The following is a 70686-nucleotide window of genomic DNA, read 5'->3' as shown; positions in this document are numbered from 1 at the left end:
AAGCCTTTTTCAGTTGGATTTTCTGGTATACATAGTCAAGAGCATCCTATCTATTGCAGAGTCATGCTGAGGATTAAATACATACGGTGCCCACTATCATGCCTGGAAGCTTGTGTTGCCTTGTGATGTGATGATATAAGAAGCAAGTGTAACAAACCTCCATGATTCCAAGGGCTGTCTTCATTCCTGTGTGTACATGATACTCCCCAGCTAGAGACAGAACCTTCCTGAGAGACAGTGCCTTGGAGTCTGTGCTCTGCTCCAACGTCTGCTTCACAAGCGCTCTGCTACCAATCCAGGGTAAACAGTGAGACCTGCCTACAGTATCAGGCCACTATGGCCCCGATAATGCTGAGAAAGATGTCATCATAAATAGAAATCAATGCTGATTAAAGGTTACAAACATTCAGTTACAAGATGAATAAGTTCTGGGGATCTAATGTAGAGTGTTCACCACTAGAGTTAACACCATATTGTGCCCCTGAAATTTGCTTAGAGAGTAGATTGTAAGTGTTCTCACCACAGACAAAAAAAGACAACTATAAGACAGTGATGAAACAAAATGAAGATAATAAAAACAAATGGAAAAATATACAGTACTCATGGATAGGAAGAATTAATACTGTTAAAATGACAATACTCCCCAAAACAATCTACAGATTCAATGCAATCTCTATCCAGTTACCAATGGCATTCTTCACGGAACTACCGCAAAAAATTCTGAAACCTGTATGGAAACACATAAGACCCCAATAGGCAAAACAATCTTGAGAAAGAAGAGCAAAGCTGGAGGTATCGCATTCCCTGACTTTAGACTACACAAAGCTACAGTAACCAAAACAGTATGAAATTGGCACAAAACCAGACACAGAGATTAATGGAATAGAGGGCTCAGAAATAAACCCACACGCTTATGGTCAATTAATCTATGACAAAGGAGGCAAGAATATACAATGGGGAAAAGACAACCTCTTCAATAAATGGTGTTGGGAAAACTAGATGGCCACAAAATAATCAAACTGGACTATTTTCCCAAACTTCATACAAAAATAAACAAAATAAACACTTTAAAGTAAGACTTGAAACCATTAAACTCCTAGAATAAAATATAGGCAATACACTCCTTGACAGAGGTCTTAGCAGTATTTTTGGAGGATCTGTCTCTTTAAGCAAGGGAAAAACAGATGATACTATATCAAACTAAAAAGCTTTTGTAACTATCAACAAAATGAAAAGGCAGTCTACTGAATGGGAGAAGATATTTCCAAACAAGATATCTGATAAGAGGTTAATATCCAAAATACACAAAGCACTCATACAACTCAATATAAAAAAAATAATCCAGTTGAAAAATGAGCAGAGGATCCGAATAGACATTTTTCCAGAGAGACATACAGATGGCCAATAGGTACATGAAAAGATGCTCAAGATCATGAGTCATCAGGGAAATGCAAATTTAAACCACAATGCAGTATCACTTCACACCCGTCAGAGTGGCGACATCGGAAAGACAATAACATGCATTGGAAAGGATGTAGAAAAAGGGAACCCTCGCACACTGTTGGTGGGAATGTAAATTGATGCACCACTATGAAAACAACACAGAGCTTCCTTTAAAAATGAAAAAACAGAATTAACATATGACCCAGCAATCCTACTCCTGGGTATTTTTCTGAAGAACACAAAAACACAAATATGAAAATATACATGCACCCTTAAGTTCATACAGCCAAGACACTGAAGCAACCTAACTCTTCATTGATGGATGAATGAACAAATAAAATGTGATACACATCGGTTCAGCTCAGATCAGTCGCTCAGTCATGACCAACTTTTTGCAACCCCATGAATCACAGCACGCCAGGCCTCCCTGTCCATCACCGACTCTTGGAGTTCACTCAGACTCATGTCCATCGAGTCCGTGATGCCATCCAGCCATCTCATCCTCTGTTGTCCCCTTCTCCTCCTGCCCCCAATCCCTCCCAGCATCTGAGTCTTTTCCAATGAGTCAGATCTTCGCATGAGGTGGCCAAAGTATTGGAGTTTCAGCTTTAGCATCATTCCTTCCAAAGAAATCCCAGGGCTGATTTCCTTCAGAATGGACTGGTTGGATCTCCTTGCAGTCCAAGGGACGCTCAAGAGTCTTCTCCAACACCACAGTTCAAACACACCAATTCTTTGGCGCTCAGTTTTCTTCATAGTCCAACTCTCACATCCATACATGACCACTGGAAAAACCATAGCCTTGACTAGACGGAGCTTTGTTGGCAAAGTAATGTCTCTGCTATTCAATATGCTATCTAGGTTGGTCATAACTTTTCTTCCAAGGAGTAAGCGTCTTTTAATTTCATGGCTACAGTCACCATCTGCGGTGATTTTGGAGCCCAAAAAAATAAAGTCTGACAGTGTTTCCACTGTTTCCCCATCTATTTTCCATGAAGTGATGGGGCCAGATGCCATGATCTTCGTTTTCTGAATGTTGAGCTTTACGCCAACTTTTTCACTCTCCTCTTTCACTTTCATCAAGAGGCTTTTGAGTTCCTCTTCCCTTTCTGCCATAAGGGTGGTGTCATCTGCATATCTGAGGTTATTGATATTTCTCCCGGCAATCTTGATTTCAGCTTGTGCTTCTTCCAGCCCAGCGTTTCTCATGATGTACTCTGCATAGAAGTTAAATAAGCAGGGTGACAATATACAGCCTTGACGCACTCCTTTTCCTATTTGGAACCAGTCTGTTGTTCCATGTCCAGTTCTGTTGCTTCCTGACCTGCATATAGGTTTCTCAAGAGGCAGGTCAGGTGGTGTGATATTCCCATCTCTTTCAGAATTTTCCACAGTTGATTGTGATCCACACAGTCAAAGGCTTTGGCATAGTCAATAAAGCAAAAATAGATGTTTTTCTGGAACTCTCTTGCTTTTTTGATGATCCAGTGGATGTTGGCAATTTGATCTCTGGTTCCTGTGCCTTTTCTAAAACCAGCTTGAACATCTGGAAGTTCACAGTTCACGTATTGCTAAAGCCTGGCTTGGAGAATTTCGAGCATTACTTCAGTAGCATGTGAGATGAATGCAATTGTGCAGTAGTTTGAGCATTCTTTGGCATTGCCTTTCTTTGGGATTGAAATGAAAACTGACCTTTTCCAGTCCTGTGGCCACTGCTGAGTTTTCCAAATTTGCTGGCATATTGAGTGCAGCACTTTCACAGCATCGTCTTTCAGCATTTGAAAGGGCTCAACTGGAATTCCATCACCTCCACAAGCTTTGTTCGTAGTGATGCTTTCTAAGGCCCACTTGACTTCACATTCCAGGATGTCTGGCTCTAGATGAGTGATCACACCATCGTGATTATCTGGGTCGTGAAGATCTTTTTTGTACAGTTCTTCTGTGTATTCTTGCCACCTCTTCTTAATATCTTCTGCTTCTGTTAGGTCCATACCATTTCTGTCCTTTATCGAGCCCATCTTTACACGAAATGTTCTCTTGGTATCTCTAATTTTCTTGAAGAGATCTCTAGTCTTTCCCATTCTGTTGTTTGCCTCTATTTCTTTGCATTGATCACTGAGGAAGGCTTTCTTATCTATTCTTGCTATTCTTTGGAACTCTGCATTCAGACGCTTATAGCTTTCCTTTTCTCCTTTGCTTTTCACTTCTCTTCTTTTCACAGCTATTTGTAAGGCCTCCCCAGACAGCCATTTTGCTTTTTTGCATTTCTTTTCCATGGGGATGGTCTTGATCCCTGTCTCCTGTACAATGTCACGAACCTCAATCCATAGTTCATCAGGCATTCTATCCATCAGATCTGGTCCTTTAAATCTATTTCTCACTTCCACTGTATAATCATAAGGGATTTGATTTAGGGCATACCTGAATGGTCGAGTGGTTTTCCCTACTTTCTTCAACTGAAGTTTAAATTTGGCCATAAGGAGTTCATGATCTGAGCCACAGTCAGCTCCTGGTCTTGTTTTTGTTGACTGTATAGAGCTTCTCCATCTTTGGCTGCAAAGAATACAATCAATCTGATTTTGGTGTTGACCATCTGGTGATGTCCATGTGTAGAGTCTTCTCTTGTGTTGTTGGAAGAGGGTGTTTGCTATGACCAGTGCATTTTCTTGGCAAAACTCTATTAGTCTTTGCCCTGCTGCATTCTGTATTCCAAGGCCAAATTTGCCTGTTACTCCAGGTGTTTATTGACTTCCTACTTTTGCATTCCAGTCCCCTATAATGAAAAGGATATCTTTTTTGGGTGTTAGTTCTAAAAGGTCTTGTAGGTCTTCATAGAACCATTCAACTTCAGCTTCTTCAGCATTACTTGTTGGGGCGTAGACTTGGATTACTGTGATATTGAATGGTTTGCCTTGGAAATGAACAGAGATCATTTTGTCATTTTTGAGATTGCATCCAAGTACTGCATATACATATTCAAAGACTATTACTCAGCCATGATAAAGAATGAAATCTTGCCACTTGTGACAATACTGATGGACCTGGAGGGCAGTATGCTAAGTGAAATAAGTCAGGCTATCAAACACAAATATCATATGATTTCACTTATATGTAGAATCTAAAAACTAAAACAAAGGAACAAGCATAACAAAACAGAAATAGACAGTTGCCAGAGGGAATGGGGGTGGGAGGAATGAGTGAAATAGGTGAAAAGAATCGAGGGGAGGGGCAGACTTCCAGTTACAAAATACATACATCATGGGGATAAAATGTAGAGCATGGGGAATACAGCCAATAATATTGTAGTAACTTTGTATGGTGGCTGAGGATAACTAGACTTATCCTGGGGGGCCATTTTGTTACATATAAAAGTATCAAATCACCATATTGTGCCCCTGGAACAAACATAGTGTTGTAGGTCAATTATACTTCAACTAATAAAAAAAGAAGGTAACCTATGTGAATTGATGGAAATGTTAATTAGCTGTTAATTGGTAATCACAATTAAGTGTATAAAGTCATCAGGTTGCATACCTTAAATATATTCAATTTTATTTGCCAATTATACCTCAATAAAGGTAGAGGAAACTTGACACATGCTACCACATGGATGAACCTTGTGAATATCATGCTACCTTAAAGCGGTCAGTGGCAAAGGCTGCATTTTGTACAATTGTGTCTCTATGCAACATCCAGAAGGGGCAAATCCATAGAGATGGAAAATAGATCAGTGGTTGCCAGGGCTGAGGCTGTTCTGGATGACTGAGGAGGGGCCATAACAGGTACAAGGTTTCTTCTGGGGTGATTAGAACTTCTAAACTTGTAGTGACGGTTGATGCATGTTGTACTCTTTTAATTCACTAAAAATATTGAATTGTATCTACTTCCGCTTTATTGACTATGCCAAAGCCTTTGACTGTGTGGATCACAACAAACTGTGGAAAATTCTTAAAGAGATGGGAATACCAGACCACCTGACCTGCCACCTGAGAAATCTGTATGCAGGTCAAGAAGCAACAGTTAGTACTGGACATGGAACAGACTGGTTCCAAATTGGGAAAGGAGTATGTCAAGGGTGTATATTGTCACCCTGTTTATTTAACTTATATGCAGAGTACATCATGAGAAATGCTGGACTGGATGAAGCACAAGCTGGAATCAAGATTGCCGGGAGAAATATCAATAACCTCAGATATGTAGATGACACAATACTTAATGGCAGAAAGCAAAGAGGAACTAAAGAGCCTCTTGAAAGTGAAAGAGGAGGGTGAAAAAGTTGGCTTAAAACTCAACATTCAGAAAACGAAGATCATGGCATCTGGTCCCATCACTTCATGGGAAATAGATGGGGAAACAGTGGAAACAGTGTCAGACTTTATTCTGGGGGCTTCAAAATCACTGCAGATGGTGACTGCAGCCATGAAATTAAAAGACACTTGCTCCTTGAAAGAAAAGCTATGACCAACCTAGATAGCATATTCAAAAGCAGAGACATTACTTTACCAACAAAGGTCCCTCTAGTCAAGGCTATGGTTTTTCCAGTGGTCATGTATGGATGTGAGTGTTGGACTGTGAAGAAAGGTGAGTGCCGAAGAATTGATGCTTTTGAACTGTGGTGTTGGAGAAGACTGTTGAGAGTCCCTTGGACTGCATGGAGATCCAACCAGTCCATTCTAAAGGAGATCAGTCCTGGGTGTTCTTTGGAAGGACTGATGCTAAATCTGAAACTGCAGTACTTTGGCCACCTCATGTGAAGAGTTGACTCATTGGAAAAGACTTTGATGCTGGGAGGGATTGGGGGCAGGAGGAGAAGGGGACGACAGGATGAGATGGCTGGATGGCATCACTGACTCAATGGACATGAGTTTGAGTAAGCTCTGGGAGTTGGTGATGGACAGGGAGGCCTGGCGGGCTGCAGTCCAAGGCGTTACAAAGAGTCAGACATGACTGAGTGACTGAACTGAACTGAACACTGCTGGCTTCTTCCCTTCCTCCCTTTTTCCTGCATTTGGTGCAGGAGGTGATGTCTGGAGCTGTGGCAGCCATACTGATACCATTAGGAAGGACCAAATCACAAACCACACAAATGCTGTCCCTGACATCAATGAGCATCATTGCTGAGGCAGCACCACCAACTACTCATCTCTGGATTTCTTGTCCCATGAAAAAAATAAACCCTAAATGTTCAACATCACCATTCTTTGCAACCAAAGGTATTTCTCATTAAAACCCAGCACCAGTTAGAAGGGTCTAGGATGCCTACTAAGTGGGCCTTCACATTCAATGAGGAAGTCACAGGCAGCATTTCAATCCAAATTTCATCAATTATTCAGTCAACAAACACGTATTGATTACGTTACATTTACTAGACACTGCAAGCAAGCAGAGCTGCCCTTGGGAGCTGCTAATTAGCAGGTTACATGGGTAAATTCATACCTGATGTCAGAACCACAGATGAATAGTGACTAGCACATATTATTGCAAACTGTTATCACGTAGGTAATACAAAGAAATTTGGTCAAATGTAATTGATCAAAAACCTGAAGAGGTTGTAAATGACATCAATTATTTTCTGTACCAGCAATCACTCCCCTATTCAAGTGATGAGTGAGTTGGCTAGGTGATCCCTGGTAGCCCTTAAGGGGATTATTTTCCTATTTTCCTCATCTACTAGTTAAGAACTTAACCTGCCTAACAGCTAAATGCTCTTCCAGCTCAAGTCTTTCTCATTCTGGGATTGAGGCTATGCTATAAAGGAATATCAACAATATTTTGGAAAACATTCCACTTTTCAAGCACTTGGGTAGAACCATAATTATACATAACAAATCATAATTGGTAGACAAATATCCTAATTGGAGAAATTAGCCCAGTACCATGATCTTTACAGAAGAAAAAGATTCTGCTTGGGAGAAGCGTCACAAAAACTTATTTGGGAATTCAGAACGACCATCTCAAAATATTTAATTAGTGCCTATAAGGCGTCTGTCTAGAGCTGGAAACACAAGGTGGAAGAAAAGTACCAGACCCAGCCCCTGCTCTCAGGGAACTGGAATTCCATTAAGCCACTGGCACATATTTTGACAGTATTAACCTCCATCTGAGACATGCCAGCATGGTCTTGCCATAAACTATCCAGGTATGGTTCTGATGGTTCCATCTAGAAGTTCTTGAGGAATACTATCCCTGTAGGAAAGAAAATAAGCCCATCACCAAGAATCACACATGTGACATATGGGCCAGTGGTTACAAATGTGAGCCACACGATTCCCTCTTCACAACACCTTAAGCTGAACCCAAACACATATTAATATACAAGCATATATCCTACATATATATCGTTAAAATGCAGGGCAAAGGCCTCTGCTTGGGGAGGAAATTCTCAAAGTGATTAGGGTCACAGAGTAAGCAGGAAGTGGAGTCTGTCCTTCCTGGCGTCTACGTGGGCAAGCGGCCACCCTGAGCCTCAGTCTCTTCTTCTGTCCAAAGAGGGCTGAGTGAGATGATGATGCAGAGCACCTAGCTTCCAGCAGGTTAACATAGGTGCTAGCTCCAGGCTCACCTAGCTCCAGTGACCCTCCTTGCCCACAGAGCCATCATCCTGACCTGGGCGTGATTTTCAGCCCTTCTGGAGGGCACAGGGCAGTAGGATTTGGGGTCAGGAAGCATTTTTTCTTGTGTGAGCTCTGCCAGCATCTGTTCTCCTTCCCCGAGGCCTGATCGCCTCCTTGCCAGGTGAAGATAACGATCTATTGATTTCAAAGCATGTCATAGGGTTAAATGAGGCATGAAGGTGCTTTGTCCCCTGGCATTTCTGCCCTTCCTGCTCTTGGTGCCAAAACCCTTAGCTCGGTCAGGCTTGGCAGAGGCACGGGGAGCTGCCAGTCTTGAGGCCCTGCTCTGTCACTTGCTGTCTGTCCTCCGGCAAGTGATGTCCTGTGCCGTGCCCCATGCACCAAGCCGGCTCCCACAGTGCCAACAACCATGATGATGATATAGGGCTGTTCTTGTTCTCTGACATGGGACTGGCTCAAGCCAAAGTTAGGGCGGTGAGCCCTGAGGCTCGGGAACCTATGGGGTGTCAACTGCTGGTTCAGAGTCCAGGTGAGATGGGCCAGTTTCCTTGCCCTGATCCTGAGTGCACTGCATTTCCAGTGCTTAGGATTTTGTAGAGCCCTGCGTACATCAGGACCCGGGGATGGAGATGCTCCTGGAAACGGTGGCAGCGCTATTTCTCCAGCATCTGCTAAGTGCCGGCAGTATCTCATTTGACTCTCCGGCCATCTTTCCAAGTGGCTATCTTTATCTCCATTTCTAGGGGAGTGAGGCCCTGGGAGGAGGCGGAACTGCAAGCTGGGGGTGAGGGAGCTAGGGTTGGAGCCTGCTTGGTCTGACTCACAGAGCACCTGCCTTTAACCTCTCTGGTCACCTGGAGGGAAGACAGGTTTGGAAGGGCTCATGCAGGCAGAGCATGGTACCCAGGAAGTCTTCAGCAGCAGGAAGCAGAAAGCCCAAGGAGGCTGAACAAAGTGGTTTTATTTTTCTCATGGGACAAGCTGAGCAGCTGGGTGATGTCAGGTACAAGGTGACAAGATGGCAGGCTGGTTCCCCAATGCCACAGCCCCCGACACTGTGGCCACGTTGTGCTCAAGCAAGCTCAGATGGGGAGAGGAAAGAGGGGCACCTGGCACACTTGTCCTTTGATTTGAGAAGCAGAAGTGTTTTAGAAACTTCTTGGCAGAATTACTTGGGTCTCACTGGCCAGAACAGGACCTCACAGTGACTCCTGGATGTGAGGGAAGACAGGCACATAAAATGTGGTTTCCTTCCTCTGTAGCCTGAGATGATGAGAGAGAACAGGTGGGGAGGGCTTGTGAACCACCGTGAATAGGTATTTCATGGGCAGCACTGCACATTCACCAAGCGGCCGTCCCCACCCGGGTCTTGGAGGCTGGATCAGCGTTCTGGGGCCGCCATAACCAAGAACCACAAACCACAGGGGCTTCAAACACCAGAAATGGCTTCTCTCACAGTACGGAGTACGAGTCTGAAGTTCAGGTGTGGGCATGGCTGTGCTGCCTCTTGGAGGCTCTGGGGAGTGTCCCTCCCACCTCTTTCAGAGTCGGGGGCGGGGTGCCCAGGTGTCCTTGGATTGTGGCCACATCATCCTACTCTTGGCCTCCTTCTTCACCTGGCCCCTCCCTTTATGCTTCTCTCTGTATGCGGACACAAGTCCTACTGGGTTAGGATCCACCCTAACAGCCTTGCCTCAACCTGCTTACCTCCACAAAGGCTGTGTTTCCAAACAAGGCCGGCTCCCAAGCGATGGGGGTCAGGACTTCAGCACATCTTCTGGGGGCGGGGGTGGGGTGGGGAGGGCACAATTCAGCCCAGAACAGAGACCCTGTCAGTGGGAGGGGAGGTAGGGGCCACGCCTAGGCCATTTTCCTCTAAGATCAGACCCCTGACACCTGCGGTCCTTCTTGCCTGAGCAGGGCCTTTCTCATCCCTCCGCCTGCCTCACACCCCCTGCTCAAGAAGCCCTCTGGCGTTTCTCTGACTGCTCCTTCCTCTGTGAGAGGGCATTCTCTGACACGTGAGTCCTAAAACCTATTTTCAAAGCCCTGACTGCCCTGCTTGGTACTGACCTCTCCTCCCACCCGCACAGGGCACTGTGGCCCAAGGATGCTCGGGGCTTTGGGTGGTCTTCCCGGGCAGAGGCTCAGCTCCTCCCTGTCCCGGGTGCTGCTGCTGTGTAGCCAGGGTCGCAGGTCCCCCCTCTGGTCTCACTTCCATGATGGGATGAGGACACCTGTCCTGGGTCACAACACTGAGACCAGGGAGGGGGCAGTGAACAAGCCTTCCGCCTGAGAGTCATTGTCCCAACCGCCAAGGTTTACTGAACACCTGCTGGATGCCATGTGCTCTGTGCCCACCACCTCCACCCTGCGAGGAGGAGGGTATCAAGATGCAGGTACCCAGAGCTGCTTATTCTTGTTTTGTTTTTTTCACTTCCAGGGGATGCAATTTTCTGGGACCTTACCCTAAAGGGGGGAATTGATTATGTGACAATTCCTTGGTTCTAGGAAGCTATAAAACACCCAGATAGAATGTGATCGACTCACCTGGTTGCTGGGTCTTCAGGGAACTGGTTGATCACAGAGCAGCACAGGTCCACTCTCCATCAGCCTCTGGAGCCAGTGGCCCCCACACCCAGCTCATTGTGGTGTCTTTATGTCATGCGCAGGGACCAGGAGCTCTGGCAGATGGCGTGGGTGAACACAGGATGGAAATGTTCCAGCAGAAGAGACAGAATCACCCGACCCCTCTCTCAGCAGCCTCCCCGACCACATCCAGAGCAGAGGCCGGTTCCTGTCTCCTGCTGCACAGCAAGTCACCATACACTTAGCAGCTTACAATAATACCCACTGACCACCTGAGAGCTCCGTGGGCCAGAAATCTGAATCCAGGCTTGACTGGGTTCTCTGTGCAGGTCTTAAGGCAAAAAGCCAGGTGTCCCCCAGCGGGGCTCTCATCTGTGGGAGAATCTGCCCCCCGGAGGCTGTAGGTCTGATGTCCTGTGTCCTTTCTGGCCATGGGCTGGGCCACACTTAGCCCTAGAGGCCACCCACATTCTTTCCCAAGTGCCCCATCTGTCTTCAGAGCAGAAATGGTGTCATGTCCCTCTGACCCTTCTAACGCCTCTGAGGGCCCCTATCTACCCCTAGCCAGGGAAAACACCCTGCTTTCACAAGTTTCACCTGAATGGGTCAGGCCCATCCAGATAATCTTCGTGTCTTTTAAGATCACCAGACCTGGGACTTTAATCTGCATAATTGCCTCACAGCAGCACCTTGGCTAGTGTTTGGCCAACCAGGGACTGGGGACATGGGGGCAGGGCCTGGGGCATCCTCAGAGAGCCCTCCCCCAGACCTCCAGGCAGGGCAAGCACCACCTTTCTCCTTCTCTGGTACAAAAGGGGACGTCCTTTGGCACAGAGGGGTTTGTATGAATTCACCTCTTACAGCGAAGGAAGAAGCATAACAGAGGCCTGGCCTGCAGGGGAAAACCCAAATATTTATACAGAACAAGCCTGTCTTCTGTAAGGCGGCGGGGCAGGCCAGCTCTTCGTTCAGACTCGGGAGAGTTGGTCTCTCTCTAGTTTCTTTTTCCTTTTCTCAGGACATTTTAAAGTGACCAACTGTCAGTGCTTCTCAAAACTGATTTGGAGAGTGAGGTCTGATGAAGTGAAGTGAAGTATGTCACTCATTCGTGTCCGTATAGTCGATGGAATTCTCTAGGCCAGAATACTGGAGTGTGTAGCCTTTCCCTTCTCCCGGGGATCTTCCCAACCCAGGGATCGAACCCAGGTCTCCCACATTGCGGGTGGATTCTTTACCAGCTGAGCCACATGGGAAGCCCAAGAATACTGGAGTGGGTAGCCTATCCTTTCTCCAGTGGATCTTCCTGACCCGGGAATCGAACTGGGGTCTCCTGCATTGCAGGTGGATTCTTTACCAACTGAACTATCAGGGAAGCCCTGAGGACTGATGAGTTTCCAAGTTTAACAGACCCTTTGTCTAGGCACAGATGGTGCCAACAGTGGCAGGAGATGTCCATGGAGGTCCCCAAGCACACAGGCTCCAGGGGCTCCGGACAGTTCTGGTTTCACCTCACCGTCCTCCCAGAACACGTGTCTACCTGGAACCTATGAGGGTGACCTTATTTGGAAATAGGATCTTTGGAGATGTAATCAAGTTAGATGAGGTTGTCCTGGATACGAGTGGACCCTGAATCCAAGGACTGGTGTCCTCATGAACAGAGGGACGTCTGGACACAGAAATGCAGGGAAGGGGCCATGTGAAGACAGGTAGAGACTGGAGTGGTGTGGTTGTGGGCCCAGGAAGGCAGGGACTGCTGACAGCCACAGAAGCTGGAAGGACAGCCTGCAACAGACTCCCCCTGAGACTAGCCCGCTGACACCCTGACCTCTCGCCTGCAGAACTGAGAGAGAATACGTTTTTGTTGTTCTGAGCCACCAAGTTTGTGGTCATTTGTTTCTGGCAGCCCTAAGAAGCTATATACCCACTGTGAGGGGTGTTTTTTTTGACTACCGCCTATGGGATCTTAATTCCCTGATCAGGGATCTAACCTGTGGCCCCTGCAGTAGATGCTCAGAGTCCTAACCACTGGACCACAAGGGACGTCCCAATGTGTAAGTGTGTTTTTTAAATGTAATCTCTGGTTGGCCATGGACCTTACCACTCCGTTTTATTATACCATCTAGCTTTGCTCATTAACTTTCTGCCTGGCTCTTGAAAGCATTCTAATTTGCAACCTGAGGTTTAATGAATACATCTAATAAAACTGAAGTCACTCATTCGTGTCCGACTCTTTGAGACACCATGGACTGTAGCCTACCAGGCTCCTCCATCCATGGGATTTTCCAGGCAAGAATACTGGAGTGGTGTGCCATTGCCTTCTCCAGGAGATCTTCCCAACCCAGGGATTGAACCCGGGTCTCTCGCACTATAGGCAGACGCTTTACCGTCTGAGCCACAAGGGAAATCCTACATCTAATAAAACTGGGTTTCAAAAGCAAATACCTCATGTTTCACGTAAGAGTAAAGTCCCAACAGATCCAGGATCTAAAGACAACAAAATGAAACCATATCCATAGTAGATGAAAATATGGGTTAATTCCTATATAACCTGAGTGTAAGGAAATGTCTTCTAACCACAATTCCAAATCCAGATGCAATAAAAAGAAAAGATAAATACATTTAACTATATAAAAGAAACCTTTTCAGGATAAAAATACTATAAACAAAGTCAAAGGCAACTACAAATTGATAGAGTATTTTCAACATAAATCACAGATAAAGGGCTAATATCCCTAAACTATTTTTTTAAATTAAAAATTGACAGAAACAGAGACCCAAAACCTCATAGAAAAAAAAAAAAAGGCAAACAACATGAACAGGCAATTCATTTATAAAAAGTTACAAAAATGGCCTCCACACCGGTTCTCCAACCCTGCCACAGGCTCTCATCTCTCTGTTATAGCTGAGTAAATCTGTTTCTGCTCAAACTAGACAGATTGTATGTTTGCAATGTAGTTGGTGAACACAGGCTATTTCCAGATCTCAACATACCTAGAAGCATAAAGACTTTCCAGCCTATAGGACATCCAAACACCACCTACACCAGGCTCTGGAGATAGTTTTAAGACTTCTCAGATGTATTTCCATGCAAGCACAGTTTTATTGCAAGGAGAGGACTGCCTTCTGGGTGACTACTTTGAAAGGACAGGGAGTTACTGGGTTGGGTGAGCTCTGGTATGACTGCCGGAAAAGAAACCTTCTGTATTTTAGAGTTACATCTTGTCACCCAAACAATACGCTCCCTGCCTCTGGAATGTGATTCTCATCCACACTCAAGTCTGGGTGTGCCTTATGTCTTGAGACTTGACTGGGGAGGCACTGGAAGCTCCACAGGATGTCTGTCTTTGTCCCTGCCTGATCCTTCTCAGAAGACCACTTGGGATCTAGAAGAGGTGGGTCAGCCTTCAGCCTAGCGCAAAGTCCAGGGCAGGCAGAACTGCCTTTTGACAGTCAGCAGAAAGCAGACACAACCTGAATGTCCGACAATAGGAGATTAGTTGAACAAATCACGATACATCCAAACAAGATTCTGGGCTGTCCTTGACAATCACGATTTGGAAGAGATTCCGTGGCAAGGATAGATATCTGGGGTATGCTGTTGGGTGGAAAAAAATGGATGGTAAAATGGGGAGCACAGTCCTATTTTTGAGGAATATACCACTTTTGTAAAAATAGATTTGCATGTGTATATATGAATATGAAAGTGTCTAGAAAAATATATTTTAAAATGTCAGTGTTGGTTACGACTGAGAAGCAACATTATTTGACTTTAAGTTTGTTTTTTACTAAGGTATAATCTCTTTACAAGGAACATGTATTATCTCACAATCAGACAAAATAACACAGTTTTAAATATGTAGTACGGGCTTCCCTGATAGCTCAGCTGGTAAAGAATCCGCCTGCAATGCGGGAGACCTGGGTTCGATTCCTGGGTTGGGAAGCTCCCCTGGAGAAGGGAAAGGCTACCCACTCCAGTATTCTGGCCTGGAGAATTCCATGGACTGGATAGCACACTGGGTCACAAACAGTCGGACATGACTGAGCGACTTTCATTTTCATATATGTAGTACATATACAATTATATATGTGTATAAATCCCCAATTTATTTGCTTTAAAATACGCCAGAAAGAAAATATATATATTTCTCCCACTCTAGCGGGAAATAGATGAAATAAGAACAGTGAAATGTCATCTCTGTTGGAGGTAGGCTGTAGGGATGTGGAGAATGACTATACTATACTCTTGATATTCCAGTACGTTTGAAAACTTCCATAGTAAAAAGATAAACAAAAGAAACCCAAAGCACAAAAAACCAAAGGCAGCAATGAACTGTTAGTTTTCAGAGGATATCATTACTGTGCCATAAGAAACATAGAAATATGAGTAACAAGCAAATATACAACAGAAGTAAAGCTGCAGAACTTAATGATGTGAATTCACTATTCACTAACTGGGTGGTCTCTTTAAGCCTCAGTTTCCTTACTAGTAAAACAGGGAGATCCAGGACTTTGCGGCAGTCCAGTGGTTAAAACTCCCAAGTTCCCAACAAAGAGCACATGGGTTCAATCTCTGGTTGGGGAACTAAGATCCCTCATGCCACCCGGTGTGGCCGAGAAAGTAAATAAAATAGGGAGATCCTTATGGAATGGCAGGCCTGTAACATGAACTTGACTCTGATAGGACTGTGGCTGTCAACCCAGGGAAGCACATTAGAAGCCTGAAAGGGAGAACTACGTGCCCAGGGGGAATTGCCCAACTTCAGTGTGCCCTGGGGGGCATGTCTCATGCGGATCTGAAGGCCCCACCCCTTGGAGTCTGACTCCACACCTGGGGTCTGGCTGAGGAACCTGCATTTTAGGTGACAGCCCAGATAACGAACTCCCCCTGGGGAAACGCTGCATCTAGACCAAGGTTAAAGACACCCTGGAAAGCAGGTCTGCCCTGGAGAACATGTGGCCAAACAGAACCAGGCCGGGCGTGGCTGGGGACAACTGCCCGTTTATGACCTCAGGTGGACTTTGTTAGTCTCATGGCTAGAAAGAACTGGCATGCCACAGACACCTTTGGAATCTCTAGTTTGCAGAGATAGTGAATAATGACTTGTACCTCTGTGCTTTACTCCCTGAGGGACAGAGTCCTAGCAATTGACTTAGGTCAGGATCTGGTTCCATCAGCCGCATCCCCCCCCCCCCCCCCCCCCCGCCCCCACCACCGCACCCCCGGCCCCCGGGGTTAAAGCTGACTGCTCTGCATCTGCAAAATAGGAACAAAGATAGCATTATGACGATTAGTCCCACTGGCTTGAAGCTACACCCAGCAAGGATCCCACAGAGGGGTTAGGGACCCACTTCGTAGGGCCGGCACTTTAGGGGTCCTTTGCTGGCTCAGTCACAGGAAGGCAGGGCCTAGGGAACATGAAAACATTTACAAGGAAACCACACACATTCTGGCCACATACCCCAGGGTAAAATAAGTGGTGGCTCCAGACACGAAGCCTGTGTGCGTGCACCTCCAGCCCTAACTGCTTAAGGCACCCTCATCTTAATCGGAGTCTCAATCTTACTTCTGTTTTCTTTTTCCTAACTGCAACCTGGCCTCCAGACTCTTCCTCTCTCAGTCCAGTTCAGTTCAGTCGCTCAGTCATGTCCGACTCTTTGCGACCCCATGAATCGCAGCTCGTCAGGCCTCCCTGTCCATCACCAACTCCCAGAGTTCACTCAGACTCACGTCCATCAAGTCAGTGATGCCATCCAGCCATCTCATCCTCTGTCGTCCCCTTCTCCTCCTGCCCCCAATCCCTCCCAGCATCAGAGTCTTTTCCAATGAGTCAAATCTTCGCATGAGGTGGCCAAAGTACTGGAGTTTCAGCTTCAGCATCATTCCTTCCAAAGAAATCCCAGGGCTGACCTCCTTCAGAATGGACTGGTTGGATCTCCTTGCAGTCCAAGGGACTCTCAAGAGTCTTCTCCAACACCACAGTTCAAAAGCATCAATTCTTCGGCGCTCAGCCTTCTTCACAGTCCAACTCTCACATCCATATATGACTACTGGAAAAACCATAGCCTTGACTAGACGGACCTTTTTTGGCAAAGTAATGTCTCTGCTTTTCAATATGCTATCTGGGTTGGTCATAACTTTTCTTCCAAGGAGTAAGCGTCTTTTAATTTCATGGCTGCAGTCACCATCTGCAGTGATTTTGGAGCCCCAAAAAATTAAGTCTGACACTGTTTCCCCATCTATTAACCATGAAGTGATGGGACCGGATGCCGTGATTTTCGTTTTCTGAATGTTGAGCTTTAAGCCAACTTTTTCACTCTCCTCTTTCACTTTCATCAAGAGGCTTTTGAGTTCCTCTTCCCTTTCTGCCATAAGGGTGGTGTCATCTGCATATCTGAGGTGATTGATATTTCTCGCGGCAATCTTGATTCCAGCTTGTGTTTCTTCCAGTCCAGTGTTTCTCATGATGTACTCTGCATATAAGTTAAATAAGCAGGGTGACAATATACAGCCTTGACGTACTCCTTTTCCTATTTGGAACCAGTCTGTTGTTCCATATCCAGTTCTAACTGTTGCTTCCTGACCTGCATACAGATTTCTCAAGAGGCAGGTCAGGTGGTCTGGTATTCCCATCTCTCTCAGCATTTTCCAGTTTCTTGTGATCCACACAGTCAAAGGCTTTGGCATAGTCAATAAAGCAGAAATAGATATTTTTCTGGAACTCTCTTGGTTTTTCCATGATCCAGCGGATGTTGGCAATTTGATCTCTGGTTCCTGTGCCTTTTCTAAAACCAGCTTGAACATCAGGAAGTTCATGGTTCACGTATTGCTGAAGCCTGGCTTGGCGAATTTTGAGCATTACTTTACTAGCATGTGAGATGAGTGCAATTGATCCTAAATGGGAGGAGAAGCAAGGCCCTGGTAGAGGAGCCGGGTCGGGGAGGAGCGCTGAACTCGAAGTCCAGGTGACTAGTCTCTCGTCTCAGCCTGGTCCCTGGCTACCGCAGTAATTCATCAGTGTTGCTAACTCAGACACAAGAGGTCACCCCAGGCATGTCACTGCAAAATCGTTTGGAGAATTTGGGGTGAATGCCAATCTTTCCCTTTCTCAAAAGTAGTATTAAAACAATTTCTGCTCCATCCCAGCTCTATGGAAACTGCAGAGACATACTGTCCTACCTCTTAGGGAAGGGCCCACCGCACTGCCATCCCTGGGTCCCCGCGAGTTAGGCATGTGGCAGGAATAGCCTGAAAGAGCAAGTGAACTTGTTCCTGCTCTGCACTGTGTGGCACTCTCCCTGGTGAACACGTGGTCCACCTCCCTGTTATCTGTAGTCCCCTTGCTTTCACAGGGAAGGGTGGCCTCTCAATCTCCTTCCATGGGTCCCAAGCCTCTCCAATTTGTATGAGCTGGAGAGACACTCAAACACAGGGGAAGCCAGGCGTCACCTCCTGGAGACCAAGCGAAAGTGAAGAGCTGCTAGCAGCCCAGGGCTACAGGCTGTTTTTGCGCAGGATCCCTGGGCAGCAGGTAAAGCAGAGAAAACCTCAACCTCAGGACTGGACAGGGGGTCAGTGCCCACCCTACTCCTTCCCCAGAGGCCCTTGGGGAAGGGGACAGTGTACGGAAGGGAGCACTCCCTCGTGGACTGGTGCCCATCTGCTTCAGAGCAAGAAGTCCAGGCTGTCAGTTCCTTAGAGTAAAGGGTGGGGGTTGGGGGGCTGGGTTCCATTCTCCTTAGAAGCCCAAACCCTTAGTGCGGTCTGGTCTTGCAGGGCAGAGACTTAACTAGAGCTAGACCGAAGCTGACAAACAAACAATACTGTAGGAGTCTCCTGGGGCTGTGGTGACAACCAACCACAAACCTGGTGGCTTAACACAACAGAAATGCATTCTCTTATGTTCTGGAGGCCAGAAGTTCAAAGTCAAGGTGTGGGCAGGGCCGTGCTCCCGCTGAAGGCTTCAGGGGAGAATCCTTCCTGCCTCTTTCAGCTCCTGGTGGCTCCAGGTGACCCTTGGCTCCAAAGCTCTGCCTCTGTCTTCATAGGGCCTTTTTCTTACCCAGTCTCTGTTGTTGCTTTTTTCCCCTGTCTCTCATAAGGACACTGTCCTTCAGGGCTGACTCTAGTCCCCGATCTCATCTTGATTCTTAACTGAATTATATCCACAAAGACCTTCTTTCCAAATAAAGCCACATTCTGAGCTTCTGGGTGAACAGGACCTTTTGGGGGGGACACGCTTCATCTCAGTGCATACTTTGAGTAGCAAACAGCACGGGCTGAAGTGACAAGAAGGTGGCTGGGAGCTGGGAGCCCTCCATCTAGTTGCTTGTGGCTCAGTTGCCCCAGTGGCCAAGGGGCTCCACTAGCATCTCCGACCTCCATGCCAGCTGGGAGGTGGGGTTCCTGATTCTTTTTACAGATGAAGAAACTGAGGCTCAAAGGGATCAAATGAATGGCCAAGGTCACATGGCCAGCTAGAGCTGGGCCTGGAATCCAGGTTGACTGGCACCAGAACTTAAGGGTTTCACAGACAGGTCCGGCTGGATTTGAGGAAGCCCTCAGCACCCAATAGGTCCCAAGATCTTTCCACTCCAAGGAACTTAATTTATCAACAGAAAGCAAAGGTGAACTATTTTGGTTTTCATGTTCCTTCACTTCCTCATATTGTAGATTTGGGAATGTGGCTACTTCCCTGGAATCACTTGATAAAGTGCAGTTGGGGAGAACAAGGATTAACTCAATTACTCATAGGAATCAGTCTGTACTGGGGAAGGAAGTGGGGACTGGGCCTAGCCTTGCCCCTGCTGCCTGTGAGGATGTGATACATTTGGGAAGCTGTGCTGACCTTCACCTGGATGCCGGCTCCTTCCCACAGCAGCCAAGAACAGCAGGAGGTTCCAGGCAAAGTTGCCCAAAGAGTGGAGGGGGTGGAAGACTGGGAAGAAGTTGTATCCCCCACCCCCTCACCCCGCAACTATGGCTCTGCAATATCCGTGTAACTTTGAAGTCCCAAGGCTAGAGAACGTCTTGTTAGGAGGTTTCTAGTATCTTGGACCATGTCCTGAAGAAATGCATTCATTTACTCAATCAATCTCTATTGCTTAGTACCCGGCACCAGGCTGTTGGCTCCACAGGCGAGAAAGCAGGCTTGGCTCGCAAGCCGGCACCTCACCACCCCTCCCCTCCCCCCCAGAGCTGCTGAACGAATGCAAAAGCGGGCCAGATGGAGAGATCGACAGGAAGGGCCGGGAAGAATGACTTTCTTGCTCGCAGGGCCTAGGTTTCCTTATTGGAGATGGCAGACCGCTGCCCGCAGTTATGGCTGGGCCACCACCTTCTCCCCCGCCTGTCCCCAACCCGCAATCCGGGCCAATGGAAATGCTCCCTGACCCTGGCCGGTGTGCTTGCGTCCTCTGGGCTCCCGAAGCTGAGGAAGTGACTCGTGAAAGGAGGCCGGCCTAACGACTCCATTTGGGCGAGGTTTTTTCACAAAGCTTGTTCCCGTCACATCCCAGGGCAGGCCGGCTGCCTCAGGGATGCGGGCGCCGGGCCTTTGTGAGCCCACGACGTTCTCAAGGGCCCCCGGAGGCGGCCTGTGGTCACCCTCACTTTCAGGGGAAGCACCCGGGGCTCAGAGAGGCCAAGCCACTCGCCCAAGGTCACAAAGCTTCGCAGAAGCAGAGCGGGAATGGCGATGCGGGGGGTGGGGGGGGTCTCCGGAGGCCCTCTCCCATCGGCTTTTCGAAGACACCCGCTACCTCCCTATTGTGACGCTCAGTAATAAAACAGGAAGGCCGGACGCCCGGCTTTCAACCAGGACAATGCTCCACGCAAACCTGCGCGAACAAAAGCAACCATAAATCCGCCTCGGGTTTTCGGCCCACCCGGCCCCCGCCGGCCAATTGACTCTGTCGGCCGCCGCGGGGCGGGTCAGGGAGGTTCCAACGTGATCGACAGCCCTGGGGAGGCGTGGCCGCGGCAGGGGCGCATACGATTGGGAATCCGAAACAATCGCAGGCCGAGAAGGCGCAGCGCGGACCAATCAAAGGGAGGGGCGGGCTCGGCCGCCCGGCTTTCGTGAAAGGCCGCCTCCCCGCCCACTTTCGCCTCGTCGCGGCGCCCGTCAGCTGCGAACGCGGCGCTCGGCCCGGATTCGTCCGCGGCGCTGGAAGCAGAGGCGCGAGGCCGCTGCGAGTGCCGGCACAGATCCCTCCGCCGCCCGCTCCCGAGCCCTTTCCGAGCGCCTCTCCCGAGCTGCAGCGGCCTCTGTCCCGGGTAACGGCCGTCTGCCCAGTGCGGCGGCGCGGCGGCATGGCCCGGGCGGCTCCGTCGGGGGGCGGCCCGCAGTGACAGACCCTGCGGCGCGGGGGGAAATGGGGGCGGCCGCCTCCCGGGCGACGACGACGACGACGAGGAGCAGCCGCCGCCGCCGCCGCGCACCGGCCGTCGCCGGGGACGGGCGCGGGCCAGGATCCCGCCCGTGAGCGGGGGGCCCGAGGCCGATCGTCGCCCCCGGCCGCCCCGGCCGCCCCGGGCCCCCCCGGCGCCCCGCGCGCGCCCGGCCGCCGGCCCCTGGCGGGGGTCTCGCCCGCGCCGCGCGCCCCCGGCCCCGGCGCGGCCCGCGGCGCCCGGCCGCCCTCGCCCTCGCCCGGCCCCGGCCGCACCCCCGCCCGCGCCCGCGCCCGCCCGCGCCCCCGGCCCCGGCCCCGGCCCCGGGCGGAGGCCCCCGGCCCCGCGTGGCGGCGCGGCGCGGGCGGCAGCATGGTGGAGAAGCGCTGCCCGCTGCAGAGGGACGGCGTGTACCGCTGGTTCTCGGAGCTGCCGTCGCCGCAGCGCGTGGAGTTCCTGTGCGGCCTGCTGGACCTGTGCATCCCGCTCGAGCTGCGCTTCCTCGGCTCGTGCCTGGAGGACCTGGCCCGCAAGGACTACCATTCGCTGCGCGACTCGGAGATCAAGGCCAACAACCCGGCCGACCTGGGCAGCCTCACCAACCTGACGGACGAGGTGGTGCGCAGCAAGCTGCTGGTGTCGCTGGCGCTGCTGGGCTCGGAGCAGCGCGAGGCGGCGGGTGTACTGTACCGCACGCTCACGCACATCGACTCCATCATCCACAACTACGGGCTGCAGCTCAACGAGGGCCGCACGGGCGATGAGTTCCTGCTGCTCTTCACCATGGCCTCCAACCACCCGGCCTTCAGCTTCCACCAGAAGCAGGTGCTGCGCCAGGAGCTCACGCAGATCCAGAGCAGCCTGAGCGGCGGCGGCGGCGGCCCCGGGGGCAAGAGCACGCTGCCCACCTGCCCGGCTTGCCACAAGGTGCGTACCCGCGCCCCAAGCCCGACCCCAAACCCCCACCGGAACCTGACCTCACGCCTTGCTCCTCAAGCTTCCACATTACCGCAAACGCCTACTAGCGCCCGGAGCTTCCGCGCTAACCGTGTCCTCACCGACCCCCACCCCCCCACCCCAGCCTCCCACTCGCACCCCAAGGGTCCGCTCCGCACTTCACTCGTGTCCCACGCCTCTCCACCCGGCACCTCCAACCCCACCCTCACTTCAACTTGCCATCCCCACCTGTCACTCCGAACCCGCACCCCAGTTCCCCGCCTGGCCCCGCACGCCCTTTGGGGACCCGGGGGAGGGGGCTCCGGGATTGGGGAGAGCGCCCTGACCGAAGGCCGGCCGGGCCTTCGGTCCACGTCTTCCGCTGGAAGCGCGATAAGGCCTTTGTCCCCTTAATCAGGCTCTTGGGCGACAGATAACCGCTACACAGTGTGTCCTCTTGGTTCCTCCAAATCTGGTGTTTATTATCAGAAAAGGAAGCCGCTAGTGAGGTGGGAGGTGGAGATTAGAAGGTGCTGGAAGGGTAGAAGACGTTTGCAGGGTGCCGTGTGGGGCCCGAGGCCTAAGTGCCGGTATCCCCGGAGCGGTGGGGCCGGAGTCGCCCCGAGGAGGTTAGGGTCGGCGCGGGCCGCAGGCCGCCGTGGGCACGTGTCCGTGTGTGCGTGTACGTGAGTACACACGTGAGTGTGCATGTATGCGTGTGTATGGAGGGCATATGTGTATTTCTGAATGTGTTCCTGTGTCTGTGTTTATATTGCGTCTAAGAATCAGGCTACCGTAAGAGAAGGAGAAACGGGTTTGGAGCCTTGAAACACCGGTTAAACAGTTACTTCTCGGTGACCCACCTTCCTTTGTAGGAACGGATCCCAGACTGATGGGGAGCCGACTAGGACTAGTTAAAAGATCTGGTGTCTTCAAATTAAACAGGAAGGGCAGAGTGGTCATTCGCATAGAAATGTGAACTTTTGTCTAAATGTTTCAAAACTATGTAAACACAAAGTGTTTGGAGCTCAAACTTATTTTTAGCAGCCCCCTGGGACCCTGTGCTAGGATTGTTCTCCAAGCGGAGGGATTTATCTGTGACCATGTGTGGTGTGTGTTTTTGTATTAAAACTGATTTTCTTTGGCAAGTGGAAGATTGCAATCACACCAATAGTCTAAGTGTTTTCCTATGGCGGCTGAGTGTTCTAAACTAAAACTTTGATTCTCTGATTTGCTAGGGGTGGTTTTTCAGCTGTGTTTCACTGGTGAATTGTGGCTTTTAATGACTTCCTTTGAGACGTGGTTGTGGTACCTACATTGGTTTTTAATCTGTCATATCTCTTTTGAGATAGGCGCTACCTCTGAGACTATACCTTTTTTAAGTGTGTGTTCAAATCCCACCCTAAAAATGTTCCTGCATTCACGACAAAGGGAGGGCAGGGTCCTGTGAAAGGTGGCTGTCCCCAGGGAGCTCAGTAGGCTTTGGGGGTTCAGTCTCCCTCGGCCAGTTTCACCAGCCAGCCCTCTGCTCCTGTTCCTAAGCGCTGCCGCTGTCCGAGGCTGTTACTCCATTCGTAGTCAGCTCTTGAAGGGGATTCTTTAGTGTGTACAGATGCCTCGCCTTATGAAAGCAGAAGATGGTGATGATTTTAACTTTGGGGCAGTGAACTAACGCTGGAAAAAAAACGGGCAGTGAGCTAAAGCTAGAAAAAAAAAATCTTTGATAAGAGAGAGTTTTTGTCAAACCAGAACTACCCCTTGGATAAGGTTCGGGGGCTGATTCCCCTCCCCAATCCCCCCTACCTCCCCCCTCTGCTGGTCTGGCATGGGCTCAGAATTGACCGGCTGTGCGACCTTGACCAGAATCCCCTCTTCCTGGTGTTTTGGAGTAGATGGCCTTGTGGGCTTGTTTGGGGGTTCCATGACGTCCCCTGTGAGGTGCCCAGCAGATACACTGGGAGCTTCCTTTGCTGCCTTGTCGTCTTTGGCTTTCTTTAGAGGAGCACTGATTTTTTTCTTTTTTTTTTTTAATGATTTTGGCTGCAACACAGGGCTTGCAGGATCTTATTTCCCCTGCCAGGGATTGAACCCAGACCCCTGGCCGTGAGAATGCCCAGTCCTAACCACTGGACTGCCAGGGAATTCTCTAGGAGTGCTAACTTAAGTAAGCCTTGTTAGGGAGTGAAATATTTATGTTTCAGAATGTTGGTGTTTCCTAAGTTGACTTTTGAATATGTAGTTACTTGGAGTTGGCATTTTTCTTGTTCATCTGTGGGGAATTGGAGAGAGCTGCCTGACCCTTGATAATGAAGTTATAGTGAGTAACTTTGGGGGCTCTTGCTTCCATGTTTCAGAAACAGTCATGGTGTCTAGTTTCACCTGGACAATCTAAGCTCACTCACATTCATTTAACTTTCTGTTCCTTTGCTGATGTCTAGTGTATGCCTGACATTGATGCAAAACTCACGTGAAATCTACCATGTAAGCCTTTGTCTTCTTAGTATCTCTTCAGTCTGACATTCAGGGCAGTCCTGAAAAACCAGCCTGGTTAAATCTCTGTTTACATTTCTTTTTTAAGATGTTGTGTTTTGTTTTGAGCTCTCTGAGTTTAGAGACTTTGTGTCTTTTAGAGATAAAGATGATGGTTGCTTTTTATTCTTTATCCTGTTTAAAGAGAGACTTGCTAGTAATCAAATTTTCTGATACAGTGGTTATTTCCAGCTGCTTCTCCAAAGTCTCACTGTGTTATTTTAAAATTCTTTCTCCAAGGACTTGTAGAAGAAGTTTAAAAGTGTGAAGAATGTAAACTAGACATCTTAACTTTCAGGAAGGACTGTGTTCATGGAACCTGGAGGGAGAGCAGGGTGGCCTCATGGTGCTCATAGCTGACTGCACATAGGTGTGTATTGCAAACTGGTGATGGCAGCTGGTTTCCACTTGACACTGCCTCTGTCTTTTGTTTCATTTAATTATAGAGTCAGAGTTTTGGAAAGTGTTTACATTTATCCTTTGCTATCTTTTCTCTGTATAAATGATAAGGTGCTGTGGTATGTGCTTATTTTTTTAAATAACAGCTTTATTGAGATTTAATCCCTATATTGTGAAATTCACCCCTTGAAGGTGTGTGATGCAGTGTTTTTTCGTATATTCATAGAGTTGTGCAGTCATCCCTGCTGTCTAATTCCAGAACATTTTCATCACCCCTAAAAGAAATCTGTGCCAGTTTGTATCACTTCCCATCCCCTCTCCCTTAGCCCTGAGAACTGTGCTGTGTTCTGTCCGTGGGTTTGCCTGTTGTGGACACTTGATGTCAGCGGGGTTACGGTGTGTGGTCTCTGTGGCTGACTGCCTTCGTTCAAGTGCACTGCTCTCAAGGGTCCCTCGGGTTGTATGGGGCCTGTGTCAGCACTTCCCTCCTTGTAGGTTGAGTGCTTTCCATTGTGTGGGTGGATATGCCCCATTTTGTTTATCCCTCCATCAGTTGGTGGACAGGTGGATTGTTTCTGGTGCTTGTTTCCGAAGGACTCTTTTTCCTTCGTGGCTAGTAGACTCTTGTCTTAATCCCTTACACCTAACACCCACCCAGTCATCTCTTGAGTGTCGCCAACATTTGGCCGTCCCGAGGGACCTGACTCTCAAGACGGGAGTCCACCTGGCAGATGGCTGTGTAGCGCGCAGCACTGTGCCCTGCAGGTCTGGGCTTCCAGAGGAGCTGCGCTGAGAGGTGGCAGAGGCCACTCTGCTCTTGGCGCCGATGGTCAGCTCCAGGGGCACGCTGTGAGCCCCTCCTGCCTTTGTGTCCGGAATCCTTGGGTCAGGAGCTTCACGGACCTACTGCGAGAGGGTGCGGAAACTGTTTTTAAAGTGCTTAGCGCAGGAGGGTGGCGGTTGGTGGTGGTCTTCTGGCCATGTGCCCTGGTCAAGCTCTGGAGCCCTCCGCTATGGGATGAGCACCAGAGAGGCTTGGGGTCCACGCAGGTGCGGTGAATACACCTGCTAACAATCCCTCGCCCAAGGCGAGCAAGAGCTGACTTTGTCTCTGATTTTCCAAAAGTTTTTGGAAATCATTGCAGTTCCGAAGGGAGACACCGAGTAATTTGTCATGTGACCTAAAAGTGGCTTCCTCTGGTTTCTCCTTTAATCTTAAACCTGGTCTGCTGGAGCTGGGAGTCGTCTGAAACCACAAGAAGGGACTTTGCTTGGAGCCACTGTGCTTCCTGCTCAGGTTAAAGGAAGCGCTGTGCCTGGAAGGCCACTGCAGCTCCGCGGTCACACTTGTTCCGGGCAGCCCACGTCCAAGGCCGCCCGTCAAGGCCACTCCCAGCAAGTCTGACTTCCTTCAGTGCACTGCAGGAGAGGGTGTCCTGAGACAGATTGATTGGATTTTTTTTTTTGGCCAGCTTTTGTAGGTCCCAAAGACTGTCTTCTTTTCATAGTGAAGTACATGGTATGGGAATGCAGTTTTCACTGCTTTCTTGCTGCTGGTGTGTTCATCACAGATGAAAACCCCTCGCCTCTTCTGTAGCTGTCGTCCTGCTGCCTTCCTGCTGTACCATGGCTCAGACTACGTGACGCTTTGCCCTCAGGTTAAATTCAGGCCACTTGCTTTGACATGAGCTAGTTTACACATGCGTTGTTGAACTAGACAAACGTTTGCGTTCCTGTTTCACATGTGTTCTGGGGTGTAGCTGTGGAAGCTGGAAGTTTCCTGTCCTGTTAGGATGTGATGAGCAGTGGGGTGGCATCACTGATGCAAGTTAGAACGTAAGTGTAGATAAACATCAACATTTGCCTTGTTTCTGCAGTTTTTCATTATTTTTATTTAGTCTTTATTTTACCCATTTTCTCCTCAGTCCTGTATACTTTATTTCCCTTCTTTTGGATTGAGGACATTTTGGATGACTATTTTCCCAACAAATTCATGTGTGCATTTTACAGCTTCAGAAGAAGTGAGGAGAAGGGACCTGAGCTGGTCCAGCTTCTGTTTGTTGGCGGAATTGGTGACTGTTAATAAATAAAAAGAAAATTTTTATTACATCTAGGAAAAGCAGTTTCTACTTAAGTATCCTTTTCCTTGCCTTCGATGGGTTTAATTTTAGAAGAGATCCCTTGAATATCTTTTTTTTTTTGAGAAACCCCCACTCAGAATACTACTTCTCTCTAGTTTAAGCAAGAACTGTTGCTGCAGGTTCACTATTACTGAGTCTACAGATTATTGAGGACTTCCTGATTTTTTACTTTTACCCTTGATGTACATGGTTTAGAAATTCGTTTCCGTAGGAGAGTTTCACCCAGTCTCCATAGCTGTTTTGTATGTGCCCCACTCTGTGTAGTGGCCTCTCTGTTTTACAGCTGCCCTGTAAGACTCAAACGTTATAGAAACACTTCTGTCAAAGTCAAAAGCAGTTATCGCGAAGTGATAAAATATTTGATTAGTTCTGAAGCAGCTTGTTTTGTTTTGGGTCAGAAGGCCTGGAGTCATTTCGAGTGAAGAGAAGACAGACGCAGGACAGACCCTCTTTCCAGTAATTGCCGCCCTGGCGGCTCTCGCTGGTGCAGAGTGTCACGTGTAGGAGGCAAGGCTGGCGGCGGGACCGCGGACTTGCCTGTGACGGGTCAGGGCTTGGGGTGGATGTTGTGCAGGTTTGTAGAAAAATCACCAGCCCTCAAAATGTCTTCCCGGTCCCCGTCCTATCCTTAATTGCTCCTTTCAGGGGCAGAGCTTTCCTTTCTGTCCCAGGAAGCCCCTCTGCCTCCGTCCTGGTCACATCTTTCTGTTTCCTCAGGGACACTGTTGGGTCACGTGCTGCACTCTGCCACTTCCTGTCCTCCCCACCTCCCCACACCAACCTTTGACCTTTGCTGTTTTCCCACTTGATGCATCAGCACTTTGCTGGAGGCAGCAGAACCCTTCCTTGCACGTGAACCCTCGGCCATCCACTGTGGTCTCGTTCCTCTGTGGCCAGGTCTTGCTTTCCAGGGGGCACCCATTTTTAATAGTCTGGTGTGAAGTCTTCCAAGGTTCTAATGCCTATCTAAATATATACTTACGTATTCTTTGAAAACATAGTGTATACATAATTCAGTACAAATGGATCTCTCATCCACGCCGTTCTTCATGAGTGTGACTGAGTGTGCGCGCGCACATGTGCACACACACCCCCAGTGATCGAGGACACAGCAGCCTCCTTGGAATCAGTACTACTGCTCTGGGCCTGACTGTCAGCTATTCCTCAGCCTCCTGTAACCTGGCTTCTGCCCCCAGCCTCTTCAAGGAAAACAGTTTTAATTAAAGAGTACCCAGTAATCTTTTAAATTAAGAATATTTTGATAATGAGAGGTAAAAATAAATTGAAAAGCTACAAAAGAATATTCAATGAACCATCCCCTTCTCCTCACTCCCCTGTCCCCCATGCACTTGGGGAAGGATACACAGAACATTTCAAGCTTCTGTTCCCTTACCTGAGTGTAGATACTTTTTATTTCACATTTTTAAAACAGGTTTATTTTTACCCAGGAACCCATGCAGTTCTGTTCCCCTCTTTTGTTTCTTGTAGAACCTTCCGGAAAGACTCTGTATTTATAGATAGATGACTGGTGCCTTACCACACGCACAGGTCTGTCCGTCGCTTGTGCCTCTTGGCGTCTTTCTTGATGAACATCATGTTGCCTGCAGAGCTGCTGCCCTGGGTCTCTGTTGATGGGCTCTGTTCCCATCTCACTACTACAGACCACCCTGTCACTTCCCTGTCCTGTGCGTGCCACCTGTGTGTGGCAGACAGTACGTGTGACCTTTTATGTATGGTAAGCGTGTCTGCAGAGAAGCCTGGACGTGGGGTTGGCTGTGGCTCACATGGTCTGTGCCCCTGTGATTACTGGCGTGTTGCCGAGTTCATTTGTGGGATCCCCACAGAATGTGAGGAGGTGAGGAATACTGCTCAGTGTGGGGGCACATGTTCAGGTGATCCATTTTATTCATTTTTGTTGAGCTCTCTATATCCTTTGCCCCCTCTCTGTTGGGTTATTAATCTTGTCTTTATTCTTCTTTAGGAGCTCTATAAGTTTCAAGGAAATTGTCCTTTTGTCTCTAGTGAAAGTTTCAGGAATTTATTTTCCAGGTTTGGGTTTTTTCCCAAAAGACTCTGCCATGCAGTTTGGGCTTTTACTTTTAATGTTGCCTTTGTCAGTCTCGCCTGGCTTCGGGGCGTTGTGTCGTAATTAGAAATGCAGTGTGCATTGTGCGTTGTACACATGACTGTACATGTGCATAGATTGTGCTCATAAAAATGTAATGCATCGTACACAACAACCACTCCCTGTGGTGTGCTTATATGGAACTTGTGTGGTTTCTCATTTTGCATTTAACCAATCCATCTGGAATTTATTTGGTCTAAGGTACAAAGCTAGTTTTATATTTTCCAGATGACAGCCTAGCTGTCCCAGTGCCATTTGTTGAATAATGCACCCTCCCTCTCAGATTTGAAATGTGGCGTATTTCCGGGTATGTTTCAGTTCACTTCTGGACTGTCTTTTGGGTCTCACTGATGTCTCTATCCTGATGACCTGTGATTTGCCAGATTCACCCTTTCTCTCTCTCATCTCATTTGTTCCATGGGCTCTCTGCACTGTAAAATTCTCTGGGGGATGGTGTTTCATTTTTTAAACAACTGTGGCTGCTGAGACTGCTCAGTTCAAGGGTCTGGGTGGGGCTTGGTTGGGGCTGCCTGGGAGCCCCGCCCACCTTATTCTCTGAGAACCCTCCCCCACCCCCAGCTTCCTCCCCTTGTTTGTGCCTTGGTTTCTGTTTCTCCTGCTTTTCCTGCCCTTTTGATGATGGTATTCCTCTGACTCCTCTCTGCTCTTGTTACTTGATAATTCCTGACATTTCAGCTGTGGTCTGCCCTCTCTCTTATTCCCCCAACTCTAACCAGCTGCGACTGAGCTGTGGCCGGATGTTCCAGGGAGCTCGGGGTGTCCAGAGGCGAGGTCCTGTCTTCCATCTCTGACCGCTGAGCCGGTCCTGACCCGCCGGCCAGGATGCCGCACCGTTGGCAAGTCTGCCTGCTCTCTCATCTCCACAGTCATTGATCTCCACCGACACGGCGACACGGCAGCCGGGTTGTGTTCTCCTGTCTGTCGGTCTGTCCCTTGCTCCCCCTGTCCCCCACCTCTCCCTGAGGATCTTGGCATGATGGTTACATATACGGGACACTTGTTTGTAAGTGGATTGGGGTAATTTATGAGGGCGTCAGGGCACAGATCACAGTAGTCTTCTGGGAATAAGCACAGCCCTAGCCATGGGCAGCTCCACTTCATCCCGAGTCAGGAAGCAAGCGAGTGACGGCCTCCTTTTAGAATTAACTGTTGTCCTTAAGTCCACAAGAGACAACTTTAGAGCTTCTCTCCCTTGTTTTGTGATTAAACTTAAAAACAGAAACTTTGGTGCCGTATCTCTTTTTAGAAATAACAGTGACATATTCGGGTGCTGCCCTTAAGTGGGCTCTGGTCTAGGATCCCCGACCTGGGTCTAGTGCGTGATGGTGCCCCGCTGACTGCAGCCCTCGGGTGTCGCAGCACTGGCCCGGGAAGCTGCCCGTAGGGCTGGTGCTCTCTGGCCTGAGCTCCTAGCGTGGCGCGCGCCGTCCCAGCGTGGCCACCTGCCCCCGGCCTGGCTGTGTGTCTTCAGCTCTGTCTGTACTCAGTTCCTCGTGTTCACGCACCCCCTTTTCCCCTGAGCGCCCCCCAGATGCTCTGCTCTCAGAGTGGGCATCTGGCCCCACTGCTTGGCTCACACAGTCTGTGAAGAAGCCTTCTTTGGCTCCTTCTGCCCTAGCCCTTACCATACTGTGTTGTAATAGGTTTCTTCACATTTTCATTCCCAAACTTTGATTATTGGAGGCAGAGACTGTGTCGTCATCTTTCAGTCCCAGAGGCTAGCGGTCCCTGCCTCCTGGTAGGGGGTCTGTGTCCTGAGCAGTGGAGGGACATGCCGGGGGTTTTTGAAAGGCCACCTGAGTGAAAACATCGTCTTTCTCAGTGCTTTTCTTTCCCGTGGGCCTATTAGTGACAGCCAATGGCTGTTTCTCTTATGTACTATATAGATGCAGAGTCGAGTGAATTTTAACTTCTGTATTCTGCTTTTTTATTTTTCAAAAGCTGGCGTGCAAAAGCTTCTGTTGGGAGAAACTCTCTGAATTTGATGGTTTGGCTTTATATATACCTTGACAAAACCGAGTTGATGGACAAGTGCACTGAGAGCTGGGAACAGAGGGTGTATTCTTCCAGTGCTCTGATGGGCTTGTCACCTGTAAAACTACACACGTGGGTCAGGTTGTCTCAGAGAGGAGTCTGTAGCTCTGAAAGTAAGACTGTTTGGTTGTATTCCTTTCATGTTTGCAAAATTGTAAATCGTGGTAAGCCTAGATATTTCAGTGTACTGTAGAATGGCAGGAAACCAAACGACTGGTACCATGCTAGTTGTTAGTTTATATTTCTGTTATACTTTAAACATTGACGTCGAATTCATCATGAGAAAGGAGCATTGTAGCATCGTTTCTGATTATTTAGGACTTTTACATAAGAACCTCAATAGAATTACTGGAAAGAAATTGTATCCTCAGTTTTCTTACTGATTCACAGTGAATCTAATTAAAACATGTATTATGTAGGAACTACTTCTAGAAATATTATAGTCTAGACTAGAAAAAAAAATAACTGAAAAGGAAAGAGAATTTGTGGGGAAGAAAAACAGCTCCTCCTCCCATCACATTCGGGCATTTTAATAAAAATTAAAAGCTTGGGGATAATGGTAACAACCTATCTCTATAACAGTTAATTAAGTGAATGAGATACTTTGATGTGGGTTGTTGGGGCCATGTGGGGGAGTGTGTGGTGAAAATAGCCTACAGTGGATGCCCCATCTGTCTTGGGCTGTGACCCCACTGGACACAGCACTCCCCGGGCCCCTGCTTCCCCGGGGAGGATCGCGCTTCTCCTATCACCAGCTTCCCGACCTCTGTTCCGGTGTGCTAACTTTGCAGATGGGAATTTTCTGAAAAGGCTTGTTTGTGTGGGTCTTTTCCTTGACTAGTTACGAAGCTCAGGAGATGTGCTGTTAATACTTGTGTTGGGGAGGCTGAGTTACCAATCGCAGTGATTTTTTTCCTTTCAGAATAGGTGTCAGCTCACAGGGCTCCTACCGAGACACATCCCCGGGGCCTGCTTCACTGGTGCTTCTGAGCCTTTGATATGTCCTCATGTCCTCTTTTCCAGCTGGGGGTCCGGCTCACCCCCAGCATCTGTGGGTGCCTGTTCTGCCCGTCGCGGATGCCCCAGTGTTCTGGGCTGATTCTGTGTCATGGCTCGCGCCCCGGGGCATTGTGCAGCACCCCCGGGAACGCGTGCTGTTCTGTGAGGTTTGTGTCAGGTGCTGGAGTGTTACATCAGGGGCCAAAGTGGGCAGCAGAGCCCACTTCACTTATTATGACTAAACACTGAGCCAGGTTCTTAAAGAATACCCCAGTATTGATGCATCCTTCTAGCCAGGATGTGCACGATACCAGTGTTGTGCATACTATGCCCTTCTCGTTGGAAGGGCTGAGGGTGAAAATAGCCTGTGGCGGATACCCTGTCTGTGTCTTTGGCTGTGATGTTCCGGAAAGAAACTACTGGAATGGATCTTGCATGCCGAGGGGAGGAGCTTCCACCAGGACACCGGTCACGTGACTTACGTTTTTCCTGAAGGGGAGGGCTATCTTCCTGAATGTATTTTACATTTCAAACAGAGTCGCTTTCAGAGTTTATAGAGATGGGGGTTTGTTCCCACCTGGCTGTGCCTTTTGAACTTGTGCATTTAATAACATTTCTCTGTGACCCCTTGCATCACTGTGTTCCTCACCGCTAACATTGTGCCTTTCTCTCCAAACCACTGTTTTGAATACTCCCCAGCCCCATCTTAAATTTCCTGCCTATCAGCTGCTCAGTTCCAGGAGAATACACCTGAGCTGTTAGGTCGTTTAAAATAAAGCTCTGAGTGAGAGTTGGTAGTGCGCTCAGACGAAGCCTTGCCTGCTCTGCACCTCGGCCATGTCGCCAGCCTGGACCGTGGTGGCTTGCTGCGAGGTGACAGGCTCCAGGCGCTCCCCCACTGCCCTCCCTTACTGCCAGGCTCTGGTTTAATCGTAGGCTGTGGGGTGGCCTGGAGCCGAAGTTGTGAGCTTTTGGGGGCACACGGTGGGGCTGGGTGCACCGTGGGGCTGTACCTCCCAGGGCTGCTCGTGAAGAACTTGGCTCTAGAGTTGCTTTGCTAGAACTCGTCTAGTTACGTACTTGGTACCTCGTGCTGAGATTTTTGAGCGGTAATCATTTTTTTTTCTCCCATCTTTTCTCTCATTTTAATGAGCAGAGCTCTAGGGTAAGGAATATTAAAAGGAATGTTTTTATGTGGAAGACGGTTTTTGGTTAGCTCTGGCTTTCACTTGTCCTAAGTCAGCAAATAGCTTTCACTATTTAACTATCTATTTTCTTGTTCTGGTTTTTTAGAGACACGTAATCACTGCTTTAGTAAAATGCTTACAAATCACTTTTCGTTCTGATTTTATGTGTTTTTTCCCATTGACTTACAAGTATCAACATTCAGCACGTTGTTCTTCCCACTATAGAGGCGGCACTTGGAGAACAAGTTGGAAATCAGGGACTCTGTCTGTAGACGCTGGAGTTGCGGGTCTGTTCCTGCTCCTGGAAGCCCCTCCCGCAGGTGTTTACTTGGCTGGCTCCTCTCCCGTCAGGCTTCAGGCTCCACCGGCCTGCCCCCAGTGGCGGGGTTTCTTGTTGGGGCTTCTCAGCACCTCTGACAGCTCCGTGACAGCACCACCGGCCAGGAGACAGGGCAGCCGCTGGGATGAGCAGCTGCCGTGTTTTAGAAGTTCTGTTTGACCTTTTCATGTTGTTTGCATCTTGTAGAAAGGTGCTCTCATTTACATTTGGTATCTTTAGCTTTTTTCCTAATCCTAATAGTGATTATTCCTTTCTAAAACACTAGAAAACAAAAAATATATTTTAATCACTCAGATAAAAAATAGTATTAAAATTATGGCATATTTTCTTTTTTTTCCAATGCCTATAATGTATGTGTCTATACAATTTATATGTTACACATTCACATATCTAAATGTGAGTGTTCCCCATGCCTTTCATTTTCCGAAGTTGTTTTTTAAAGGCTGCATAATATTTAATCGTATGGATGTACATTTACGTATTTAGATATTAATCTTGATGGATATTTTTTTCCCCCTTTTTGGCTGCACTGCATGGCTTGTGGGATCTCAGTTCCCTGACCAGAGATCAAACCCGTGCCCTTAGTGGTGAAAGCTCGGAGTCCCAACCACTACACCACCAGGGACTTGCCTGTTTTTCTTCTTTTGAACCTTAGATGAACCTTTTTGCACACAAACCCTTGTATCACTGGTTATCCTCTTAGGACAGATTCCTCCTAGCGCATGAGTGGGCCCAGGGGTCTAGAGGCAGTGAAGTTTGTTAGAGACACACGGCTGCGGCGATTTGCACTTGCTGGCTGGGGGCGAGGTTGCTCCCCTGTGACATCACGAGCATCGACTCAGGGGGCCTTTGTCTGCCTGTGGTCCAGATAATCAGGTCACCGTCCGTGCTGTTGCAGGGTGGCGCTTGCTCTTCATAGAAGAGCTGCCTGTGGGTGGAGTGTCTATTTAGCGGAGAAGGCAGCCCCCAGGTTCCCAAGACTGGGGATGCGGGACCCGGGGTCCTGCCTGGACTGCGTCCCTGGGCGAGGTCAGCGACGCAGCTTCGCATGCTCCGCTTGGGGCGCGGTCGAGCAGCCGCCGGGGGAGCCTCTCTGCGGGGCCCTGTGGGTGTGCGTCCCCCCAGGTGTCCCCGCTGCGCCGCGTGTCAGCACGTGAGCCTGTGCGGTTGCCTTCCTGGCTGGCCTGCACGTGCCCTGGTTGTCGCAGCAACTGCCGTTGCACTGAGTCCTGACTGTCTTTCCAGCACGCCACTTCAAGTGCTTTCCATTTAATTCTCACAAAAACCCTGTGAGGTGGGTGCAGTGGAGGAAGCTGAGCGTGTGCCGGAAGGAGGTCTTGGCCTTGGTGGCTTGGTCGGCGGGGCCACGGCTGCAGAGCCCGAGCTGTGTATGAGGCAGGGTCGAGGGGGCCCTGGCTGAGGGTGCAGCCAGGACAGAGGCCTCCAGTGTATCCTGACCATCTTCCTGCCCCGGAGGCCCAGTGGATGGAGCAGAGGGCCGTGGGAGATGTCAGGAGCCAGACCCCGTGGGTCGTAGGAGGGGCGGCTGGGAAGGTGGGAAAGGAGCTGACTGGCCCAGAGGGTGTCAGTCGGCGGGCACTGTCAGGAAGCGGGACTGCGAGCCTAATGGAAAACATCCGTCAGGGCTGTGCTGGGCTGGCGGCTGGACCGCGTCTTCCCAGAGCCTCCCGGCAGCAGCAGAAGCGACCCCGGCACCAAGCAGGGCTCTGTTCTGAGTCCGTCAGGCTGCTGACGGCTCTGCTTGTGAGCGTGAGTCAGACAGCGCTTGGTTGAACAGTGTGGGTCACATGGGGCAAATTAGCTTCACCAAAAATAACCCCAAAAACAGCATTTCTGGGAAGCACAAGTGAAGACAGCTTTCAATGTAAACAAAGGACCAGAGAGAAGGTAGAGGCTGGGTTGAAAGAAGTGAACGTTTGGAAAACTAGGAAGACATGCTTTAAAAGTGCCAAGGAAAACAAATGTTTTTTTTCTTGTTTCCGTTTTCGTTTTCTTTCCTCTATTTATGTAGGATGCAGTGCATCCCTCCTGCTGGGTAACTCCAGACTTCCATGTGCCGGCAGGGCTGAGAACCAGAGTCATTTCCACGCCACTGCTCCCGCCTGGATGAGTTCTCTGCTTCAGTGTTCACCAGAGGGGCTGAGGGCACTGCGGTCCATTTTTGCAGCCCCCTCCCCAAAGGCTGTGAGTCTGGAGCGTGGCGTCCGTTTCGGCCAGTTGGGCTGTTGCAGGCTGGGCAGGGGTGTGTGTGTGTCTGCTCCACGCAGAGGTTCCTCACGGGCCAGCAGGGCCTGCGCTTCCGTTAGCTGTTGCTGAGATCCTCAGTCTCCCTCACCTTAGGACCAGGACTGAGAATTACCCACCAGGGCAGCTGAGAGAACGTGGGGGTTCCTGGGGGTCAGGCCAGATGTGGGAAGTCGGCTGCCATTGTGTTTAGGGTATTGGAAATGTCAGCCTCCCAAAATACTGTTTGTTATTTAAAATCTTGCTCTTTGAGTAACTTTGTTGTGGCTCAGTTGCTAAGTCATGTCTGACTCTTTGCAACCCCATGGACTGCAGCACACCAGACTCCACTATCCCTTGGAGTTTGCTCAAATTCATATCCATTGTGTTGTACTTGTCAGTGCTTTTACCTTATTTAATAAAGAAGTTCATTTCTGGAATATTCTGATCATTGGATGATAAAAGAAAACTTTGCTCCACCTAAAGGAAATAATGCAAATTAAATTACAAATACAAGTAATTGGAAAATATAACTGTCTTACAGCGTTTTGGTAAATGTTACCAAATGAATGGACTTTTTTTGGCAGAGTGCTGGAGGGGAGGGTTTTCTTCCTTAAGTTCTGTAAACTTGCAGGTTAGCCAGAGCTGCAGACTTACTGAGCTTGTGTGGGTCCTCGCATGTGGGGAGGGGACACCTGCACAGCTGGGACCTTCCTGGGCTGGAGACTGGCCGCTGGGAGCAGGCGAGGTCGTGCCTGCCGCGGCCTCCCTGAGCTCTGTCTGTGGGGGGCTGGGTGTCCCGTCTCCTGAGGTGGCTGGTGCGTTCTGCCCACCCGCACCTGCCCCAGGCCCTCCACCTCTGCCGGGTGCACACAGCAGGGTCTGTGCCGCCGCCTGCCCGATAGCCAGGTAACAAGGTGAACTGAGGACAGTGGCAGCCAGAGAGCTTCCTGTGTGCATCTCGCGGCCGCTTCGGGTCAGGGTTGGGACCAGAAGTCATGCCCCTTTTCCCCAAACCTTCTCTTTGGCTGTGTGTGTAGCGCTGTGTTTCTCCATCTTTTAAAACTTGCTGCTTTCGGTAAACTTTAAAATCGTATCTTTTCTGTATTGTCCTTATAAATTGTGAGTAGGAAGATATTACAGCATTGGTCATTTTTATTTCTCTAAATCCTAAAATAATAAATACATTTGGCTATAAAAATTTTCAAATACTGGTCGTCATTAGGGGAAAAAAGTAAAGGTGCTGCCCCTCCCTCACCCGCTCCCAAGGACCCCCCTCCCCACCCCTCCTCTCCCCGTCTCTCTCCTCCCCTCCTCAGGTCACTGTAGAGTCCGAGGTGGACTTGGGGCTGGGGGGGGTGGTCCTGGCTGTCTGTAAACCTGACGAGGGAGCCGGGGATGGAGCAGCCCTCCTGGCTCCTGTCGGGAACTTGGTGTAGGCTGAACTCCCAAGGCCGGCATAAAGTGGGGGGCTGCAGGCAGTGGTCCTTTTCTTCCTGGGTCTCTGTCAGTAGCTGTTCAAGGTATTTTCAGTGTTCCACTGTTACAGTGAGCGTGTCCCCCCGACACACACACATCGTTCTCACTTGTGAGTACTTTGTATAACAAATACCCAGAGATGGGATTGTAACGTATTTCTAGAATATGCTTTTTAAAAATGCACCTCCAAATAGATCCAGGTCTATCCTGTTCTCTCCTGTTTTTATTAGAGCATTTTATTAGTTTTTTCAAGATTTATAGGACAATGTTAAGTCCTGTTTTGTAATTAATAGGAAACTCTGATTTGAGGAACTGAAAAATCAGGTTATGCCTCAGATAGGATTTGTGACGGCTTAGTTAACAGCTTCTACCCAGCGAGCGAACTGCTGGCCCAAGTCATGAGTCCGCATGTCTGCTCAGCCGGGATGGCTTTACATTTCACTGGTGAGTGGTGAATTGCTCAAGGTTTTGTCTTCCGCCTGTAGTGCTCACACTAGCGATGACTGTTTTACAGAAATATTGGAAGCTACAGTAACCATCAGTGACTTTCAAATAAAAATGAAAATCCTTACACATGAACTAAATTTAGAAAGAAAATAAGATGATGGCAACTTTGTCCCCACAGGTCACGCCCAGGCCGGAGCCCCCCGTCAGCAGTGTGAGCAACAGCTTGGAGAACGCCCTGCACACATCCACACATTCCACTGAGGGGTCGCTGCCCAAGAGGCCTGGAGGGAAACTGTCCAGAGGTGAGCCGGGGCTGCAGGGAGGATGGGGTGTGGGGAGGAGCTGAGGGTCGTGGCGTTTGGCTGGATGCTTCCAGGTGCTTTGAAAACGCCAGTCTTAGAGGTATAACTTTTTCTGAATTCTGCAAGTTCTGCACGGACGTGTCTGGACTGTGGAAGTCTCGCGTCTTGATGTTTATCAAGGGGAAGTCAGTGGCCGTTGTCGTGCCGCACCCCGCGCCGGGGCTCCTGTGTCAGAGCAGCGCTTTGTGCAGTGACACGCTGTTGTCTCCGTACTGACGTGGTCGCCGCCAGCCCCACGTGGGGCCCATGGGACTGAGGGCCTGAACTTGTAGTCTTATTTCATCACGTTGAGTTGCGCTGGCTCAGCGTGGACAAGGCAGCTCTCCCTCCCACAGCGGGAGGCTGGTCCCCCTGGTTCTCGGCCGTCTGGCTTCGTGCGGCCACAGTGGACAGTGTCAGGCTGGTGGCCCCCTGGCTAGTGGTGTGGGCCCTTGGGGGGCTCACAGGGACAGGATGGGGTGCAGCCCGCAGGGCCCCCAGCTGCTCTCGCCTTCTGGTTTGGAGCTGGGAGGATGCCGGCGGTGCCGAGTCCTCACACCTGTGGCTGCGGGCCTGGACGGCTGCCCTCAGTATGCATTTCTCCTGTCGGCGCAGTTATCAAGATCCTTCACTCCTGTGTTTTAATGTAAGTGCTGGTTGAACAGCAGTGTCTGTCTCTTGCCGGGATGCCTGGTGCAGAAAGGCAGGACTGTGGTAGGACCGGACCTGACTGCTCTCAGACATCATGACCCTTAGAAGATGCAGTGAGCCAGACCTTGCTGATTATCCGCATTGGTCTCCATTCAGTGGTCAAAGGTAACCATAGTTCCTCTACGGTGAAACTGACCTAGCAGGTAACTGGTCATTGGTTTATCGTTCGTGCTTTCCCCAGTACCGTTACTGCTCTTCGGAAAGTCTGAAGCCACTGTCAGCGTTACTAGTTTTCTTTTCTGTACCCCACTGCAGTTTTGGATTGTCTGTGCTTTTTAAAAGTCTTCAGAGACACAGTTCAACTTACACAAAGAGGTCAGACTTTTGTGTTTTTTCAGATTACAGCTCAGGGGACAGCGGTAAGGACTGTCTGAAGCACTGACTAGTCTTAGAAGGTGGTCCTAGCTTGTTACATACTTTAACCCACCCAATCTTCCTAAGACCCTGTGGGACTCAGGTATAACAACCTGGTTCATTGTAACCGCAGTCCCCATTTCAGACAGGAGAACTGAGTTGTGATTAAGCAGCGTTCCTAAAATAAGCTGGGATTCCAACCCTGTGATCCCAACACTTGGTTAAACAGAAGAGACTAGGAAAGGAAAGCCTTGCACGCATTAGGCGGAAGCCGTACCTTTTCTCTCTACTGTTGACTGAAGGTTTCAGGTTCAGCCTTCCTCTGGAAGCAGCCTGGCAGCTCGCAGGAGCCCGCCGGTGATGCCGCAGCCCCAGGGAGCAAGCTGGCACTTGTTCTGCTCAGGGATTAAATAACGGTGCCCAAGGTCATGCAGCTGGAGTGTCGCAGTTTGCACAGCTAGAGGCTGCGGAGCCCCTGGTCTCCCCCTGCCCCGATGCATGGGTCCTGGGCCAGCCCGCCTGCCCTGGCCTCCTGTCCCCCATCTCCACCACCATTTTAATTTCCTCCCAACACAGGTGCTGTCACCCCTGGGCCTAGACTGCGTGTGGCTCTGCTCAGCGGGCCCTTCCCTTCCCTCTTAAAGTCTTGCCCCACAGTGCTGCTGTAGACTTGAGTCCACCGGTCATGGCCACTGCGGGGCCTCATGCATACGAAGGCTGAACAAATGCTTGCCTTATAACAAACGTAAATAAGTGGATTTCTCGGGTCCTTAAGTTCAAGCACTGAATTGCTAACCATCCAAGTGGAATATGGACTCATTTCCTAATTTTCTACTTTAGATGTGTCTTTTATCAGCTTTGTTTTCTGGATCATGTTCAACTTTTGTTTATATCTTTCTGGAGAACTAACAAATCAACTAATGCAGGGGAGCTAGATGATAAAATCAGAGAAAAGTAAATTTATAGAGTTCTTAAATTCATACAACGTGACCTAAAAAGATGTAGAAAAGAGGGTCAGTTTAATCAGCATAGTAGTGAATGCTTAAATTTTAACAACAGTTAAAAGAAGCAGTGTTTTAAAAAATTATTTAAAAAATTATTTCCATTAACGCAGACAACTAAATGCTAGGTGGAAGTGAGAAAGTAAATTGATATTTAGGAACATTATTTAGCTGAGACTCTTAAGAATACAGCTTTTAAATTCTTAGATGAAAATTAGATTTCAGTAATAAAACTGTAAAGCTGGAGGTATCTTAAATATTATTCTGGTTCAGTTTCTTTGATTATGAGGACACTGAGTTCTGTTGTATGGAGCTTGAGAGAAGGTGTTGTGCTAGAAAATGATTATTTTTCATATTTTCTCTCACTCATCAATAAAACCCTTTTTACTGTGCTTTCTTTTAGCTTTGGTTTAGTTTTGGGTTTGGCATAAAATTGGTTTCTTGTTATTGAGTGTACCAAATTAAGCCATTTAACAAAGATACATTGAAATCAAGTAAAACACATAATTAGCAGGAAACTGACAACAACTGGGTTTTTTCCAGAAGTCTTTAGGGTAGAAAGGGAAGTGTATCAGAGGAGAGCCTCCTTCTCGGGGCATGTTAAAGCCATTATCTCGGGGTGTCCTGTTCTCTCGTGCGACGTGGCCATCAGCTCTGGGAGGTCACGTGACAGCGCTTGGCAGCGAAGGCGGCCCTTAGGCTGTGGGTCTCACAGGTACTCCCAGGCTGGGGTCGGGAGTGTGTTCCCGGACCCGGTGGTGTGGCTGCTGGAGGGGATGTGAGCCCGCCGGACCCCGCTTGGGCCTTCCAGGGCACCTGCCTGCACTCTTACCACGGTGCATTTTATGGTCTTATCCACACAGATTGGCCTCCCTCCTTTCTTAGTGACAGTAGTGCTCCGGTTATTTAATTAGGCATGGATCCAATTATAAAAATGGGAGTTCAGTGCAATTACACATCTTGCTGAAGGCCATGTTCTCTGACTCGTAAGATTTGAGGAGAACTGCTGGTGTACAACTTCAATAAGAAAAGAAGAAAATTTGAGCCCAGGAAATGCTGAAGGGAAGCAGCACACTGTCACGTGCTGTTTCTCCACATGGGAGCAGGCTGGTGGCCTCAAGCCGGAGTCCCGCTGCATGCCCCGCCCGAACCCCTTCACGGTTTGGGCCCCGGGGAGGCACTCTCGTCCTGGGTGCTCTTCCCGCCCAGCCCTGGGTCTTGGGGCTCTTCCCAGTCAGCGCTAATCCTGTCTTGGGCTGTGTTCTCTTCCTCAGGTGATGGTTTGATATCCAGCCCCTTAAACTGACAAGTTTTTTGCTTATACGTTTCAGAAAGGAGTAGGGCTTCACGTGTGACATGTCCCAGTCTGCAGGCTCACAAGGGTGGCAGGAGGGAAGGGGGCCCTTGTCTACCAGTGGGCTTTCAGTGGGCAAACGTGTGTGCACACAGGTAAACACTCTAAAACCACGGAGCCACACTGCAGAGATGTGACAGGAAAACTAACCATAACTCCACCACCAGACGCAGTTAACCCTGTCAGTTCTGATCATTTACTTTCCGTCTCTCTTTACATTTTAAGCTATAATCATGTCATACATGCAGTTTATAATGTTTCAGGTAAGAGGATAAGCACTTGTTCATGTTTGTATTGTCATAGACATGGTCTTTAGTAGCTCCGGAGCTGGGAGTGTCTTATAGACATGGTCTTTAGTAGCTCCGGAGCTGGGAATGTCTTACACATCTTTGAAGCCCGGCTGGACACCCCCCAGCCCAGCCCTCGTGTTGGCCACCGTCACCGCTCTCGCCTGCTGCAGAGACTCCACCTGACCCCACCACTGCCCCCAGCGGGCGTCCTCCTGCTCTCAGGGCCCCGTGTGGCCACATGTGTCGCTTCCAGGGTGGGCCGCACCAGGAGAAGACAGCAGGTCTTGTCCGTGTGTTTGGTCCAGAGGCGTCCTGGTGGCACCGGGGCTGGTGATGCAGAACAGAGCACAGCGTCTGGTGGACTAGGGGCTCCAAAGGGGTCTCGCTAACATCTCAGACCTCTGCTCCGAAATGCCTCTTTGATCTGAAAACAGCTGAGTAACATTCATCTGCTTTTCACATTTTCCTGTCCAGATGTGAGTCACTTCCCGCCTTCAGTCGGCTAGGGTTTTCTTTTCTGCCTTTTTTCATAAACCCTAATGTTCAGCCCTGGAACTTGTAGGTACTGTGGCCCAGGAAAACGCCAGACAGGTTTCCCTGTGCTCGTTGACTTTGTGTATTCTATTGTCTAAAGAAGTGGAGGGTCTGGGTTAGAGTGAGGTCACTGTGGGTGAGGTTTTAAAATAGTGACTGGGAGAGTGTAAGAGCTGTTTATTTGCTGACAGTCTGCCTGGGGAAGTCAGACAGGAACAGTGGGCAGTTTCACTGAGCGAGGCCGGGCAGCGCACAACTGCTAAACGTAGTGTTTTCTTTGTTTTGCCAGAAAGGAAACAAGCGTTCTTGTTTTTTTAAAGAGTAATTCCTTCCTGTGAGATGCTATTTTAAGTTTAAAATACTCTGAACCAAACGGGTTCTAGTATCTCCCACGATCCCTATCAACCCTGATACAACTTTATAAATTTATAGAGGCTCAAAAATTCAGGCAGCGGTTTGTGAAGGCAAGGACTCTGGTCAGTGCCGGCCGCCTTGTGCCCAGCCCTGGAGTACGGCCCAGCACACAGTAGGCGCTTCATAAGATGAGGTGGTGAATGAACAAGTTGTTGGATCGGCATGTTGTTTTCTGCGAAGATCCAGATGGTTGGTGTTTCTGGATTGGGGAGGAGATGTGAGGAGTCTGGCACCACTGCTGGGCTCTGCTGCCGGCAGGCGGGTGGAGAGCGCCTTTTGCGGTGCGTCAGCCCACAGTGTGGCTCTGCACCCTGGAGACTGTCACACCAACGGCCGAGGGCTGCCTGCGGCCCACCCGCCCCTGACTTTATGGCGCCACCCAGTAGAACTCCCTGTGACGGACCAGGGTTCTGGGTCCACTCAGCGTGGCAGCCACTGGGCCATGTGTGGCTGCCGAGTGCTTAAAATGTGGTTAGTGCAACTGAGAAATGAGGTTTTTAATTTTATTCCATTGTAATTAATACCAAGGTAAGTGGTCCCATGGGGTCAGTGGCTGCAGTAGTGGGAGGTACAGGGTTAGAACCTTTCTGAAGCCTGGTGCCCAGAGTTGCTCGTTCTCTGGGCGCTTAGACGTATTATGGGAGGAGAGAGTTCTGTGGCCAAAAAAAAAAAATTGGGGAAATGTGGTTAATAAAAGTAGATTTACTTGTCACAGGACTTCTCAGAGCCTTTAATATGATCACGTACATGGGCGGTCTACGAAAAGGAGTTTCTTAGATTTTCCCTCCAAACTTTTGACCACGAAGCTTCCTGGGGGTTGGCCCTGAACATCTTACAGAGTGGTGTTGGCTGGAGGAAACTCAGGATATGTGGCCAACCAGGAGATGGGGCTTCTGCAAAAAGTGTAACATGATAGTTTTGTGAGTTACACTGAGTGTGTCAGGTTAGACAGGTGTTGAGTATCTGCAGACACGCCCATAGTACACAGCCAAGTGACCTTCAGGAATACGGGTGAAAAATCAGGAAGGTGTGTATGCTGTTCACACAAGAAAGCCTCCCTCATTCTCTGGGGTCTTTCCGGAAGAGCTGGATTGTCTGACTGCTGTGCCTGCCAGAAGTTCATAAGCTTGAAGAAGCAAGCAGTTAAATGAGTATTTGAGATGCATTCATGTTTGAATCAGAAACAGGACATACATACCTGAGTGTGGTTTGGGGGTTTGGAAACTAGATCATGTTTATTAAGTGCTGTTTTATTTTCAAAAATATTTGTGCTCGAATATTTGCATCTTACAAACTTAATTTGTATCTTAAAACTTAAGTGCTTACAAGCTTAATTGTATCATTTTCTTTCTTAGGAGAGAAAAAAAGCACCTGTGTGAGTGAAAGGGGAGGCATGAGGAGGGGATCGCTTTGGGGCTGTCTAATGTGACTGTCTTCTCCTGTCCTGTCCACCCGTGCAGCCGTGGCGCGCAGCCGTGGCCCCTGCTCTGTAGGGGCAGCGCTAGGGGTCTAGAGTACCTGCTCCACAACTGCAGTCCTCGCGCCTGCAGCCTGGCCCCGCCCCAGAAGGAGACGGAAGATGCCAGCGAAGGCTCTGGGCAGCTGCGTCTCTAAACAACCAGAGTGGGAGATGTTGATCTTTAGTCTTTTAGGGATGAGAACAGAGCATAAGTAACCTTCAGTTACAGTTATCGTCCATGCCCTCTAGCAGGCAAATAAACGTATGTTCTTTTCAAGCACCGTTCCCTTTTTTTTAAATTTGTTTTTATATTTTCCCTGTATTTTCTGTCTCACGATCAACTTTGCCCTCATTCTGAGCTCGGCCTCCAGCTTCCCTCATTCCTGACGAGCTCCCCGCGGAGGAGACGGTGCCGGGTGCTGGGAGCTTTCCTGTGAAGGCCACTAACGTATCAATCGATGCAAACTAATCATATATACTTCAAGCTTTTATTTCATTTTTATAATTCTGTTTGTTGTTTCTTTGTTTTGTTTACTTTTACAGTGACTGTTGAAAAGATAGACCTGAAGGGATTATCACACAAAAAAAATGAAAGAAATGTTGAATGTTCCTTTGAGGTAAGATACTAAGTTTTTTCCCCTTTTCTCCTCTAAGGGATAGGACGGGAATACTTACCACGAAGCAATACTTTTATTTATCTAAATAAAAGACGGGTCTTTTTGTAAAGCTCTGTGCCAGTGCTGTGCGAGACAGAAGTAGGGGCTGGGCCTTGCAAGCGGCCGGTCCCCAAGATGCCCTGGTTGGGGCTGCTTGCTCTCCGTCAGGGGGAGGGTGTGGGCTCAGGTGCAGCCTGAGCTCGCAGTCCAGTTGTGTCCCTGTTAGCTGTGTGACCAAGGACAGTGCTGAACCTGTCTGTGTCCCAGCACCTCCATCCAGTCAGAGGCTGGAGTCCAGGGGAGTCAGTGCCTGCAGAGATGAGCCGTGTCCCTCTGCACCTCCCGGATGACAGAAACTCCTTGGTGGGTTTGGGGGGTATGTGCTCTGGACTGACACACTCGGCTCCTGGTAGTTGGTCACCTAATTTGGCTACGGTGGAGAATTGTGAAAATTGAGGCGTACTGTTTGTCAGGCCCTTTGAACCCCACTCACAGCCAGTCTGCTCAAACTGGGTTTGGATTCAGCCTCCATCCTCAGCCTCTCTGTAAAGCAGCGAGCTTGGGCAGGGTGGACCCTCGGCCTCTCCCCAGACAAGGGGCTTGTGACCAGGATGGGGGCAGCAGGCTGGCAGACAGGGACACCCTGAGTCTTGTGGAGGTCCAGCAGACAATTCCAGAAGGCTTCTTGGAGGCCTGTCTCAGCTCTGAGCTTACTGTCCCATGTGGTTATTGCTGAGTTTAGGAAGTTTCTACCCAGATGCATAAGCTGAATGAAGTGTTTTAGTGTTTAAAGAAAAGCTTTGGTTATCTGAAAGCTTACTTCTCCCGATGAGATAACTGATAAGCACACTCTTGTGTTTAGGACAGTGATAAGCCTTCACCAGCTAGCAGTTCAGCTAGTTTTTTTTTTCTGTGGGGGGCCGGGGTTACTAACCTAGATAGTATATTCAAAAGCAGAGACATTACTTTGCTGACTAAGGTCCGTCTAGTCAAGGCTGTGGTTTTTCCTGTGGCCATGTGTGGATGTGAGAGTTGGACTGTGAAGAAGGCTGAGCGCCGAAGAATTGATGCTTTTGAAATGTGGTGTTGGAGGAGACTCTTGACAGTCCCTTGGACTGGAAGGAGATCCAACCAGTCCATTCTGAAGGAGATCAACCCTGGGATTTCTTTGGAAGGAATGATGCTAAAGCTGAAACTCCAGTACTGTGGCCACCTCATGTGAAGAGTTGACTCATTGGAAAAGACTCTGATGCTGGGAGGGATTGGGGGCAGGAGGAGAAGGGGACGACCGAGGATGAGATGGCTGGATGGCATCACGGACTTGATGGACGTGAGTCTGAGTGAACTCTGGGAGTTGGTGATGGACAGGGAGGCCTGGCGTGCTGCGGTTCATGGGGTCGCAGAGAGTCGGACACGACTGAGCGACTGGACTGAACTGGGGTTACTAACCTGATGTGCCCTTAGGGATTTACAGCCGAAACTGTATTTGTTGGGTGGTAATTTGAGATACTAAGGGAAGGTAAAGGTGGACATTTAAAAACACACAGCTCTCCTACCTGTGAAGCACGCTGCCCGTTGGTGCGGCTTCAGTCGTGTACACGCTCTGGGCAGTAAGCTGCCCTCTCCTGCTTGTGACTAAGCGAAGTGGCTGCCTGTGGGGTGTGAGTGTGTACCATGCGTGAGCTTTGGTTTGGGCATCCCATTGCGCTAGAAAGATGAGGTGCCTTATGGTTGCCTAGTTTCCAGGGTTTAACCACGGTCTCTGGCTGGCTGTGGTCAGAGCTGCAGTTCTGTAGAGGGGAAGGACCATGGACCCTGTGGGAACATCTCTGCACGCACCTGTAAACTTACAGATTCTCTGTCATCTCACACACCCGTCTACAAAAGCAAGTCCCAGGAGCATTTTTCTGTTCTAGCAATCAACACGATGAAGCTAAAATTTGCATGGAGAAAATTCCCTGGTAGTCCAGTGGTTAGGACTTGGCACGTTCACTGCCATGGCCCACGCTCAGTCCCTGGTTGAAGAGCTAAGATACTGCATGCTGTGTGGTGCAGCCTGCGTAAATAAGTGAATGATAAATAGCATGTACATGGAAAAAACTACAGAGCAGTCAAAACAGGTTTGAAACGAACAAATTGGAAGACTCAGCACCTGGTCTCAGCACTGGTGTTGAAGGGCAGGGCCCTGACACCCAGGTGCTGCTGAGAAGGGGAGGGGCCACCCCTGGGGCCAGAGGCGTGCTCACATGTACACGGTCGGTTGATTGTTTGGAGGACTTTGGAGAATATCATTGGTGTTTTTAAAGATGAAACATTTTTAAAATTTTCTAAGCGACTTTCTTTTTTACACTTCTGATGAGAGAGGTATCACATACCATAAAATTCATCCATTTTAAGTGTTCGGTGTTGAGACCTCCCTGGTCATTCAGTGGCTAAGACATCTGCGCTCCCAGTACAGGGGACCAGGGTTCGATCCCTGGTCAGGGAAGTAGATCACAACTAAGCCCCAGTGCAGCCAAATAAATTAAAAAAAAAAAAAAGTTCAGTGTTTTTACAATTTATTCAGAATTTAGTAACCATTACCACAATTTAATTTTAGTATTTATATCACCCCAAGAAGCCCCATGCCTGTTAGCAGTCATTGCCCTCTCCTTCCAAGTCCCAGGCAGTACTAATCGGCTTTCTGTCTCTGGGTTTGCCTGTGCTGTGTATTTCTCATGAGTGCAGTCATACATATGTGATCTCTTGTGATTGGTTTCTTTCACGCAGATGATGTTTCTGTAGCTCATCTGTGTTGTATCATGTATTGGTACTTCCCTTCTGATGGCTGAGTGAGTCTGCACTGTGTGGATGGACGCATTCTGTTTGCCTGCTCAGCAGCTGGCTGGTACACTTCTGGGTTGTTCCCACTTTTTGCCTCTTACGGGTAACGCTGCTGTGAACATTTGTGTACAGGTTTCCATGTGGACAAATGCTTTCGTTTCTCTCGGATATACACCTAGGACTGGAATTACCGGGCCTTTTGGCTTACAGATATTTTCTTTCGCTGTGTGGGAATTTATTTCATGTTCATGATGCTGTCCTTTGACACACAGACGTTTTGACTTTTGTTGAAGTCCAGTTTACCTACTTTTTCTTTCGTTACTCGTGCTTTTTGTATTTAAGAACTCTTTGTCTAAGCCAAGGCAATAAGGAGTCATTCTTGAGTTTTCTGATAAGAGTTTTATTGTTGTGGAATTCCCTGGCAGTCAGTGGTTAAGTCTCCACGTTCCCAAAGCAGGGGGCACGGGTTTGACCCCTGGTTGGGGAGCTAAGGTGCTGCATGCTGCTCAGCGTAGCCAAAAAAGGCAAACAAGGGAACTGTGGCCCTCAGAAGGACAAAGGCTGCTCGGGCGCCATCACTCAGGCTTAAGGTCCCTCCTTGCCCCCGAGTGCTCCGTATGTGTTCTGGGACAGGCAGCGCTCTGATGAGCCAGAGCAGCTCAGGCTCCCACTGCCTGCGGCTCTGCTCAGGGTTGCCCTGGGCTGGGCTTGGGGTCGGTGGTGGTGACTGCTCCATCTTGTGGGCCAGGCCTCCTCTGCTTTGGGCTAAGGCCCTGGATGCCACACCACCCTGGTCAGTGATTATTGACAAAGGTATAAAGGCAGTTCAGTGAAGATAAAGGTTAGTCTTTTCAACAAACGGTTCTGGAGCAGACAACCACATGCAAAGAAAAAAGAATCTTGATCAAACCTCACCTCTTGTATAGACGTTAACTCAACTAATTTTGGACCTAAGCATAAAGCATAAACTGTAGAACTTGTAGAAGAAAGCACAGAAAAAAGGTTTGTGACTTAATCAGGCAAGTGCTTCTTAGGTAGGGTACCAAAACATGACCCATAGAAGACAGAGTGAACGAATTAGGCTTCATCAGCATTTAAAACTTGCTCTTTGAAAGGCTCTGTGGAGAAAACTGAAAGACAAGCCACAGAACTAGGAGAAACCTATTTGTAAATTACGTGTATGTTAGAGGATTTGTATTCAGACTATAAAAAGAACTCAGTGATGAGAAAATAAGCCAATAAAAAATGCACAGACGTTTTACCAAGAAAGATGTGTGGATGGCAGAGAGCACACGTGAACAGATGTGCAGCGTCCTTAGCCGTTAGGAAGAGACCAGTTAAAACCACCACGAGCTAATGCTGCCTGCCCATCAGAATGGCTGAGATCCACAGGACTGACCACACCAACTGCTGGCGGGTATGTGGAAGGACTGTCCTGGGAGCATAAGACGGTGAAACTACCTGGGGAGACTGTTCAGCAGTTTTTTAAAAAGTTAAACATACTCCTAAAATATGACTCATCGGCCCCACTTCTAGGTCAGTACCCAAAGGAAGTGAAAGTATGTGTTCATACAAAGGTTTGTCCACAAATGTCTATAACAGCTTTATGTGTAAGGCCCCAAATCGCCATCATTGGGAGACTGGGCGTACACCGTGTACTGTGACCACGCAGTGGGCTGTTGGGCATGGAGGAGCGGTTACTGATGCAGTATGGACAGAGAGAACGCCACAATCGCACGTGTGAAAGAAGCCAGGGAAGAAAGCATGCTCCTTCCGGGTTTATTTAGATAAATTTAGAAAATGCGAAATAATCTGCAGTGACAGAAAGCAGGTCAGTAGCTTGCTGGGGAGGGGTGATGGCTATGTCCGTTATATTGACCAGAAGGATGGTTTCATGGGTGTATCTGCTCTGCTCAGTCGCTTCAGTCGTGTCCGACTCTGTGCGACCCCCATAGATGGCAGCCCAGCAGGCTCCCCCGTCCCTGAGATTCTCCAGGCAAGAACACTGGAGTGGGTTGCCATTTCCTTCTCCAATACATGAAAGTGAAAAGTGAAAGTGAAGTCGCTCAGTCGTGTCCGACTCTTAGCGACCCCATGGACTGCAGCCCACCAGGCTCCTCCGTGCATGGGATTCTCCAGGCAAGAGTACCGGAGTGGGTGCCATCATGGGTGTATACGTACGTGTAAACCGACCAGAGTGTACATTTTAAATATGTGCATCTCAGTGTCAGTTATACTGCAATAAAACACTTTTAAAAGTTACCTGAGGATTAATTTTTGTCCACAAAGCCCTAAATAGGATAATAATTAGGATAAATTGTCCTTTAAATAGGTTGTCTTTTGAACTTGGAAATGAATATCTATTGTACCATGGCCAGAACAGTAAAAACCTTTATTGGGAGTGTCTGCCGTACCACGGTGAAGGGTGCCCTCTGTTGCTTACAGTGTAGGAAGACTCAGGAAGCAAGTTTTTTCTGGAAGCTTTCACTTACTAAGGGGAAAGTCAGCGACACTTCCCGTGCCCCCTCCCCCCCTCATTTTCTCAGCCTTATTTATCTCTAGTTTTAATTTTTATGTGTCATTGTTATCCAGGATGCAAATGAAAGGTTATTTTTTTTTATAGGAAGATGTAAGTAACAAATAGACTACAAGTAGGAGTTCGAGTTTCCTGTTCTTTTTCCTCCATGGAGTTGGTTTTGTTTTTGCTGAAGTTGTAATTGCTAGTTACTAGTTACCGTGGAAATCAAATCCAGGAAGCAGATGACAGAATCTTTTAAAATACAAACTGATTTTGTATCCATGTAGAAATGTCCACGTTACCCGCTTCCCCACACTCACTGTCGAATAACTTAAACATTTTTAAAAGTATATTTTTCTTTACTTATTATGCATGAAGGACAGGGTGGGAAAAAACCCCAGAGGATGACCCAAACGCTTGAAATGCCTAGCAGACGGGAGAGTGCTGTTGACTTAGGGGGGCTGCGGAGCAGCAGCGCCGAGAGCCCCGCTCTCCTCACGCCGGCTCTGGGGACCCAGCTGCTGCTGTACTGCTGACTCTGCGACCCCACGGGATGTAGCCAGCGGGCTCCGCTGTCCTTGGGGTTCCCCAGGCAAGATACTGGAGCGGGCTGACTGCACGTTTATTTCAGTGCTGCGTCTTCTGTAAAAGTTGGCTTTTCCATCTTGAAACAGTCTTCACTGCCCTGGATGCTCCCTCGTTGCTAGCTGAGGGTCAGTCTTGACAGCTGTTTCTTGCTCAGTTACTGCTCCCATCAGCTCCACGTGTGCAGAGGCCCCAGTGCGCGTGCTCGCGGCGCCAGCGGGCACCCTGCGCCTCAGTGCTTGTGTGGCAGCCGGGCCGTGTGGTGGACGCTGAGTGCTTTTCCTTGCCAGTGCTCTGCTCTTCCTGGGGCTAATTGTCTCTCTCTGTTTGTTGCTTGGGAACAAGTACTTGGAAAACACCTTTGCCCCTAAAGTTTTCCCTGGTTGTGTTCAAATGGGTCCAACATTCCGTTGGTTTCCCCTCTGGAGCCGTGGCCCTTCTCCCACCTGGACTCAGGCTGGCACCGTCTCGTTGAGGCCCCTGTGTCTTCACCTTGGGGTCCCCTCTTCCCTTCCAGCTCTGGTTCCCTGCTCTTGGCTCACAGATCATCTCTTGTTGCAGGTCAGTTCTGGTTCTTGTAGCTTCTTAGAGAAGGTCCTGGGGAGGCGCAGTTGCCGACTTTCACGTTTGGCAGTGTCTTTATCCATCTGCCCTGACACGTTACTGGGAATACAACTCTAGACCAGCCGCCGTGTTTCCTTAGGAGCTTGGAAGCACTTCTTATTTCCTGTCTTGCAGTATTACTGTTGAGAAGCATGGCTCTGTTCTACAGTTTCCAGAAGTTTTAGGACCTTTTCTTAGTTCCAGTCACTCGCACATTTCTCAGAGCCAGACTTGGGTGTAGGTTTCCATCCTCTGTGCTGGGACGCATCAGTCCTTTTTACTTAAGCCCGTTAACTTGGGGACCTTTTCTTGAATCATTCTTTTGATTTCCTCTGCCCCTTTTTACTTAAGCCCGTTAACTTGGGGACCTTTTCTTGAATCATTCTTTTGATTTCCTCTGCCGCTTTTTACTTAAGCCCGTTAACTTGGGGACCTTTTCTTGAATCATTCTTTTGATTTCCTCTGCCCCATTTTTCTCAGTTTTATTTTGGAACTCCTGCTGTTGGCATGTTGGACCTTAAGACTGGCCCTCTGTTTTATTTCTTTTTGCCTCTATTTTCTTTCCCTTTGACTTTTTTGATTTACTCTGTGGAAGAGTCCTTCATCTTCTGTATCTTGAATTGAATTTTTCACCTCTGCTGTCCTGTTTTAAACTTCGAAGAACTCTTGTTCCCTGACAGTTCTTTTCTCATAGCATCCTGTTCTTGGCGATGCTTTCTTCTTGTAGTTCACAGCAAATCTTGGTGGTAGTTTTAACATTAAAAACCAGTTCCAAAAGCACGTGGTCCGTGCTGCTTCCAGGCTGCCTTGCCCTTGGTGACTGTTCTGCCTGTCCTTGTGTTTGGCTTCAGAGCTCCTCAGAGGCCTGCTGGCATGTCTAGTGGTTCTGGGCACATGAGGGCTGTGACCTGAGTAGCAGGGCCTCTTCCTAAGCTGCTGCCCCTGCACCAGAGGGTGCTGGGAGCAAGACAGACAGTCAGAGGAGTCAGACTCTGAGTGTGAAGAAATGCTTACCTGTTCTGTGCATGCCATGCTTTTTTGTGCATGTTTAAGATACATTGAAGTCCATCTCTTTAGGTCTCAGTGGCTCTTTGAGTGAGTGCAGGTGATAGGAAACGACTGTGGCAGCATTTGATTGGCAGTGTTTTTTCTTGCTGGTACAGGAGCCGTGGGTTAGCTTATGACTGATGCTATCCTGGGCTTGCTGGGTCATGTGTCTCTAGCTTGTGGCAAGATGCCAGGCTGCTCTCCTGGCCCACACCCCTCTGGGGGCTCGCCGGCCTCTCTTCTGGCTCAGGGCTGGGTCAGGTCAGCCTGCAATTCCTGCAGAGGTGTGTTGCTGAAGTCAGCTGGTTTCCAGTCCTTGCTTTGTATCTGCCCTGGGTGGAAACATCAACTCCTTTTGGAAGTCAAAGAAGATTATATCAGGAGCAGGCAACCCAGAATAGTTGTGCCTCTTTAAATGTCAGATCGTCAGGGAAGCAGATTGTCTGTTTCCATGTAACATGGTGTGTTTGTGCTGTGCTCACCATTTGGGTGTTGGACTTGGTGCTCTGAGTTGAGTTAGGGCGTGTTCATGCCGCGCGACGTGCAGCAAGTTCTGCTTGGACGACCACAGTGCCAACAGTGCCTGGGCCACGCATCTAAAGCTAGAGAGCCCTCACCTTTGATCATGGCTGCTGCTGCTGTTTCAGGTGGGGAGCAGCTCACTACCCCCAGTCTTGTTTTTAGTGCTGTTAAAAGATTTAATTATTTTAAACAGAAAAAATGGTGTAGGTATTTTCATTTTAGTGTAGGTAGATTTTGGATGGCGCACAGCACATTCATTAAAAAATGCTAGCACTTGTGATGAATTCTGGGAGGCGTTGATAATTCAGAGATAAAGGAGAAAGGTTCCTTGCCTTGATCGATTTGTATTTTGTTGGGGCTTGAAAAACACACCTTAGTAATTGTTCTGTGCTATGACAGCTCCAGACTAGAAAGGGACTCGTGCGAATTTCAACAGGGAGGAGAGATGCCAGCCTTGAGTTCAGGCCTGGGAGACCGTCAGCAAACATGCAAGAGGCCGGCGGGTGGTGGGCGCTTGAGAGTTGCTTGATTATCTCCAGGCTCTAGTTTCTCTACATCAGTGTGCATGTAATGCTTCCCTGTGGGTGATGAAGACTGTCAGTCGTTTTAGTTCCTGACTTGAAATCCTCCAGTGCTTCTGGACTTCCGGGTGAACGGCATGGTTTCATGGTTTAACCTTTCTTGTTCTGGGCCCTGCTTCCCTCCCGTCCCACCCTCTTCCCTCTGTCCTGTCTCGCTCCTTCTGAGTTCAGCTCACGCCTTTCTCAGCGCAGGAGAGCCTCTAACAGGTGTCTGTGCTGACATAGGTGGAAAATACCACAGGCAGTGCTGGGAAGCCAGCCCCCTGCCCCAGGGAACTCACAGTCTATTTGGGAAGATGGACATTTGTGGTCGTGAACTAAAACTGCCCGCTGTCACAGGTACAGGGAGGAAGGACAAACACCAGGCTCCGTAGAGCTTCCGGAAAGGCCTTTCTGACGTTCCCTGCTGCGTTCTTCCCCCACCCCCTGCAGTGGAAGCTGTTCCCTGCTCTCCCGGTCCTGACTGCCCTGACTTGTGTCAGACTCCTGAGGGCCAGCGGCACGGCCACAGCCCTGAGCGTGAGCACTCACTGGACGGGCTCACTTCTCATAGCGTCTTGACTCCATGTAGACAGACAGGGGTCCCCACGTGGGGGGCTGTGCACACAAGCACAAGCAGTCGGGGTCGTCACGGACTTTATGACGCTTTAAGGGGCAACCTTAGACTCCACGCATGAGTGACTTAGTGATGTTTGAATAATTGTGCAAAACAGGAAGTTAAGCTTTAATGGACTAGAGTTACGTGAACATCTTTTCTATAACACACCAAGGGGTATATAAGCACACGAGGCTTTTATAAAGTCTCGTCTCACTACCGCCATGTACTGGCTGTGAATCCCTGGAAGAACGTGCTGTGAATTGAGTATGTGGAGTCTGTTTTTAAGGTCTGTTTATTTATTTGTTTTTAAGGTCTTGTGGTCTGATTCTTCAATCACATCAGTAACCAAATCTTCCTCTGAAGTGACTGAATTTATTTCAAAGGTAAGGTGATTTAAGGGCTCTTATAAGAATTACAGGGTCCCATTCATCGCGGTCAGAAGGCAGCCTGACGTCCATGGACGCTGCCTTGAGCCAGGGCAGTGAGTGCAGGGTGGCATTCCCGCTGGTGGGGCGTGTGGTCCACACTCCTGCCCGTTGTTGAGAACTGGCCGGGGCAGAAAGATGTGAGTCCGCGGGTGCCAAGGGCTGTTGGGCTGATGGTGGTCTGTTGCTCTCCAGCCACGGCTGAGGGGCTGGGGAGGGGCTTCATGGGCGGCAGTGGGCAGAGACTTCACCTGCTCTCACCTTGATGTGTTTACATGTTGAATCTTCCTGTTTGTTTTTGTTTTTTCAAACATTTTAAAAAATTGAAAGGCGGATGATGTACATCCTGCTTGTTTTTAAATTGATTCAACAAATACCATTTCACTCAACACCAAGCTGCTCTTTACCACCGTACACTCTTGTGCATCCACACACGCCTGCATGTTTAAAGTCGCCCAGCCTGGTCTGTGCCAGGTGGTGAACCACTGTCTTAGCCACAGTTGAGCATCTGAAGTGGCCACCTTTGCCAGGTGGAGCCAGCACGGCTGCAGTGTCTCCAGAGTGCAGCTGGCAGTTTGATTATCAGTTCAGTTCAGTTCAGTCGGAGTCAACTCTTTGCATGAGGTGCCCAAAGTATTGGAGTTTCAGCTTCAGCATCAGTCCTTCCAAAGAACACCCAGGGTTGATCTCCTTTAGGATGGACTGGTTGCATCTCCTTGCAGTCCAAGGGACTCTCAAGAGTCTTCTCCAACACCACAGTTCAAAAGCATCAATTCTTCGGCGCTCATCTTTCTTTATAGTCCAACTCTCTCATCCATACATGGCCAGTGGAAAAACCATAGCCTTGACTAGACGGACCTTTGTTGACAGAGTAATGTCTCTGCTTTTTAATATGCTGTCTACTTTGATTGTAAGATCAAGGAAAACATCCCATGGGAGAAAATCGAGTTGAAAAGCTTGGACAGAAGTTGCTCGATCGCACCTTTGTTTCGGCCTGCCCTGCCCTGAAGAGCGCCACAGGCCTTCTTTCTAGGGCTGTGGGTCCTGCCCCGGGCTATCCTGCTCCTCTGCACCATGTAGACCACTGAGTTTCCTCTTCTCCAGGCCTCCCTACTTGTTTTGTTGAAAAGTGCTTCTTTGGGCTCCACTCAGGCTGGCAGACCTTGCCACTCTTGTCTGGGTATTTGCAGCAGCTGACACTCCCCTGGCTTTGGCGCCTTTGCCCTTCCTGGGCTTCTGCCTCACTGTCTGGTCCATCCCTTCCTTCAGTATTTCTTCTGCTCCACTCTCTCTTCTCCTGGGCCTTGAGTTACGTGTACTTGAACCTGTCTTCAAGTTGAGGGATGTTTCTCCTCAGCTCTCTCCAGGTTGCTGATGAGCTGAATTCTTCATCTCTGGTACCATGATTTTAGGGGTTCTTGTTCATTTTCAGTTGTCTGATAGCTCTGACATCTGGGTTATTTCTGAGTCTGGTTCTAATGATTATCTTGACAATAGACTCCTACCTCTTTTTTATCTTACAATTTTTGATTGAATGTTAGACATCATGTCTAGAAACTAGCCTGGAAATGGAATCCATCAAACCATTAGTGTGGCTTTGGGTTAGTCTTGTCAGGAGCAGAGCTGGGTTTGGGTTCCTCCAGCAAGACCTGCTGGTCCCTGGAGTCTCGAGAGGAGTGTGGCGGTGTCTTGCCTCACCTGTGGGATGGAGTGGGTCTGCCTGCCCTATTGATTCCACTCCCAGGGAAGGTGCTGTTACTTGTTGCTGGGGATAGATTTGTGGTGGGGATGGGGCCCCCCCGTCCTGGTGCAGCCCGAGGTCCAGGCACAGGGTTGGGCCCTTTCTCATCATCGCCGCCCTTCCCTCCCCAGCACCTGACCTGGTCCACTCTGTGCTCATGCAGGCCCCTCTGCTCAGGAGGGCTTCCTGCCCTTCCTTGACGCTAGAAGGATTTTGTTTTTACCTTCCCTGAGAAATGACCAGTGTCAGGAGGACTTCCTTTTCTTCCTCTTCTCCCAGAGGCAGGAAGGTGTTTTGCCTCATCCCCAGAAACTTGGGGTGTGCTTGAGCTCTGAGAGCGGGCACTGTCTCATCCCTCCCCCAGTGGCCTATGGGCTTTCTGCTTTGGATGGAGAGCAGGCTCCGGGGGAGGTATGGGGTTTCCCGCCTGGCCCCCGGGACAGCCGTTGCACGCTGTGCCCCCTGCAGAGGCTCCCTGGGGCCTGCCGCCCACGGAAGAGAGCTCGGAAGTGAGGGGACAGTCTCCCTGTCCCGTGCCTGGGCTCCTGGCCGGCTGCTGTCTGACCCTCACTCCGCCTGTGGGGCGTGTTCATCCCTGCCCATCTCCTCTGCCCACTCGAAGGGCAGCCACCTCTTCCTGGTGCTCTGCCGCGGCTGGACGGCTCACGTGCTCTGTCTCCTCGGAGGGCAGGTCCCTCTTGGGGTTGGGCCGATGCGGTGGCTTTGCCGGGCAGCTCCCTGTGCTGTGGTGGGCTGTGGCTTCCTGCGTCCCGGTGGGTGCAGAAGCCCAGACTCACCCCGGCAGACGCCGCCTCCTCGCACCTGCCTGGTGTTTCTCGCACTGAGCAACCCTGGTTTTGTAAAGGAGATTGTGCCAGACTCCCTGTGCCTTTCCGTCTCTTTCAGTTGTCTCAGCTGCATCCTGAAGAAAATTTGGAGAAATTCATTCCTTGCTTAGCTGGCCCAGATTCCTTTTATGTAGAGCGAAACCATATGGATCTGGAAGCGGACCTGAGGTAATGCTCCCCCCACACCCCTGCAAGGCCACGGAGAGCAGCCCCCTGCAGCAGCACCGTGTGACTGGTGGACCCACGGCCCTCGGTGTTGTGGGTGGGGCTGGGCTGCCTGGTCACGGAGGGGCTGCTCAGGTGACGTGGTCTGGGTGGTTCTGGTCTCCTCTTCAGTTACAGAGAATTTGAAGGATCTTAACAACCTAGGCATGCTTTTGAGGATATGCAATTGAAGGAATTCCGAAGTATATGCCACCACATACTGTAATTTTGACAGTCTTACGAAATAAAATCTGGTTATTCTTTCTCTTATGTAGTAGAAAGGATGAAACGAAGACCTATAAAAGGTCTCCTGGGCCCAGAGTCTCTGGACACTGAGGGTGTCCTGCATGCTGTCCTGTACACATTTACGGAGGGAGCCCTGCTGCCAGGGCCCGGGGACTGGGCCCGCCGTCGGAGTGCCCCCCGGCAGCTGAGACCACAGGCCCTGTGCTGTGGGCCCCGAGAGACTCTGTTCATACAGTGTAATACAGTGTGAATGCGGGAAGGGGCTCCAGGAAACACGTGAATCCTGCCAAGAACTAAACTGAATACAGCAGGAAGATTAGAGGTTAAGGTGCTTCTGTTTAGTTTTTCTCTGATACAAATGCCTCTTAATGGAAAATTAAAATTTCTCTCCCAGTTACATCTTGGTAATAATACATTTTAATGCTGATAAAACCACTCTGTTTCTTTTTCAGGTATCTGGCTTCGTTACCGTCTCATGTGTTAAAAAATGACCATGTTAAGAAATTTTTCAGCACTTCTTCTCCCACCCAACAGCTTCAAAGTCCAAGTGAGTTTGTAAAATGTAATTCAGTAAAAGTGGAAATACTTTCATGGTCTGTGAATGAATTGTTTTCACTTTAACTTGTAGGTCCTGGCAACCCTTCCCTTTCTAAAGTCGGTACCATGATGGGCGTGTCTGGAAGGTGAGACTTCTCCCATGCAGCCAGCACATTGCCAGTCAGCCTTGCTACAGAGCTTGCTTCTCACTGTGTGTCAGCAGTTGTTTCTGGAGTTAAGGCATTCTTGATCTTAGTCTTGACTAGTAATATTGGATAAGAATTGGATAGAGAGAATCTACTTTTTGATTTCTCAAAAAATAGAGAAAAAGGGGTTCTCTGAGCCACTGGAATTAGAATTCCCAAAGACCCTTATTGCAAATGCCAGTTTCTGGGCCCTGTACATTCTAGGACACCAGAATTTCTGAGAATCTTCATTTTTACAAGCTCTCAGGCAGTGGTTAAGCCCATGAAGGGCCAGAGTTGCTGCTCTAGGGGTTCTCTGCCAGCTGGGGCCCTAAAATGGGCTGACCTCACATGTGGTGGGTGTGCGCGCGCGCACACACACACATGCATGCGTGCACACACACACACAAACACACACATACACACTCGGTCCTACTGACGCTATTCAGGCAAGGAGATCTTTGGTGTCCCGCCTTTCTTGTTCACCCCCACCTGGAGTGTGTGAGCACATGGTAAATCTGTGGGTCTGCAGTTTAGTGTGGAAGGGGCTGGGACAGAGAGAGATGTTTTGCTCCTTCCAGCTTTCTGGAATTTACTTAAAAAAAATGTTTGGAGTCGATTTTAGTGTATGATTGTTAGTATCATCCTGTGATAGAAGCAACAGAAAAAAACTAGGCAGCTCAACCGGAAGTCTGGTGGTGACACACACACGTGTGTACACGTGCTCAGCACCGTGTCTAGACAGGTGCGTGCACACGGCCATGTCCAGACGGTCACCTAGGCGGTGGTGTGGTGGCAGAGGCCGCAACTTGAATGCTAGTGGTGGAGTCGGCCGCAGATGCAGTCCAGATCGAGGAGCTGGTCTTGAGTGGAGGCCGTGGAGTTTTGAAAACCACCTGTCTGCTGTCCTTGCAGGCCTGTGTGCGGAGTGGCTGGCATCCCGTCCTCTCAGGGCAGCGCCCAGCACCACGTGCAGCACGCGGCCAGTGCGGCCGCCTTGCCCCACTGCTCGCACTCGGGGGGTGCAGGCTCGGCGCTGGCCTATCGGACCCCGATGGACAGCTCGCCCGCCATCCTGATGCCGTCCAGCCTGCAGGCCCCGCAGACCCAGGAGCAAAACGGGATTTTAGACTGGCTTCGGAAACTGCGTTTGCACAAGTATTACCCTGTCTTCAAACAGCTCACGATGGAGAAGGTATGTTGGTTACTGGCAGGCAGATAGAATGTGCTTGTTGTCTCGGGTAATCTTTCTTTCTTCGGACCTTGTTTCCAGAGGAACCGAGCTGGGTTTGGGCAGTGTGTATGTTGTGGGGGTCATGCCACCTGGTCCTTAACACTGCCAGATGCGTGCTCCCCAGGTCCCACGAGCTCGCTGGAAGGGGCCGTGGATTTGAATTTGAAGCTGCCTGCAGCTGGAAACAAAAACTGGAACATAAATTGCTTGTGAACGAACAGCTTTTTAAAGGTAGTTTGGGGTCTTCCCAAGTAGATGCTTGCTGTATGTGATGTGAAGAGTGTTGTGCCTCCAGCCACCCTGCAGGGGGTAGAAGTAGTGGATTCTGGTGCTTGTATCCCCCTTGCTTAGACGGCCCTCAGTGCAGGCCTTTTTAAAGGCCCCCGCATACTTTGACCCAGGTAAATCCAAGTTTCAATGTCTCCGGTAAGTTAGACCTGTATGGGATGTTTGAACTCTGAGCGCCCTCTGCTGGATAAAGTGCTGTGGTAGCTTTGGTCTCTAAACATTTCCTTTGTCCAAAAACCTGCAATTGAAGAACTAGAAATCAAGCTTTTACTGCTAATAAAAAACACATTTTAAGTATATTTTCAGTACTCTCAGTTTAGGATTCATAAGTCTTAAAAACAACAGATTTTACTATCCTTGCTCATGATCAGTTTAAAAAGTTATAGTCTGATGTATGTAGTTGAAAAGGCTAAAATCACAGATCATATTATGGACTGGCACGAGAACCAAGTAGGATGTTTTTCTTAGTGTAAGGGCAGTGGGTTAGGTTCCCATTCAGTTTGGATGGCACCTGCTTTTCTGGATCACTTGATACCCAACAGAGTTGCTGGTGTCCCGTGACTCCAAGAAACAAGAGCCGCTAAAGAGGACGATGCTCCTGTCTGTGGGAGTTGGGTCCCTGGAGCGGGAGACACTTCCATGAACTGTATCCCAGTAGCAGTTGAGACCGCAGGACACTGTCCCAGTCACCTGCCTGCACAGTACGCACCTTCCAGGGGCCCCACCTTCACCCAGCTATGGTCCAGACACCTGTGCTAAAGGCTCAGGAGACACAGCCCGTGACCCTCAGATGCAAAGTGGGTGTCTTGTATTTTGGACTTTGGACACCAAGTCACTTAGCAAGTAAAAGTTACAGCGTTTCCCTGTCTTTTATTATCTGGTTAAGTTTTATGGGTTTACGTATCCGAGAGGTTGAATATGTTTATTAAGTTAAACTCCAAGTTTTTTGTTTTCAGAATCCTAATTAATTCTCAGTAACTTTGTAATTTGTTTCTTCTGTGGAAGTTTCTGAGCCTCACGGAAGAAGATCTAAATAAATTTGAATCCCTCACCATGGGAGCAAAGAAAAAACTCAAGACTCAACTGGAGCTGGAGAAGTGAGTGTGAGATTGTTTATGAAATGTGTTCATTTTAGTTTCTAACATGAGGAACAGATACTAGGACTTGCTACTACTGGTGGCTTATCAAACCTTAATTAGTACTCTTAAAACTCTACAAATGTGGCTTTGGTTTGCTAGGAACGACCCTTTAGAGTGAATCTGACAAGTCAGTTATCTTCTACCCTGGGGATTATTTGATGGAAATCACCCTTCTGTGGAATATGTATACTTAAGTAGCATCTGTGAAGCATTGAGAGTTTGTTCAGCAGACCTGAACACTCGGTTGTTGGTGTGCTTTCCTGTCACACAGGGAGAAGTCAGAGAAACGGTGCCTGAACCCCTCGGCCCCTCCCCCAGTCAGCAGCAGCGGAGTGGCCCGCGTGCCCCCCACCAGCCACGTGGGGCCCGTGCAGACGGTGCGAGGCAGCCACGCTGCAGGTGGGTGGGGCCGGGTGCGCCTGGACCCAGGACCCTTCTGGGGACGATCAGACCTCAGGTCACACCACTTTTCCATTTCCATCTGCTAGTACTTAAAGAGTTACTTTTCATCGTTTTAGCCCTTATAGTTTCTTCAGTAGACAAGTAGAAGGGACCTTAGGTTTGCAGCTGAAGACAGGTGACTTGCCTGAAGTTGTTTGGGCAAAAGGTTTAGACCCAGAAACTGCTCTGGTGAGAGGGAAAGAACAGAAAATGTGAAAATAGATGCCAGTCTCTCCCCTCCACGTGGGTGCAAAGAGGTGGCCCTAGGCTGCTGCCCTGCAGGTCCACCCTGAAGTCCTTGATGCCAGACCACCAGCCCTCTCCCCTCCCCCTGCCTTCCTCTCCTCAGGAGCAGGGGTGGAGGACCACGGCAGCGGCCCTTCTGCTGCTTTCCTTATGCACTAGAAACATCAAGAGTGACAGGAACCAGGAAGGAAAAACTGTCAGTGCATCTTTTCGCTACTTGTTTGACTGAAAAGGTCTTGTGTCCCTGGGCCTCAGAACACAGAGGTCTCTGTGTTGGTGGAGGGCTGCTATTGCAGCACCTGGTGGTTGGGGGTCCTTCTCCTGGTCTGTGGTGTGTGCTTGGGGAGTCGAGGGCACAGCCCCATGTGCGTCTGCCGTGTGGGAGCCTCAACCCCGTGCACATAGGGCCAGAGCAGGACCTGCCTCCTTGGGGCTGATGTGAAGACAGACGCGACAGGCATGCCTGTGGGCGGGAGAGGAGGGCACAGGCAGCGTTGTGTCCTGTGGCTCGAGGACCTCGGTGCCTCCTTTGGACTGTCACCTGTTCCTTCTCCACAGCGCTGCGGGTGGAGGTGGAGCAGGCCCCTCACCAGACGGCCCGGGAAGGCAGCTCCTCTGAGTGCTCCAGCTCCTCGCCCAGCCCGATGGGCGTGCAGGCCCGGGAAGAGAGCTCAGACAGCGCAGAAGAGAACGACAGACGTAAGGATGCCCGCCCTTCCTGTGTGGCTCGCGAGGCGCTGCCCCCGCCCGGCCCAGGCAGGCTGTGCTGATGCTGTTTCCACTTCTAGGTGTGGAGATCCACTTGGAGGGCCCTGACAAGGAGAAGCCTGTGATGCTGCTGAACCACTTCACTTCAAGTTCCGCCCGGCCCACGGCGCAGGTCCTCCCCGTGCAGAACGAGGCAGGCTCCACCCCGTCGGGCCACCACTCGCTGCCCCCACAGATGATGACGGCGGCCTCGCACATCGCACCCATCAGGATGCTGAACTCTGTGCACAAGGCGGAAAGGGGGGGCACGGACATGAAACTCCTCTCGTCCTCTGTGCACTCGCTGCTGTCACTCGAGGAGCGCAGTAAAGTCTCTGGACCAAGAAGCAGCATCAAAGTGGACAAGAGCTTTGGCAATACCATGATGGACGTGCTCCCCTCATCCACCCCCCATCAGCCCATGCAGGTCCTTTCCGGACTCGCCGAGAGCAGCTCCGTGTCGCCCACTGTCTCCTTTGGTCCCCGCACCAAAGTTGTCCATGCGTCCGCACTGGACAGGGTGATGAAGCCGGCACAGCAGCCGGCCCTGGTGGTGGAAGCCAGCACTGCTGCCGCGGGGACGTCCAGCACCGTCTTCCACGTGGCTCGGCCGCCCATCAAACTCCTGGTGTCTTCATCTGTCCCTGCGGATTCCGCCATCTCTGGGCAAACCTCCTGTTCTAACAACGTGCAAATAAGTGTGCCCCCTGCAATAATAAACCCCCGGACTGCTCTGTACACAGCCAACACCAAAGCTGCCTTCTCTGCGATGAGCAGTGTGCCCGTGGGCCCCCTGCAGGGCAGCTTCTGTGCGAACAGCAACACTGCCGCCTCCAGTAGCCACCCATCCCCATCCTTTGCAAACATGGCCACCGTGCCCAGCTGCCCAGCCCCCAGCTCCAGCCCCGCGCTCTCCTCGGTCCCCGAAAGCAGCTTCTACAGCAGCAGTGGCGGCGGCGGCGGTGGTGGCAGCTCCCCTGGGAACCTCCCCGCCTCAGCCCAGAACCACCACCACCACCACCACCATCAGCAGCAGCCGGTGCCCCAGCAGCCGGCACCCGCCCCGCCGCCCGGCTGTGTCGTGTGCACGTCGTGCGGCTGCAGCGGGAGCTGCGGCTCGAGCGGCCTGACCGTCAGCTATGCCAGCTACTTCCAGCACCCGTTCTCGGGGCCCTCAGTCTTCCCCTTCCCGTTCCTGCCCTTCAGCCCTGTGTGCGGCAGCGGCTACATGGGTGCCCAGCAGTATGGCGGCGGCGCCTTCCCGGTCGTGCACTCGCCCTACGGCGGTGGTGTGGGCCCCGAGCCTGTGCTGGGCGGCCAGTCCGCCTTCACCGTCCCGCCTGTGCAGAACTTCATGGGGGCGGCGGGCGTCTACCAGGCCCAGGGCTTGGTGGGCAGTAGCAATGGTTCCAGTCACAAAAAGAGCGGGAACCTCTCGTGTTACAACTGTGGGGCCACCGGTCACCGTGCTCAGGACTGCAAGCAGCCGTCCATGGACTTCAATCGGCAAGGTAAAGGCTCTCGAGGTGGAGAGATCCAGACAGGAGTGTCCTTTTTATGAAAATAATAATCAACTTCCTTTTTTCTAAAGCAAGCAAGAAGTGATTTTCAAGTGCTCTCTGAAAAGGCACCAAACTCTTGACGGGCCGTGCAGCCCCCGAGGGCAGCTTTGGCCCAGAGACTGTCTTTATGATTTCCGCCTGCTCCTCACTCCAGTGTGGCTCGCTGGCCGTGGCCCGACGGCTCCGCGGTCTGTCCTTTTGTGCCACGTGACTGGGGAGCAAGCGTGGGTGATTCAGAGCCATCCCCAGTGTTCACTGAGGACCGAGGGCGTGGCGTGTGAGCGCAGGCGCTGCCGATGGGGCTCTGTCCCCGCGTGTGTCCCTGGCCCCGAGTGGCGTGGCCGTGGCCGCCGTGTGGCTCGTGGTGTCCTCGCTCCCTGTGCTGTGCCTCCCCCTTTCCTGCTTCCACTCGCTGTCTTTTTGTCTCCTTTAGTCAGGTGTGTCTGCTGTCGTTACCACACCAGGTTTGTTCTTGCCTTTTTTCTGGGCATGGGGAAAGCTGGACAGTCAGCCACTTGTTTTCTGGAGACTTTTGAGGGGAGCTGCGCAGACAGCCTGGAGTCGGGTCTGGTGGCAGGTGGGGTGCTTGTGGGCTGTGGCCACTCCCGTTGACAGAGATGGTGCTGCGTCTCCTGAGGCAGCGAGCCCAGAGCCCTCTGTGGGGTTGGGCCTCCCTGGCCCTGCCCCAGGGAAGGGGCCGATTCTTGCTGTCTGAGCTCCCAAAGTTTGAGGGAAAGGACTGGGAACTCTGCAGTCTCTGCACCGTTTATCTGATTTGATAAACTTTACAAATGAGTTTGGGGGTGCAGCAGGGGAATTGGGAAGTGGTTAGAAGAGGTGGTTTAGATTTCCAGCACCTAAATCTTGACCAGTGACTCCGGAAATTACTTTGGACAGATCATGGCAGTAATTCTATGGTGATTCAAATTTGATCTCTTTTTTTTTTTTTTTCCCCCCTTCTCTAGGTACTTTTAGGTTGAAATATGCCCCTCCAGCAGAAAGTCTGGACTCCACAGATTGATATTTTTCTCTGGCAACAGAACACTATTAAGCCATGGAGACCTAAGGAAAATTAAATACAAAACTGAGAAGTCTAGTTGCTGTTGAGCTTAATATTTTTAATCCAAAGGTGCTTTACTTTACTAGACTGGATAGAAAACCTAGCGTAGGAATGCATCAAACTCAGTTTTATTGCCAAAATCCTAGACGGGAGCTTGATGTCAGGACTGGCCTAGTGGGTATCTCCACTGTGGGTGAAAACTGGCCACCTCCACTCTTGGTCGCAATGCAGAGACCTGCCGTCTCCTGAAGAGCATTGCCGTAATTGGTCCTTCTAGGCTCACACGTAATTCCAGGGCAGCTACGTGAGGTTGGAATCGAGAACTGAAGGTCGGAGTTCTCCAAGTGGAGTTCTACCAGTCGGACTCTTGACACCCCTGGTGAGGGAAAAGGTCGCCTTTGTTTTGTTCTGCTCGTTCCGTTTCGTTCTTGCAGTGGTTAGGCACTAATCTCTGGGCTTTTTAAGGGTTGCACTACAGAAGAATGTAAACTGATGTCAATCTCTGCAGTTCTGGGAGACAAGACTCCCTGAGACCAGTCAGTGCAAGACACTCAGAGAATCCGTCTTTAGAGTTGGCACCAGCAGGCTACATGACTTAGTACACAACAGAGATTTTAGTATTCCTTCCCTCCTTAAAAGCACTTGTAGCAGTTTCAGGTTTTTATTTTTTCCTGCAAATACATTTAAACTACATTATTAAGTAGAAATAGTTATTTGCAACAACTTAATTTCTAAAAGGGTCCAAGTCCCAGAGAATCCCTAGCTGTCAAAGCTTTGAGGACACCTTCCTTCCCAGCCCTTCAGAGCTTTGAGTCCCGTCGTCTTCCCCATGAAGGAACCCTGGCAGACGCGATAGCAGCATGGCCTCGTGAGCGGCACTGATGGGAGGCTGCGTATCCTTAGCCAAGTTTGCAAGTTATTTTATCTCCCATGGACTTCCCAAGGACCCCAAGGCTCACTGCTAACGGATTCACACTTGAGACAGACCTTTCAACAGTAATACAGTCCTACAATCTCTGAGCAAACGACTGAAATTTTCTCCTGTCAACTTCTTTTGTATTAGGCTCTGTATCAATAGTTAATTCCATTAAAAAAAATTACCGGAAAACTACGATAGAAAGTGGTTAAGACTCTGAAAGAGACTACACCAACAGGACAGAGCTACAAGATCTGCAGAAGTCTAGTTGTATCAGGTGGGAAATAAAGCCCACCACGCAGCTCTCAGTTTACCCCACTGCAATGAGAGCTTTTGTTGTGAAAGTTAGGGACTTGAAGCTTCATGGCTAAAGGGAATTTTGTGCTTCAATAATACTGTTTTAAATGCTACAGCCTTCAATGTTAAAATACTGATTGGTAAGGCCTTGCCCAGGGATTTTCCAGTTGAATATTTAAAAGAGAAGAAAATAATAATACTCAGACCATTCTTAAAATGGGACAATCAGCCTCATGCAGAATTGGTATAAATCAAGAGTACCCTAGAATTTGAGGCATTGTGTTGTAAGGCTTCAAATTTTTGAGATCAGTTTCCTAGCTTCTTGGAAACTAAAGCAGAAAGTTGTTACTTTTTTTAATGAAAGGCTTTTAGTAGAGTTTTTTAGAGTTTTATTTTAGTAGAGTTTTATTTCTATGCAATGCAGAATTGACAGACCTCTGTATTCTCTCTCTTCTTGGCACACAGTATTACCTACAGTTTTGAAGTAATGATGATGCTTACAACAGCTTTTTGGGGGAATGTTACATTGATCTCTTAAATTATAAACACTACAAAATGTCAAAATTGTGAGAACTGACACAACTTTGCCTTAAAGAGTACTAGACTGGAACTTGTCATATTATGTTTAAGGAAGACTTGGAGTGTTCATTGATGTTTACGATTTTAATATTTCTGAAGGCCGTTACAGTGGCCTGGATATGTGCTGAAAGCCAAACTTTTAAAATTTTTGGTTTTTTTTTAAACAAAGAACTATTTTAAATAAATCCTATTTCAACACAGTGAAATTGTTGAAAACTGTCTCATAACAAAAGAGAAAAATCATATTTAGGTTTTTTTTTTTAGTCGTCAGTATTGGGGAATGAAAGTGTCTGTTGTTACCCTTGTAACTGTTTTGATAAATATTAGAGGTTAGTGTCAAATACAACAAAAAATCAGAACAAACTTCAACTTGAAGTATGACATTCAAATTGAGAAATAGGTTCAGACATTGTGTGGCTGTGTTCCAGTCATCAGAAGTCTCAGAGAAACTTCTAGCTGTCTTTGAAAATGCGTGTGGCCACTCAGAGTTGCTAACGGTAAAACGTGAACACGGGACACACAGGCACAGAGCATTCAGTTGCCAAACCGTAAGACCTCTTCTTGAGTGAGTGAGTCCCATACTTGAACTTGGGAATATTTGCTAGCAGTATTGTCTCTGATGAAATTTCTCTCCAGAAGCAACCACAGTCAGTGAGCCTAAAAGAGCATTTGGCATTTCCTCAGAGGATGTCCTCATCAGCTAGAAACACAGGTCAGACTGACCCTTTCAATTAGTCATTGAAGTTGTGGGCTGTTTCCAAATGCTGCGGCCCCAGGTAGGTGTGGCCCCAGCCACTTTGCCCTGTGTAGTCTGTCATATTTTAAAGTTTCTATCCCCAAGAATGGGGAAAGTGGAATGTACAGATTGAAGTAGATACAACGTTGGGATAAAACACTAATCTTTTTTTTTGTTTTTTAAAGCAGAACACTCGATTTTCTACCTTATTTTCTAATTTTTATTTTATGATATTGAAAATTGGGAAGTGTATAAATGTTAAAAACTTCTAATTGCTAAAGAGCACTGAGAAAATGGGAGCTAGCACTTAGAATAATAAAGACAAAACTATTTTCTTGAAAGCAGGTATGTGATTGGATGTTTTTAAAAAAACCAGCATCATTTATAATCTCCAAAAAATTACACGAGTTCAGCTTGTTAATATAGTAGTCAAGCAGGTTCAGTATTTTAATTTACCAATTTAGAATTCTAGGTCCTTTACCGCAAGAAGTCCCACAGTTAGTTTATACTGCACACTGTACGGAGGTGCAGAGCGGGTAGTAACTTTGCCTAACGTTACATGGCTGTAACGCGTTCCTGTCTGAGCACGGGCTGACCGAGGCTTGCATCTGTCCACCCACTCCAGTGTTGCTAGTGAGCACTTTTCTGAGCGGGAATCAGGTTGCACCCTCCTCGCTCCCTGTCATTGTCACTCTTCCTGCTTCTGTGGTGGCTTACTAGATGCCTTGCTAGTTTTACACACTGATAACTGATGGCGTTACGTGTCCAAGAGTCTTAAAGGTTGTAAGGGAAACCGTGGCCCTGCTCAGCTCAACCACCCGTCCAGTGGATGGGCCTATGGACCCTGAGCGAGGTGGCCGTCCTTTCCAAAGTGCAGATGACTCCCAAAGAATGAAGCAGGTGACATGTACCTCCATGGGTTCTGAAGAGGCTCAATTACTTAAAAGTCCCGAGGTTCTGAATCAAAGTGAGTATCTTTAATCAACACTTGCAAACTATGTACTATGCTGGTTGAGGCCAAAGGTCAGTTACTACACTGTTATTGGAGAGGGGAGCGCCGGCCAGTCCGTCCCGGTGCTGTGAGGAGCCCCTCATGCGTAAAGTTCTTAGATGCACAAAGACAGGCTTTGGTACTGAAACTGAAGACCTCGTGTACTCAAGAATCTTCACAGCTTCTATTGGACATACTTCTTTTTAGGAATGAAGGAAAATTCTCCCATTTTTGAGCCATTCTTTTATGTCAATTCTACAAAATTGCATGTAACTTTATAAATATTTTTAAAAGATATAGTTTTGTAAATATTTAATATTCTGCTAATTTGATTTTGAATTGTAAATGTCAAGTATTCTGTTTTTGGGGTTTTTATGTTTTATTATACTTTGTTAAAAAGGAAAAATTGTACATTTTTAGAATGTTTTTATGAGTAAATTTAATGTACTGAAAATAAAAATTAAAAAAAAAAAAGTTTTTTATTAGGTCTTTGTCTCATAGATAGAATACGAGGCACATATCCTTTCCAGTGGCGGCTCTTGATTTCCAAGCTAGGGAGTCTGTTCTTTCTGCCACCTTCTCAGTGTTACAAAAGGAATATCTGGTCTTAAATCCACTTTCTGTCTAGTTTCCTGGGTTTTTAAAAAATGTTCTATGTGTGAATAGAAATGTGAATTGATTTGGGATTGGTTTTAAGGTGTTCAGCTCCCAGCTCCATAATCAGGGTCAGCATCACTAGATCAAGTGTCCTTCGGACATTTCCAAACTCACGGTTAGTGTGCCCTGGCATCTGTGGCCATGTCCTCTCTGGACTCGGGATGGTGGCAGGCTAACAAGCATGTGTTTGCCCTGGTCCATGGTGCTACCCTGAGCAGTGCAGGCCAGAGAGAGAGAATTCAGGGACTTCCTCCCTGGCAGGAATCTCCAGTTTGGCTTGGTCTTCTCAGACGTGTGGAGAAAAATCGGTGCGCACGCGTGGCTCCAGGACTGGCCAGGGCTCCTGTCAGATGAGCAGCATCAGGGGATGCAGCTGGCCACTCCTGGGACCTGCTAGGTCACAGCCCCTCAGGTGGAGAAGGCCTCCCTCTTTCTGGTCACGCCCGGGGACTCCGAGGATGGAGATCACGTGCACACCTGCTATTTACCGTATACAGCTCCCGACCCGGCCACGTCGGGTACCACGTACCACCACGTAATGCCTTCCAGACCACACCCCACACACAGTCAATACTTGCTGTGTTGTACTTTAGTTCATTTAGAGCAGGTTTTCAAGTGGTTATTCCCACAAAACACCTACCTCCAGCACCCCCCCCCCCCGCCCACACACACACAGTGACACATCCGTAATCTGAAGAGAACTGAGTCTCCTGAAGGCAGGACACTGACCAACGTGAGCAAGGTGGAGCAAGGTCTCTTGCTCATAAGGCAGGGACCTTTAGAGGTGGGTGTCCCTCCACCCACAGTGAGACCAGCCTCAACACTCCTCACTCGGAAGGGTATTATCCACTTGGCTTTGGATAGTACAGACTGCAAGTCTCAAATACTAAGCCATTAACTTGAACTTTGATGATGGTTTTTAGTTGTGCCTTTATTCACCTTAGTTCATTAAAAATGGTTTAAAGATCCTATAAATAGAGTGACCACCCATTAATGTGGGATATAAGTTAAGTCAGCCCTCTCAGCACGGTATTTTTGTCTTTAAAAAGCAGAGTTTCTTATAGGAATCTTATTGATCACACAATAGTTACAAGAATGTCAGATATAATGATGTACACAATCTACACAAGACAGGCTAATTAAGAATGTACATAGTGTAAAAATATACATGTTGGAAGTTACATGTGGACAGATGCATGCAGCAGGAAGATTAGATGGGGCTGAGTGCCCGTATGCAGTAATATTGCTTTTTCTTCCTCAATTACAGTGAATAACTGCCACTAACAGATACAGGTTTTCCACACACATCTAGATACACAAGGGGGAATGGTGGCCTGC

General features: G+C 49.1%; 1 protein-coding gene across 1 annotated transcript; it reads left to right on the top strand.

The window, feature by feature from the left end:
• Window positions 1-21369: 21369 nt before the first annotated feature.
• On the top strand, window positions 21370-68921 carry ZCCHC14 (zinc finger CCHC-type containing 14). The gene is made up of 13 exons (XM_052656163.1): window positions 21370-21924; window positions 38057-38180; window positions 44880-44953; window positions 54581-54652; window positions 57342-57451; window positions 58186-58280; window positions 58362-58416; window positions 59371-59650; window positions 60983-61074; window positions 61388-61515; window positions 62362-62502; window positions 62592-64061; window positions 65078-68921. Exons 1-13 carry the CDS (start codon window positions 21370-21372, stop codon window positions 65131-65133), a joined length of 3252 nt encoding a protein of 1083 aa, XP_052512123.1. The 3' UTR covers window positions 65134-68921.
• Window positions 68922-70686: the final 1765 nt, after the last annotated feature.

Source organism: Budorcas taxicolor, chromosome 18 (assembly GCF_023091745.1).
Source record: "Budorcas taxicolor isolate Tak-1 chromosome 18, Takin1.1, whole genome shotgun sequence".
Lineage (NCBI taxonomy): Eukaryota > Metazoa > Chordata > Mammalia > Artiodactyla > Bovidae > Budorcas > Budorcas taxicolor.
This window is presented reverse-complemented; position numbering and strand designations above follow the sequence as displayed.

What these genes read in the sequence shown, in the direction of transcription:
- ZCCHC14 (XM_052656163.1), top strand. Translation starts at nt 21,370, where the DNA reads ATGGTGGAGAAGCGCTGCCCGCTGCAGAGGGACGGCGTGTACCGCTGG. An exon ending in CCAACAGCTTCAAAGTCCAA is followed by an intron (nt 58,281 to 58,361) that starts GTGAGTTTGTAA and finishes TTTAACTTGTAG; the next exon opens with GTCCTGGCAACCCTTCCCTT. An exon ending in CGCAGAAGAGAACGACAGAC is followed by an intron (nt 62,503 to 62,591) that starts GTAAGGATGCCC and finishes TTCCACTTCTAG; the next exon opens with GTGTGGAGATCCACTTGGAG.